The sequence below is a fragment of the Ascidiella aspersa genome, chromosome 9, assembly GCF_963924565.1.
Source record: "Ascidiella aspersa chromosome 9, kaAscAspe10.2, whole genome shotgun sequence".
Lineage (NCBI taxonomy): Eukaryota > Metazoa > Chordata > Ascidiacea > Phlebobranchia > Ascidiidae > Ascidiella > Ascidiella aspersa.
The window spans coordinates 22244054-22315597 of record NC_139455.1 but is presented as its reverse complement, the minus strand read 5'-3'; the positions used below and the strand labels follow the sequence as shown (position 1 = coordinate 22315597).

The window sequence follows — 71544 nt, the reverse complement described above, 5'->3', positions numbered from 1 at the left end:
GAGGGCCGCGTCATGATGTAAATAGTGTTGTGACTCGTGGCAAAACATTATATCTCCAAATAGGTTAAGGCTTTCTTCATTAGTTATTTGGTTATTCCTAATATATGGAAACCTGACTGCTATATTTTAAACCTAGGCCATACTGGTTTTCTACTCTTTATACTTGTTTCTGGTAAGAACTAAAGCCTAAAACGTCCTATTGTAGAGCACCTTTAAAAAGTAGTGCGATGCGCTGTTGTTACATTATTTCTGTAAGCATTGTGGCTCCTTTTAGTGCTTGGCTTGAGCGCAATTTAGGCCTTTTTTGTAATGTACAAAACGCCCAAATATATAAATTTATTGATCGTAATACATTGTCCTGTACTTTTTTTGTGTTGTTTTTACCTTGTTGGGCTCAAAAATTTATAGCACATGTTCTGTACCTTCGTTTAATTAGAAAATAAAAAAAATCCCCAAACGAAAAACGCTTTCGCTAAAGTTGCGCAAGACCGTTTTAAACAATGGCGCAAATCTAATAAAAGATTGACTCGGCACGCACTTTAAAACAATAAACGAATTTGCCTTCATAACAATTAAACTACTCGAAAGCAATTAGGACATTCTCGGAAAACGCAGCGAGTAGAAATAAGGGAAAGGCCAATTTCCTTTCCATTTGTTTCCCATATAGTCGGACAAATGTATCGCCACCAACAATGGCTTTGATTGAATTGTCGTTCGGCGGAAAACACAGAAAATTACTGCTGACAGCTTTAGGAAACAAGCGTCAGGTTATTTGCATTTTCCAATCTGATTTTAAACCCCATTTTGTGGATAACATCGTTTTTAGTCTGGATGAATCGAATCGAATGTTTTTTTGCAACTTGAAAATAAAACTTCAGTTTAGCGATTTCCGCTCCGTTATGGACTGATGTATAACCTGAAAGGTGTACTGTTAAAATGTCAGAAGCAAATGGTTTTTAGGTAAAAATGGTGTCCCTTATACTTATTGTATTTTTCCCCATTGTTTGCCTTCTAATGGTTTTTGGCCGACCGAGAAACTAAAAGCTTTTAAAAGCTTTTAAATACGCCAAGTCTTGAAACTTACTTTTTTATGAAGCAAAGAAACTGCCAAAAATGCCGCTTTTTTGACCACGGCTAGTGACAGATGTTCCTTTGTGATGCGACAAAAACGTAAACATTTCGATTACCACTGGGTGTTCGGAAGCACAGCTTTCTAAGAAATCTTCACCTTATAGGCTACCCATGCGATTCCGCAAATAGATTACACATTAAATTTGCTGTTGCTACATGCTACCAGGCGTAGTAGGTACTGAAAGTAGGTTTTCCGGTACTCGTTTTATTATCTCCGACGTTTCGACTACCTATACAGGGTGAACGTTGAAGAAAAAAAGAAAAACAACAAACACAGCTCACTTTGTAAGGTGCTTTGGCGTGCTAAAAATATTGCAATTTTGGAAAAACACCTAATTGTTGCTACAAATTAACTTGAAGTGGTTACAAAACTATTTTTTCGGAGATAACACAAGTGTCTGTAATACTTCTAAATATATTATAGTAAGCCAAACGATGTTTATACCCGCACCCAGGGTCTTCTCATCCTGAATGTACGCTTCTTTTTATTTATATACGACAAAAACTTTCGCAAAAAAAATCCAACAAACACAACATTAAAAAAAACATGTTCGTTTTCTATGAACTAGTTGTTGTTGCTTTATTTACCGCGCAAATTTTTTCGAACTTTGTAATCTGTCATACGTTTTTAAATTTTAATAGAAGAACAAAATACCCAGTGTAACATGTCGTATGCCGGGATTAGGCCTTTTCTGAACTACGAAGAAACTCGTTTTTTCAATATTAAAAACACTGTATGCAAATGCAAAGTTTTCATCCACCGAAGGTGTTTAATGTGTATACCGAGCGAGTGATGGGCGCTGGTCTACAATCCTACCACATTTTAGCCAGGGGTTAATATTGCTAACATTTTTTGGGTTAGGGTTTGGGTAGGTAAAGTGTTATTAATATGTTTATGTCTAACTTGCACTAGGATTCTAGACCGGCGCCATAAAGTGTGTTTTATACTGGTTACAAAGTTTAAAAAATATAGGTAACACATACAAAGAAAGGTATATAAATGGCTAAGTTTGACAACAATTTGTCAGTTTTACTAAACGAAATAATCTTTTAATAAAACCATTTGATAAAAACGAATCAGTGGTTCTCTTTTGCGCATGCGGAACACTAAGAAAAAAAAAATATGTGCGTCATTCTTTGTTATATAATTCAGAAAACTGTTTTCAAGTTCGAAAAACATTGCCAAAGTTTAGTGTTAAGATAATTTTTGATCTTGAACATATAAATATTGGTAATATTGTTTTTTTTTTAATGTGTGACATATTGCATTGCAGTTTAAACTTGGACGACACAGAGTTTCAGAAAATCCTTACGGTAAATCCTTAGTTTTTTGTATGATTTTTAGCTAAATCTTGCAAATTGAAATACAAGTTTGAAAGATATACAGGTTTAAAGTAGGGATGTTCAAACTAGAAGGGCATTGTAGCACTTTAAGTTTCGAATCTAGAATAACGAATCCAGAATACTAAATCCTAGTATATTTTTATTAAATTATTTAACCTTGATTTTATTTGGAGGAGGGATTAATCTTAATATACCTTACAGGACCCACAGTTGCAGAAATGAATCGCAAAACAATTTGCTAACATGTGTATATTGTAAATTGTAATAAAACAATCTCCCAAGTGTTTACCTTTTTTAACATCTGTCATTTGAAGCAGTTGTGTAAACTTTAATACATGTTAATTTTTTGCCAATATAGTGAGTACAATGCAACACTTGACAATTAATTCTTTTCAGTTTCTCAGCAATTCGGCCCTGTTTTTTAAAACATTGTTGTGTGTCAGTTCTACGTTTTTGGCTAAAGTGATCTGTTTTAGTAGCCATGTAGCGCATTTCGTCAAAGGCATGCACGTTTTATGAGTAAATGTTACCTTGCCAACTTTAGGCAGTTAAGAAAATTGCGAACTCTGCACCAGACATTACACATTAGTTGCACGCCCAATAATGCTTGTGTGTAATCATACAGTATAGGAAGCGTTTTTAATGTATTAGTAATTACCAAAAAGTAACAAATTTTAGCCAAAAGTGTCACAAATGGCATTTATTCCCCCTTTAGTATTTTGTTATTATTTGAGATGGTAGATAATATCAAAAGCCAATACCTGATGCTAAGTGGTAGTATCAGTACTTATTTGTTTCTAGGGTGGTATGCGGTGCCGATCTGATACCAAATTAATTTTGGAACTTGACCCATTACTTTGAAATGTAAATTTATTAAAAATTCCTTGGGGAATATTTGGAGGTAGCTAAACTGTATAACAAATTTTAGCGTATTTATGAATTTTTCTAGGAAAAAGTCCTTGGACTGTTGCTTATAACATATTTTTGCTTGCACAAGCAATAAGCATGCTAATAATGTCATTTAGTATTCTATCAGATTGTGATGCTTTTGTTCAAAATATCTGGTATACGTATCAGTATAAAAGGTCAGGTATCAGCCATACCTACTTGCTACCTAACAGATGTAAAAGTTCTAATCTTAAGCTTTTGTATTCCTAAAAAATTTTTTTTTATTGTCCAGAGAGCAGTGTTCTTGATTGTTTGCATGAACGAAAATACTGGAGTGAATAAAATCTATTTGGGAAACATTTCCATCAGATTTAGTAAGTGTAGTTAATATGTGCTCAATGCCCATACTAGATGTATTGAGTTTTGTTTAATGTTTTTTTGTAAAACATAAATATGCCAATCAAAAATAGTTGATTATTATTTTTTCTGTCTATTTGTTCAAAGTTACTACAAATCCATATATGTTTTAACTTGTTGATCAAAAATTATTATATATTAGAAAACAATTGGTTTCGAATTCCAATGTTGACCTTATGTGATTTTTATTTTTAGCGAAAATATAGTAAGGAAGAACTGACACTTGAAATATTCATTGTCATTAAGTATATAATTGTTATTTTTAGATGTCCTAAAATGGCTAGGTGGAGATTCTGTTTTGAAGCTACATGGTGGAACCCTTGTTCCATCTAAGAATTCATACAAAATATATGTGAAACCTAACGTTGCTGAGGTATTTCAATTCATTTGTAACATCAGTGGAACTGATAAGTAACATTTGAACTTCGTGTTTGTTGCAGTTAAATATGACCAGGGAATTGTTAGATACAACTACAACCTCTCTTGATGATTGCATTGGTAAGAAAGTGTTCCGTTGGCATATATGTTTTTTTGTTCATAAAGTTAGAATTTAAATTTTAGAGATTAAGATTTGTGAAAAAACACATTTGTGTTTGAAGAAAATTTGTCTACAAATTTGGGTCTACATATGTGGCTATGCGCAATGTGTCTTTTAATTGGTTTTCTTACCGCGTGTGTTTCATTTAATCAAGGCCGCCCAACCTGAGGCCAACGAAACAGTCTAACACAGGGTTGCCAAAAAGTATTTTTCCCTATTCAAGTTATGTGTTTTGAAAGTGTCATTAATAAAACAATTAAAAATGTTTTTAATTCTGTTGGCCATGGCATTTATCCTGTTTTTTTTCCGAATTATATGGAAAATTGCTGAGCGACCCAACTTTAGGTCTTTAAAAACAAACAAATTTGTTTCAAAAGTCTTTTAATGATTGTCATTAACTTTTTTTCATAAAATTGTGTGGCAATTTTTTTTTATTGACATGTAAATAGTTAAAATTGAGGGGGTGGGTCAGATTAATGAGTCTTCATTTATATAATTGCCAAGATGAATCGACCACACTCCTACAAGATTTGAGATGGCCTGTCTTCGTGAGGCCATTCAGGTCCAATTCTTTCCTTTAGTTCAGATACATGAACAGTCAATTTTGCTGTCTGAGTAGAAGCTATAAAAGCCTCTCTGCACTAGGCAGTACTGGGTGATACTGGTTGATACTGGGTGATACTGGTTGATACTGGTTGATACTGGTTGATACTGGTTCAGTCACAAAAGCACTCAAGTTTGCTGTCTGAGTAGAAGCTATAAAAGCCTCTATCTCTCTCTCTCGCTCTCTCTCTCTCTGGTTCATATTGATTGAACACGCTATTTATAGACGAGAATCAGTTAAGAAAATTTCTGCGATAAAGAAAGATTTACGTCATTAATTCTTATAATACTTAACAAAATATCACGTGATAACAAGGCGTGGTCTAAACCTTTTTTTTCTCTCGACTCTTATAGACGGAAATAATATTTTTGTCCAAATATGGCTTGAACAAAAGCGCTTCGATCTACATTGCGACGTAACTGGCGTTCGATTCTAAAAATAATGGATTGTTGACAATAAGGCGAATTTCAAAACAAAACGCTCACATTAAACGGATATACGTAACATCACATACAGCTCTGACGCATAAAAATTGGTGTAACAAGGCATTCGTTGCAAACTCTAGCAAGAGATATCGGCAATCGAATTTAAACAAAAACTTTCATGACGCAACATTAAGGCGATAAAACAAAGAATTAATTTGATGTGCTGACGTGTTGCGACAAATACTCCCTTTCAAAGGTTTTGCAGTCATTTCGAATATATAGGAATGACATTATTTTCCAATTGTTTTCGTGTGTTGTGTTTCAGCTGTTGTGAAATGCTTATGGAGCATTGGACGCGAAATTGTCCGATCATTTAACGCATTTGCGCAATTGTTTTTGGTTCGATTCCTGATTCCTCGAGAAAATTTTCGTTTGTGCCTGAACTGGCAAGGAGGATTTTGATGTCAGCGTTCGCTGGTTGCTTGAAATGTGTTTCATCGACACGCCAGAGCAGTTTGCTGTGGCTTTTTTGCTTTTCAGGAAATCTGTGCGGCTTGCAGGTAAAAATCCCTGCGCGGTGCGTTGCAATTCTGACGTCACCAGGAAGCGGTTGTTTTGCGCGTTGCATCTCGATCTATCGCTTTGTCCAACGCTTGTTGTGTTTGTTTTCTGAAATTTCAAAAATTTTTTTTTCGGCAGATGTGTGTTCAAAATGTCGTGGGAGTATTTTTATTGCAACACTTCAAACTTAGGTTATTAACATTTTGGTTATAGTTTCATACATTTATATTTATACATATAGGCGCTTTAGATTATTTTAAAGTTTGAGACAATTAAGTACTGCAATTTGTAATTACTCACGTTACATCTTTTGCGATTCAATACAAAATTAAATTCTATTGATTTTTAACATTGAGCAACATTTCCTTAAAAATTTGCATTTTTTTTTTAGTTTGCACAATTCGTTCAATGTAAGTTTTAAAATAACGACGCATCACAAGAAAATACGCTTTGAAATTGCTGCTTTTTCACTATTAATTTTAACAAAGGCAGGTAATGGGCTTATCCCTAATTCGTGTTTATAGACTTACACGATTTTGAAGCATATATTTCGCGTGTGGAAAAAATCATTATGCTTTTCTTCGAGGTATTTAGACTCGTGTTTGTTTTTTAACTACCTAACTAAACGCGGCTGCGTATAACGAGAGTTCCCTAAACTAAAACCCAAAACCGTACCAAATATTTAAAAGAATTCGGAAATTTAACACAAAATTATTTCGTGCACAACAAAATTAAATCATGATTCACAAGTTTAACGCGTTGATTTCAAACTATTGAGCTCCAAGCACAAAAATTAAGCTCTTTTAACATTTATCAAAATATCGTGCGATCGATGTTTAAGCTTAGACTTCATAGATATAGACTATACATAATTTGCGAAATGCGATACATAATGGTTTAATAAAAAGTCGCACTAAAACAATTTACAGACCTTTCGGTCGGTATTTTAATAATTATACATATATATATTAAAAGTATAAGATTTTCACCTGATAAACTAGGCAGAATCAGTTATTGTGAAATCCATAATTCCGTTTCGTTTTCCATGATTCCAAACGGTGGTGATGTCTTTATCGACAACGCTTGTTTGTATTTCGTGTTTCGAATTCCAAGCAAATGCTTTGCTGACGCTATGGAGCGTCTCTTCACGTATCTTTCGATGAGATTATTTTCTTCTAAAGCTGGCTTCTTGCAAGTTCCAAACATGACAGTTTTTAGGCGGCCGTTTGTAGGTGGTCCATACAGATTAAGGCACATATTTTTTTTTTTTGAGCTTCGTTTCTTCAGTCTTCTTGGGAAAGTAGTTTGCAGGTGGTTCGTTCCTCACTCGCGGGCATCAATTTGTAGGGGTATGGGTCGGATTAATGAGTCTTCATTTATATAATTGCCAAGATGAATCGACCACACTCCTACAAGATTTGAGATGGCCTGTCTTCATGAGGCCATTCAGGTCCAATTCTTTCCTTTAGTTCAGATACATGAACAGTCAATTTTGCTGTCTGAGTAGAAGCTATAAAAGCCTCTCTGCACTAGGCAGTACTGGGTGATACTGGTTGATACTGGGTGATACTGGTTGATACTGGTTGATACTGGTTGATACTGGTTCAGTCACAAAAGCACTCAAGTTTGCTGTCTGAGTAGAAGCTATAAAAGCCTCTATCTCTCTCTCTCTCTCTCTCTCTCTCTGGTTCATATTGATTGAACACGCTATTTATAGACGAGAATCAGTTAAGAAAATTTCTGCGATAAAGAAAGATTTACGTCATTAATTCTTATAATACTTAACAAAATATCACGTGATAACAAGGCGTGGTCTAAACCTTTTTTTTCTCTCGACTCTTATAGACGGAAATAATATTTTTGTCCAAATATGGCTTGAACAAAAGCGCTTCGATCTACATTGCGACGTAACTGGCGTTCGATTCTAAAAATAATGGATTGTTGACAATAAGGCGAATTTCAAAACAAAACGCTCACATTAAACGGATATACGTAACATCACATACAGCTCTGACGCATAAAAATTGGTGTAACAAGGCATTCGTTGCAAACTCTAGCAAGAGATATCGGCAATCGAATTTAAACAAAAACTTTCATGACGCAACATTAAGGCGATAAAACAAAGAATTAATTTGATGTGCTGACGTGTTGCGACAAAATTAATAAAAACAACTTGCGTTTACTACCTAGTAAGAAATCAATTTATGTGGTTGATTGTTTTTTAGATGTTGATGTTGAAACTTTATCACCAAACTACTGTTTCCAACAGCTTAAAAAGCTCATTTCACTTCAAACAAAGTAAGTTCACATAAAATGAACATGCACAATTCTGTGTTTATCACGAATGCATTAGTTAGAAGACACCTTTGGTTTTTCACTAGCTGTAGCTGTTCATTCAACAATAATTTTTAAAGTTCATTTTTATTTTATTCTGATAGTTGGTTTTCCACGTTGTTTTAAAACCTTTCAAGTGATCTCTAGCCAAAAAGTCACAGCTTACGTTACGTTTGTAAAGTCATGTATTTAAAGGCCATTCAAAAAATTAACATCAAATATTTGAATATAAAGGGTTGGCAAAAATGTAATTTTGGTTAAATCAATTGAAATTTGCACTCCAGTCGGCTGAGTGTCTACCAATCACCACTTGCCTAAATAATTATAAAAAAAAACAAGCCAAAAATTTCATCACATTGTCTGTGAATTTTCATCCTACCTAATATTTTTTAACCAATCATTTAACTTGTCTTTCCACTTCAGTGTGTTGATAGTTGTGAAGTATCATAAGCATTTATGCACTTATAATTGGCTGTCAGTGTTAAGGTGGCACGGGAAGAAGTTATGAGATAAAAATTGGCACGTCAGCATGTTTGTTTGAGTTGGACACCCCTGGGTTAACATAATCTGTTAATGGTCGACAAATTGGGTCCAATAGATCTCATAAAGACAAGCAATGTTTGTGTAAGGGCACTTGCATACCTAATTGTACTCACCTTGGTGAGCATGCAAGTAACAAATCTCAAATTACCTATAGTTCTATTTTGACGCCAGGGACGTGGCTTGAAGTTGACTTGTTCCAAATTATGACTTGACTGGGACTTGACTTGGACTTACTTTATTTTACAAATGACTTAACTGGGACTCACTGGACAACAGTTTGACACAAGTAGTACAATCTACATCAGGGGTGGGCAACCTTTTTCTAGTCGTGGGCACAACCAACCTCAGAAAGTAAGATATATTCTGTAAGATATATGAAAAAACTTTTAAAAATGAAATGAGTTGCAGACAATGCTTGTCCTTCACCTGTAAGATAACTTCTTTTAACCCTATAACTTGCATTATTTATTTTATATTTTCAGAGGCAAAGAGGTAATAAGCATGGTTAAGTATTTAATGTTTATACATATTTTTCTTATGCCTATTTACCAATGTTCTATTGACTTAAGTTAATTACTTATTTTGCCTTGAGTGCACTTAAGTTATTTTTTATAAATGACTAGACTATCCTTAATTTTTTGGGGTAAGTAGACTTGACTTGTAAATATTTTGTACAAGTGATTTGACTTTGACTTAGTGACTAGGATTAAAATTAGCTCATAATTTAAACAAAATTTTGTACAATTGAGGATTGTATTTCATTTTTTTCATAAATTAGTTTGCTTGATATCTGTTTCATTTTGGTGGTTGTTAAGAAAAATTATGCTAGAGATGGAATGAGTTTTTCAGTTTTTTAGTTTTCAACGGTTAATTTTCATGCTAATGACTTGACTTGGAATTGCTGTAGCAATAATTTGGACTAGGAATTGATTTTGGTCAGAAGTGTTGAACTTTGGCTTTAATTGTTATTTGTTGAAAATGACTTGACAGGGACTCGGGTCATTTAAAGGTGACTTGTTGTAAATACTGCTATTGTGGTATTTGTGCCAAACGATACGTAATAATTAATAGTAGCCAGTTACATTGCATAAAACAAAAAATGTTAAAAATCAATAAAGATATATTCAAAACGTTTGACACCAGTCAACATGTTGTGGCGTGTCGTTTAATTATTGTATTTGCATGTTCTGTTTACAAGCAAATTCAGCGTTTTACATTTTTAAACGTACGTACACTTCTCAAGAAATAAGAAGTTATAGATAGCTATAAATCTAACTAAGATAACCAAGTTACTAAGTTTCCCTTTTCTTTGAAAGCCTGGACAGGACCATTCTATATTTTTAAATTTCATGATAATTTCTATTGATTGACTACATAGAAAACAGTTGTTGATTTTAAATTTTAATTTCACCAAAGGTCGCTTTGCAAACAGATGGCCTGGCAACTTCATTACTCAAGTAAGTTCATTTAATTTATAGCATGCCTAATTAGTTATTGGTATATTTAACAAACTAGTTTAAAAAGTTTAGCACAGCCAAATCATGTGCACAATGTAAAATAACACTTTTAAACCTAACAATAGTTAAAACATTTTTAGGTTTTTGTATAACCGCATTTCTTGCTTTGTTTTTTTAGATCTAAAGAGGTAAGTTATAAGAAATCATTTATGATTTTTAATATTGTTTCATGGAATAAAATTGTTTGTGCTTTTAGTAAAACTCTATCTTTATTGTTTGTAACATCAATTCCAGTATCACTACATGTAAAAACATACCAATATTCTCTTTTTCCTAACAATTCTTTGTCGTTAAGATATCTACACAAACATACACAAGCGACAAAGACTTTACATTGAGGTTATATTGAAATTTTAAATAAAACTTTATTGCTATATATTTTATAATAATCTTTTCAACCACTTTACCTGAAAATGCTACTTAAGTCAGTGGTACGGACCAGTAAAATTTCAAAACAAAATTAGAGGACCAGTGGACGTTCGAAAAATCCAAATCAACCCAATATTTAATTACGACAGGGGCATGCAACTTACAAGAAAATAATGGAAACCTCAATTTAATGAGCAATTTACTGCTTTTTTTTTAAATTGTATGTGTTATACGTGGCAATTGAGATATAAAATTGTAATATATTTGGCGGACCGGCATGAAAGTTAACTGGCGGTTGAGAACCGTTGACTTAAGTTATTTGTGTCAATGTTGTCATTGAATAGTTGTGTAAAAGCAAGTTTTTTCTACATTTAATTTTTTTAGGTCTCAAGATCTTGATTTTTCATTTTCTCCTCCCACATATAAGCAGTCAATTTCAAGGTAAGTTATCACTAAATCAGACAAGTTTATAATACAGTATAAATTAGTTAAATCCTGCTTAGAATTTATTTTTTACTGATATATATGTGATAAAAAAAAGTTGCAATAAGGAAAAATTATTTTATGTCTTCTTTTCATTTTGTATTTAATTTTACTGCAGGAACCAACCTTTTCCAAAACAAGGTAAAAATTTTGCTTATAAAGATTAAAATGTATTGGGCTTGAAACAGATTTTATCTACTATTGTTTAAACCTTAGCCATAAAAAGAAAAATATATTAAATTTAAAATTGGGGAAATTTATCCAATTTTTTTTTGCATATTGGCTAAATCAGGGGTGGGCAAACTTTTTGGCTCGAGAGCCGCATTCAGAATCTGAATTTGTTCGAGGGCCGCATTGTATTATAATTGAGATTATAAGCCAAAGCATAAAATCTAAAATAGTAAAACCACTAAAAATCAGTACTTGCCGTTGGTAGCTGTTTTAATTCTCTTTTCGATTCAACTTTAGGACACACAATGCTGACGGCATCAACCATACAATCTTTAATAAATTCCGCTTCTGCAAATGACTTGCTGTGTTTTGAAATTTTATTGGCTAATATAAAACTTGCCTTGTTCCTTTGTAAAGACGAACTTTTGGCAAACATCATTTGCTGTTGTCTCAAACATTTTTTTAATTTAGCTGCTTCATTTTGAAATTCATGATTTGATAAATTATGCCAAAATTAGGATACTTGGTTTCAAAGTGACGTTTCAAATTTTAATCTTTAAATACAGCAACGCTTTCATGGCAAATCAAACATATTGTTAACTTTTCTCTTTTTATATTGTTTAGGCATCTCATTATCAGTGAGTTTTACCTAACCTCACATATAGAGAACGAATCCACACAGCACACGCACAAAACAGTTTTAAACTAAGTACATCACTCATAAATTAACAATTTGCTTAACAATAGCTGCTAATCTAAGAATAAGATAACACTTGTTATGCGACAGGCCGAACTCATAAATTTCCATTGTGACGCAATAATCTGTTTACCAACCTAAAGCCTGGTTCACACATGTGTTGTACGGCAGCTACCACACTGCGGGCGAGAAATTGAAAATTGGTTTACTTGACCACGAAGCCGGCAGGGCTGCAACGAATGTCATTAAGCTATTTAAGCAATTTTATTATTATTTATTATATTATTGCATCAGGCTTTCGCGGGCCGCACAAAAAATTGTCACGGGCCGCATGCGGCCCCCGGGCCGTAGTTTGCCCACCTCTGGGTTTAATAGTTCATTGTACAATTTTCTTATCTGTCCACTTCCAGTAACTCGAAAGTTATACTAGAAGATTTATTTTTAGAGGATTGTTCAGACACAACGTTTCTTAGTTTTTCTGGTGAGTTTAAAAATTAAAAATTTAAAACAGCCTGTTTCGTTTTTTATTGCTAACCAACCTAACAATCACTTTGTTAAGTATATTGTATAAACATAATTTGAATGGCGTAAGTCTGACATAATCTGTAAAAGTACTACAATTTTATTTAAATGAAAGAAAAAAAAATATATATATTAAAATAAAGAAAATATTATGTGCTGTTAAAGACTTATTTTTTTACTAGTATGCGATGGCGCTTCTGGACAAATCTTATTGAGGCAAGGCAGTGAAAATATCAACACACGTAAGATTTTAATTTTCTATGTTTTTTAAACTTAACATTATTATCAAAATGTCCAGGTAACACATCGTGGTTGAAAGCGGTGCTTTTATGCTTTTTCGTTTTGCTACCCCTGACAGAAACTTGTTGGATTTGATTTACCCATTTTGTTTTAAATTACAATTTTATGTAGAGATCAACCGATATCACTTGTAGTGCAAGCAAAAAGAAAAGCAAGTCTAAAAAAAAATCTAGCCTGCGGTGAGGTTCGAACTCATGACCTCCGAACATACCGTGTTCAGAGGTGGGCAGGTAAGGAACAAATATAGCACCGTTGTCTGGTGCACCCTGTTCGTAAATACAACCTTATTTAAAGGGGATCAAAAAACCGTATTCGTCAACTCCTGTCTGATTTCGGTAAGCCTTTCCAAAGGCGGGCGATTCAATATTATGATTGCCGTTATCGTTGATCAGTGCGACTTCAAAAGGGCTTGGTCACAGAATATGTAAAATCGGTATAATTGTTTCAAAAAAATGTGTATGAATGTTTTAAAACAATGAAATGAATGTTTCAGTAGCAGCATTTATAATGAATTGCAAAGCCAAAGAGGTCGAGTAGACCGACATAATCTTGATTAACAGTTAAACATTAACTGAAGATGATTTTCGTTCACACCAGAAGAGCGATTTCTATCTATTGATATGTTGCCTGGTGAAGCTAACTCTATGAATATGATACAAGTTCGTATCGAAACGCTTTAATCATGATGATGTCGATCTACTCGACCTTTTTGGCTTTGCAATTTATTATCAGGCGAAGCTACAGATCCGTGCATAGTGTATCCAACAGCAGACTCCAGCTATACGACCGAAAATAAAACAACATCAAGGTCGGAGTAAAACACTGTTCGGAATAAAAGCAATTATAAGACTAATACCTCATAGTCGTAATAGTGTCTAAATCGTAATAAAATCTAAACCAGTCAAGATAAGGCCTAAATGACCAGAATCAGGTTTTCAAACTAGGGCGCCCAAACGTCGACAGCAGAACGGCCGATGCCAAACCCATGGCCCCGATCTTCCCATACCCCCTCCCAATTGTTTCAAGCGTTAGTTTGGCCACTTGGGCTTTATTACGACCAATTTAGGACTTATTTCTACTGGTTTATGTCTTATTCAGACGATTTAGATCTTATTCTGTCGTGGATATTACTGCGTATTTAACTTTATTATGTCGTTAGTCTTAATGCTATGGTACTATAGATTTTTCTGCTTAAGTTGTTTTGCTTTTTAGGTCTTGTGTTCCTCTAACAGCATTTATATTACCGCAAAATCTGTAAAAAAAATTCCAGCTGTCGATTTGAGCTCCACGGTTATAGCTGGTCACCAACCGCCGAATTCAAACCTTGAAATTGCGTCACCCGTTCTTGCAAGACGCGCATTAAAACGACGTCGGGTAACCCCGCCTTCTCCCAGACCCGGCTTCTACAAACTCCGGGGTTATTCGCCGCCCAGTGGCCAAAGTGATTCCGTACCTGGCTTCTACAGACTACAGGTAGGATCGACGGCTACTTGAGGATTTATCCTGTTACATATATACGGTTGCCACGAACCTTTTGAATCTTTTAAAGTCTTTGAATTGGTTTGTGTATTAAAAAGTCTTTAAAAAAAACATGTTTTCTAAATATCGTTTAAAAGTTTTTTTTTCATATGCAGCTGATTAAGTTACAGGTTAAAAAAGTTATGAAATCTTTTTTCACTTTTTTGTTTTTGTATTGACCATTTTATTTAGATTATTTTTTTTTCAAGTAAATTAAAAAAAAGCTATCCCATTTTAGGTTTTTGAAGAACTATAAATTGTCTTTGAATTTTTTTTCCTGAAACGTTGTGTCAACCCTGTTTATACCAAATGTTTTCAACAAAAAAGTAGCGCAATTCGATACCAAATGAATCAAATACCATGGTCCAACAGGCAAAACATAAGAAATTATAACGTATAAACGATTTTTCCCTTTTTTTAATAAAAAAAAATGTTCTTGCGTTAAAAAGTTTGTTTACCTCCTTAACCTACTATTTTTTTTATAAATTTAGCTGTTAAACTAAAATCGATGCGTTTTATCGCAAATAGTGGCCAAAATTCCTATATTTAATTTAGAATCGGATCGGCACCGATACCACCCCTCGTATCGGACAAGTACCGATACTAGCACTCGTCATCGGGTATCGGCTCCGATCCGATATTATCGGACATAACCAAATTTCAAATTACAGGGATATTCGGTTCCGCCAAGTGAAGCGGGAAGCGTCGCATCAGGGGAATCCCCGCCAAACAAATGTAGCGGTCACGAGTCGTCGGGGGAATCACCACAACAAGAACCGTCAAGTGAAAAAGATGAGAGCGGCCATAAAGGTTGTGGTTTAGTGATGAAACTTGCGTTGTTTATGTAACTAATAAAAAACGATAATATTACATCGTATAATTTTATCTTTAGGCGCAGCTATACTAATGTACTACGCGTATTAGGATTTAATTTTTAATCGGTGTACAAAACTCTTGGTACCTTAAGAAAACGTTTTTGTTTATATTTGCTTTAATTATAGAATAACAGTATTTCTTACCCAGTAGTTCATTACAGGGTTGCACAAAGCAGACTTGGACAACTAGATAATGCTAGTTTTCTAATTCAATAAATTATAGCGAAATGCGACTAATTCTAATCTAACTTTTGAATTACTTGTGTGCTCTAGTTCTAATCTAATTTTTTATGATTTTACCAAAAACGCTACTTTGTCCAAAGGCATTTTCAACTTCTCATTCAATATAAATAATTTAAATTAACATTCTTTGGTCGGAACGACTTGTAGATAATTTTTGCAACCTAAAGAGAGCATAGGCCAGGGTTTCTCAACAGTGGCCATTGGCCCCCTGGGGGGCCACGGAACTGTCTTTGGGGGGGCCACGAACATAAGTCTGTAGCAATGTTGTGGTATTGCAAAACCGTGTGACTATTTTCATTTTTTTCAGTTAAACTCAATCTTGTAGTGTTAAACCTACATTGACCTATTGTAACGCATTTTTTTTACGTGTTACTACCTGCTGTTCGTGAGAAGTTTTGCAACAGTCGACCTTAAGCTTGCTATTCTTTGTCTGTCGCCTAATTGCCAAACATTGTTACGTCACTTACAACCAACATTTGTGTTTTTCTAGTTTACTCCGTATTTCTTTGGAATGTTTAACCAGCATTTTAATTATTTGTAAACGGCAAGTTAGAATGATAGCAAAACTTATGCAAGCAACCTTTTTTTCACAAAACGTCAAATAACGATATTACCATTTTGGCGTAGAGATAGATTTGTTGTTGTTCCATTGATAAATTATGTTGTAAATTAATTGTGTTAAAGCCAGCTTAAGAGGACAAAGAATAGTTTAATTGCACATAGTCATACTTTCAGATGTTTACTAATGAAAATATGTTTTTACAGAAAGCTTAAACAAGGTTTTGTGTTATCAAATGTCGAAAATTCGCAAATCTGCACTGCTCCGTGGTGATGTTAAATGTGTCATTATGACCCTCAAAACTTAAAAAAAAAGAAATGATGCCGCCACCAATTCTAGCTAATTTTTTATAATCGAGGGGGGCCACGAGGATTAAAAGCCTTTCTAAGGGGGCCACGAGACATAAAAGGTTGAGAACCGCTGGCATAGGCTATGCTAAAACATATAAAAATTAAGTAATATTTACCGTTTACATTCTTATAAGAATAAATTGCGAATTAAATTGATTGTGTAATTCTAGTTCAAATTCTACTTTATATTTTGGTTTTCAAGAACCAGGCCGGCACAAAGTCCTTGAAAACAAATATATCTTTCAATAGTCTGTCAACTTATTTTATGTGCAGCTTCAAGCTATGTGTTATGTAAGTGCAGTTAAAAGCAATTGTATTCATTGTCATTTATACTATTTTGTTTTTAAAATATATTAAAATCGTATAGTGATCCAAACATTGGGTCTTTAAAAGACTAAATTGTCTTTAAAAAAATCTTTAAATGCCTTTAAATTGTTTTTATAAAACTCCGTGCAAGTGACAGCCTGCATGACTAACAATACATAAATGTGTTTACAATATAGTTTGCAAAAATGTTATCTCCAAGTAAGTCCGAAAAATAATTAATCGACGAAAATCCTTATTAAAAATATATTGGCCTGTTTTCTCACTTTAAACTTACGTTTTTGCAGCAATTCATCCGAAGCAAACACAAACGAATAACACAACATGCGTTATGGCATAAAGTGCCAGCATCACATCTATTGGTTTTCGATGGTGATCAAGTACTTAAATCAAGGACTTAAATGGTTTGAATTTCGTTTTTGTTTCACGTTTCTATTCTTCCTTTTTGTAATAAAAATGATTTTCCTTTCACCCGTCTACATTAGGGGTCACCAAACTTTTTTCATGAAAAAGCCCGGATAACTGACGATCGCGGGCAGGACATAAAATTTGCGTCGAACTTTTTTTTTTTTAAGATTTATCGTTAAACGGAGGAAATGCGACAAAAACTGTAGCGAGCATTATTAAATTGCCGGCTCAGTTTAAAAGTAAGTAAGTAGCAAGTAATGTTTACTTTCCGTTCAGTAATTAAAATACACAAATAATAACAGGAAACAGAACCAGTTTGAAAATTAACCCGACAACATTTCAACTGTATATTTGTGTACCGGTACTTTATCTATATTAAGAAAATAGGTCTCGTGTCAGTAGAAACAATTCTGCGAGCCGCTGATTGGTGAACCCTGGTCTTAATGCCTCACCTGTATTGTTTATAGTTTCTTCCTCCAATGATTTTTATAAGTGGATCCCTTTTGTTATAAAGCATTATTTTTCTGTTGAATCTTTTTTGAACAAGTGCTTGCCTAAGAAACCAATACAAGAAGTCACACATCCTGCAGCCACATAAATACAGCATTGCCGTTTGACATACAAATACAGAAAGTTGTGTTTCTGACCTGCGCACTCTTTAGTTTGCTTCTAAATGTCGTTCATCTTTTATTGAACTTCTTATGCCCGAAACTATTTTAGTCCAAGACGTTTCTTTGATCGTTCGTTTGCTCTCTCTTTTAGCAATAAATTGCTTCAAATTAATTTATTTGTGATCGAAAGAATTTGCTGCCAAAACAGTCACAAGAGACCAGGAAGATGGACCAGGGTCGACATTTTTTAAAGATGACTTCATAAATAGATGTTAGGTAGACCTTGGAAAGGTTAAACATTTTGTTTAACCTTGTATGTTCTAAAGGTTTATCGTTCAGGCAGGAATGTTTGGGTTTCCTTCAGAAAGTTTTCCCTAAATAGGTTTTTAGTCACTGCCGTGAGTTCTGGAAGTCTTCAACAGGACTTAGGCCTAATAATCGGAATAGATTAAGATCTAAACCTGTCAAAAAATTGGAACTCAAATTCGAACTCCGCCCGTAAACCAGGGATGAGAGTGGAACAATTTTCTTATCGGAAAGATGAAAAAATATTTGAATGAAAATCAAGATTTCTTTAGAGATGACGTCGCAAAGTTACGTCATAACGTCTAAAAAACAAATCTTGGAAAACCTGAGGTTTTTGTTTTATGTAGTGCACAAAAAATAACAAAAATCTTAAGTTTAAATAAGCTACATTCAAAGAAATTACAATTATCATTTTTTTCCGATACGGCGTACCTGCAAATATTATTGAAATTGATATTTTTCATCCATCTTTTGTAAACAAAACAGTGTATACATTTGCTTCGTTTAAACGCTGATGCCTTATATGTTGATCTGGCCGACCTTTTATTTAAATTGTTATTTAAAATTGATTGGGTTTGTTGGTGCTGATGAACGATCCCTGATTGCAACAATAAAACACACTTATTACCGCTACCTAGTGGTTACGATTAACGTGCGGCCGAAAAAAATTTTCAGCTTTCCTTTTGGTAAACTTCACGAAAAACGTAAGTTTATTGTTTAATTTTGTTTTATTTGTGATCCGTAAAGCTTTTTCTGGATGATAGAGACGTAATTAATGCACCTAATATATTTTTTCAATATTTTTGGATAAGTTTTACGTAATCAGCGCATATATACTAGACGTGTAATGGTATCTCGCAAAACAATTTTAGTTTCACGGTTTTGGCAAGAAACTTTGGATAAAATGCACCATATAGGTATATTTTTTGTGTTGGTGGATAGAGCAACAGGAGTTGGACAAATTACTGAGTTGTTGTATTCCTAAACTTTTGTTTTTTGAAAATTGAAGGTATTATTAGAATCAGTTACTGTATCTAATTACACAGAATGTTTCTAACCTTTGGATCAGGGCTGCAGAGTCGGTTAAAAATAACCCGAGCTAGACGGCCAAAAAAATAAACCCAAATCTCATGACTCTGATCAAATGTGCGATTTTGATGAGTTCTGAGTCTCTCTACAGCCTGTATTCCACTAATTTACGTAACTAAAATACTGTGGATATTTAGCAATCCACTTAAATGAGTGTCATTTAATTCATTCACTCACAATACATGGTTGGAAAATGTTCCACCATATGCTATTCCACCTCTACAAGTTCCGGTTGGCGGCCATATCAGTTTTAAAATTTGGTACTGCGCATATTGTACTCTGCTAGTTTTTTATGTGGTCTTACTAGAGTCCTGAGTCTGACTATGGCTATGCAGCCCTGCTTTGGATTAGATAAATTTTGTCTTGAGAGTGCAAAATTGTGGTAGGCTTCAGGAAAAGGAAAGTTCAATGTTTTTATATTAAGGATTTAATAGTCCTGCATATAACCCACAAAATAAAATGTGTATTTAAATACAGATGACTGAAGAATTTGGCGAAGTTGCGGTGGCCGAGACCCCGGAAGTGAAACTGTTCGGTAAATGGACGACCAGCGATGTTCAGATCAATGACATCTCATTGACAGTAAGATGTTTAAGATCTCTTAATACTTGCATCTTGCTCTAGATTTTTGTTTTTTAGTAAAATGTTGTTGCTATATTGTAGTTTCTGTTTTCTATTTTTTATGATTTTTTTAACCATAATGTTGCTATTCATTTCATTATGGATCCTCACCATAATCCGTTGCGTACTTAACATAAATGAGTACTTAGTGAGTATCATATACCATAGAAATATGTTGATTAAAGTTACAATCTATGATATCTGCTTAATGACTAATGAGCGAAGTCTAGCAATTTTAAATGTGTTTATCAGCTTTTTTATATTGAGTTATGCATTGTTATAATTTTAAGGAAGATTTATCGAATCCCTAATTTGTTTATGGTTTTCAAACTTGGAAACTTATCTTTTTTCTGGGTCATTAATCAAACAGTTTGGCTTAAAATATTTTTTTAGGATTTAAATGGTTAACATTTTTAGAAATCAATTTTTAATTATAGTGGCACATAATATTAAAATCTCAAATTTTACCTGGAACCTTGTTTTTTCCAGGACTACCTGCCAGTGAAGGACAAGTACTCCAAGTACCTTCCCCACAGCTCTGGACGCTACCAGATCAAGCGATTCCGCAAGGCTCAGTGCCCCATCGTGGAGCGTCTAGTCAGCTCAATGATGATGCACGGACGCAACAACGGAAAGAAGTTGCTCACCGTACGAATCATCAAGCACGCCTTCGAGATCATCCATCTGCTAACTGGGGAGGTAACTACTTTAGCTTTAAAAACTTTTTTAGGATTTATTTTGTGAAGGACAGTGCTGGTCAACCTTTTTTTATTTGCAGTTCACTTGCAAGTAGCTAGGTATACAACTTTCTAAGGCGCAGTTACAGTTACAAAAATGTAACAAAGGCAATGCAGCCAAGAGTGGAATAATGTTTCCTCATAAATATGCGGAAGACACAAACAATTTGGCACTTTTTATTCATTTTTCTTCTATTTTACTGTTGAAACTCGCAAACATGGGGCTTTTTTGGGTTACTTCTGAAGGGTTTGTCACAAGGTCTCTGAATCTTTAATTGTTTTTGAATTGATTTTCATATTTCTTTAAAAAAAACCTATGTTTTTGAATGCTGTAGTAAATCATTTTAATAATATTTATTATTGTGTCAACCATTGAATTTATACTGTTTTGTTTTGAATTGCTTTCAAAAACGTCAAATACTTCAATTCAGGTCTTAGAAAACCTAAATATTTTCTTTGAAATATCATTTTAATTTATGAAAATGACTAGTAGCCCTGCTTTTAGAATTCAAGATAACTGAAAAAAGTTTACATCTAACATTTTACAGTGTTTTGTTGATTAGTGCTTAGTTTAAGTTGTTATGTAACTATGTACATTTAAAGCCTGTTTTGATTGCAATACCCTATTTTCTTAATATGTTATCTTGTTTTTAATTTGTTTACTAATACTGCTCAGAACCCATTGCAAATCCTTGTGAACGCAATCATCAACTCTGGACCAAGGGAGGACTCGACACGTATTGGACGCGCTGGAACCGTCAGAAGACAGGTAAATTACCCAAATTTAAAAATTACCATTTTTATTTTAACTGCATGGGGATACATAATTTCAAGTAATACAAACTAAACAGTTTTGTTCATTGTTGTGTAAACTAGTTATTTTGAAATGACTTCAGCCCTAGTCAAGTCATTTGTGATAAAACACAAGTCAAGTCTTAAGTCCGAATTCCTCAAATGTCCAAGTCAAGTCCCAGAAGTTAATATTAGAACATCAAATCACTGAGATAAAAATAGAATTAACCATTAAAATTAGTAAACTTTTTCGATTATGAACAGTAATTCAGTTAAAAAATAATCTGCTGCAATCTTATTGTTTATTGTTTGTCACATGTACAAAGTGAGAGTTTAATTTGATAATAAAATGTAAAAGTTATTTAAGGACTTAAATCCAAATCCAAGTCAAGTCATTTGTCTAAAAGTTTTTGGGTCAAGTAAAGGAAAACAGTGACTTCAGTGCATTCAAGCCATTGACTTAAAGTCATTAAAACACTGGTTTTGTTCTTTTAAATTATAGAGTTTAATTGAGGAATATAAGTTACTCCTGTAATCTTGTTTGCTTTACCAAGTTAAGCGAACAGATTGAAGCCGTTTTTGATTTAGAAGGACTTGAATTAGTTAATGTCAAAATGTTGATCATGCATATTTTTCAATCTCATATGGCCAAGCCCCCATTGAAATCATACCTCTACACAAGGAATATTTTACCCAAGTAATCTGTTCCCTACAGTCTGTTGATGTTTCCCCACTCCGACGTGTCAACCAAGCTATCTGGCTTCTTTGCACCGGGGCTCGTGAAGCTTCTTTCAGGAACATCAAGACTATCGCCGAGTGTTTGGCTGACGAGCTCATCAATGCTCACAAGGTGTGTATTTCTTGCCTAATTTTTTCAAGATCATTAACAGAGACCATTTTTTACCCACTTCGTTTTATTGGAATTCAGTGCTTCGCTACCTTATTGAAACATTCAGTAATTATTGCTGGCATACCACAAACCTAGATTTCCAAGTCAGAGCTGGACTCTGCGCACACAATGGAGTCAGCTAGTTAGCTGGAGTCGGACTTCACTTCTGTTTTTCGACAGGAGTGGTCCTCTGATTCCGACTATTTAGCCCTAACGCAAACTGTTTGTTTTAAAGGACGAGATTGTTAAGAAAATATAACCACATAACAGCATAATTTCGATAGCTTGCTGTAAGATAGTAAAAACACCACCGTTCGTGTTTTTCGCGTCATTCTATTTATGATGTTTTATTAGCATCACGACCTACAGTACATCTGTATAGTTTAACACTGTCATTGCTTTCAATAAACGAAAGATTTTATAAGAATTTGAAAGATATACCATTTGCCAAATAATAAAACGTTGAAATGCTGGTGTTTTCACTAAGCAGGATGTGCGTTTTAAGGCACATATTTTACGTGCCCCTGCTTGGGCCAGTAACTGTACGTTTCGAAGTTTTTTTGTTGTTGTTACCGTTGTCGACAAAACTTGGTTCTGTGAATTCATTGGTGCTATAAGCCGGTCCGGTAACAATTTGTCATAATTACCAAGTCCAGACTACTTCAAAAGTAACAGCTCGCTGCAATAAAAACTCTGTTTCTCTTGTGTCCAGGGTTCGTCGAACTCCTACGCGATCAAGAAGAAAGATGAATTGGAGAGAGTGGCCAAGTCCAACCGTTAAAATGTTGCTGTGATAACAAGCAAATACATCTCCACAATTCAAACTAGCTTGTTGAGTTTTCAGCAAATGTTTAGGTTTGGCAGTTATGACACAAAGCCCCTTAAGTGTTACTGTTAAGGTGGTAAAACAAGTCATTTTAGAAATGCAAACATTGAATTTACTACAATGAAAAATATGAATTTACTACAATGAAAAATATAAGTTCTCATATTAGCTGAGAAACTTGGCTGATGAGTCCTTCAACGCAAGTTAATATCAATGTAGTATACCTATATGACTGGGGTCGGCTACTTGTAGTGGACGTCTAAACCAAATTTAGCAGTCTCGGCGGGACGTAATAAGTTTAAATTACAAATCTAGTGTTAAAACTTGTGGTGGTTTTTAAGCAACTTTAAAATACCTCTTGATCAGGGACGGACCCAGGATGTTTATACAATTGAAAACAAATCTTATTATATTCAGTTAGTAGGCTGTGTGACGTTTTAATACGATGTTTGCTGAACAACAATTTTTGAGGTCAATGTAGATTGATATCTGTGCATATATCACGTAAAAGTTAACGTAATAGCACAGAGTGTTTTAGTTGGAGAGAGCTGTTATTTTCGTTATTATAATGGCTACATTGTAAATAAGTTCAAATTGCACGTAGACCTGCTATTTCGTTTAAATTCTATTTTTGAAAACGTCACAAAGAAAAATCTGTCATAAAAATTGCTACGGGAAGCGCCATCAGTTTAATTGTGTATATAGTGTTTTCAGCGAGAGCCTTAAAAGGGGTAATCGAATCAATTTATTTATCAATGACCTCGTATATCGGGGTTGTCGCTCTACCAACTTAGCGTAGGTCTACTATGATGAGCGTGTCGGTATTGTTCAGTACGACTTCTAAAGGGCCTCATGGCAATTGTTCCCCCTCTGTATGAATGTTTCAGTTATAGTTTTTGTATAACTTAAATGAGATCGGTACACTATCGATGCGTGTCAAATTTAAAGGGCGCAATATATTCGCACAAAGCGCGATAAAATTTATTTATGATAGACTAAAAATGTTATTGCTTTGCTGGCATGCATGGCGCCTTCAAGCTGAGCATAATAACTCGTAAAGCTATCTTTCGATAAAGGTAAGCAAGAAGTGCGAAAATATTTGTTTGTTAATATAGCCAAAATATACGGGGCATTATCTGGTGTCCAGTTGTAAAAAGGACTGTCCGCGTGTCGTAGGTTTGCCGGCCCCTCAGTCGGGCAATGTTAGATAACCTACTACCAAACCTGCCTTTTTGGTTGATTTCATGGTGCCCTAAGGGCCCGAGACGAAGCCATAAATACTAGGGCTGTCCGGCTTAAACAGGACGTATGGTAAGCCGACCTAAACTGTCCAAGTCAATCTCGATTGCATAATCAGTCCGACTCCGGCCAAATGTGCGATTTCGTCGAGTACCGTACCGCGACCGTCTCCGACTCTTACAGCCAGTATTTCACCCAATTGCTAAACTAAAATAAGGCTGATATTCAGCAATCCACTCATAGGCGTGTCATATAATTCATTCACCCACAATACGTGTTTGGATGCTATTCCACCTTTATACCTTACAATTTTCGGCTTTCAGTTTCGAAAATTTGGTAACGTGCATGTCAGACTCGGGACTTTACGTAGTTTTACCGAGTCCGATTCCGCAGCCATGTTGGTCATACACTCAGACAGCGGAGAGGTATTCCGCGGTTTTGCAGAATATTGTCCAAATGCTAAATGCCACCCTAAACAATTCGATAAAAAATATATTTATATTTAAACTCACAGAAGGCGGAAAATGTTTCAAGATTCATATTCGTCTCTTTCAATTTTGCAGTTTTACGAGCCTCTTAAAATACGTCCAGGTAATTCAAGATCCGCGTAGCTAAAGCAAATATTAGCTGAACCTTGAAAAAATAGATTTACAAGCTTCAATTTCATTTGTTTGAGCATGGCAGTGAAGCCATTTGGAATCGGATCGGACTTGGGTTCAAAAATGTCAGGTATTGCAATAAAATTCAAGTACCGGACATTTCAATTCCCGTGCAGCAACTACATGGCCACTAAACATAGCAGATAAACAAGTCACAGCGTCGTAAAGTACACAACAACGCATTTATTGACGCAACTTTAAAAGGGTACAGAGACAGCAGAGCGACTGTGAAACAACATTGCAAAATCCACCAAGATCAGTTACACACAATTCCAACCCTACTCTTTTTCGGTGGCGAACTAGGTTTTCACTTTAAAAACATTTTTTTGTAAACAAACGCACGAAAACACGCAGCGCTACGACAGTTTTGTGACATCGAATTAACAGTATTCACATAGTAATTCAGTATTGAAACAGAATTTTCTTTCTTTTCTGATGTCACCGGCACATCTCTTACATCAGGGAAAAAACGAGAAGGGAAAAGTGTTTAGAAGATCGCTTCGAGGAACAACGCAAACCTTACAGCGCCAAATTGCAGCGGTGTGCAACAATATAAGTTCCGTAAAACTCTTCAAAGACACGCTCGTGGAACGTTTATATAGCGATCTAGTATGGCAAAAAAATGAGAAGGGGATTTTCTACATCCACCAATAACGGATGTACAAAAACGCTATTATGAGCACGATTAAAACAGCGGCAATCTTGGCATAGGAGGATCTTAAATTAAGGTAGTGGGCGTCCTGCTTGTACTTCTTGGACAAACTGGCGAGGTTGCTTGCTTTATCGCCAAGCTCTGAAATGCAGGATCGGTTTAAAAAATACTAAAAATTTTCTGGCAAGGCATTTTACAACAAATTGTAATAGAAAAACAAATTGCTCCTGTGAACCAGAGTACGATCAATTACATTAATTCAGTTCAACTACAATTTTACTCCGTTAAATATTTCAATTACATTAAAAACCGCAATTAATTTCATCAATTACAATTTCCACATTGAAACTTCAATTTTGCAATTTGAATTACACAGAATTAAAATGCCCCAATTACATGACAAATACATTAAAACCTGTAATTAATTACATCAATTAGACAATTACAATTGATCCAACCCTGCTGCGAAACAGGGTAAGCTTGAAACTTTAAGAGCATAATTTTTGTGGAATATTGAAGTTAGCTATTCTAAAGTTTCAATAAGAGCAACAATAAGTCCACTTGTTTTACCTGATAAAGCCACCCCCCTTTGAAGAACATCGTCGATGTTTGAAACCATGATTCTCTGCACGTCCTGTAGTTCAGATGACACTAGACTAAGATTTCGTCTTGTTCTGCTGTCTGTGTATGTCTTCTTTGTTTTTTGCATGTAAGTGTCTAAAACAAAGACATACAATGTTATTTATCTATGCAATGTATTTTATCTATAACCAAGGGGTTTTCCAGCCTAAATTTTCAATAGTAACAAGGTGTTCACCAACCAAATTCAATGAAGGCATAAGGTCGCATCACGTTTTCCACACGGTTGCCATATTGCACAAAAAACTCAGACGATAATTCGTCCAGGTATGAAAAGGCAAGCTTTTTGCTGAAGGTGGGTTCGCAGAGCACAAGGTAACAGATATCTTGGTCAATCATGTAACTGAAAATAACAGAAAAGCAACATTCAAATCAATTGTAAGATAATAAATAGTTACGTGAGTTATGCTTTAAAACTTTAAATTGTAGCAATTAAACAGCTATTGACGAATACACTGAACATCTTGGTATATACTTGTTTTAGGAAAATTGGTATAATCTGATTATCTCGATAATAATCTGAATTTTGCGATTGGTATTTAAACTGTTTAGCAGCAAAAGAGCAAAAGTAGGTATTCAGCAGTCAATAAAAACACATTTTTGAGATGAAATATATATATTTGTATATATATATAGAACTATATATATGAGAATATATATTTCTGTATGATGTATTAAAGCAAACATACTCAGTTTCTGTGCAAAACCAACTTAGTAGGAAAATGCCAAAAATAAATACATATTTTATGGTAATTTGTTAAACATTTCTAAAAAATCTTTAAACATTTTATTGTCTGGGAAATTCCTTGTAAAGCGACGTGTTTCAGCTGACATAAAGTAGTCACTAAGTCAATCCCAGGAAAATGTGCAGTGAATTTTGTTACTTACTGGAATAACATCTTTCCTGATTCAATCGTGCAGCGGTCCGGACTTTGATTTGTCAACTTTCTGAAGAGAAGTTTGGCCTGGTTCTGATATTCTGTAAGACTTTTGCCCGTCTACAAACAATTGACTAATCTGTTAAAACTTTTCAAACAATGAGCACAACACAAGAATTTCAAGGCTGTATTTGACAAACCTGTTGCTTTTTGAAGAAAGCATGGCAATATTTTTAGGAACTGATACCATTATTTGTGTACAGTTTGTTGTTTATTTGTATAAACCATCGGACAGGGCTAATGTGGTTCAATACACAATATGAAAATTTGAAAAATAAAATTTTTAGGATCTAATCACTAGTTCGTTACAAGGCTGCCAAACAAAATACTGATTATTGTTTATAGATTGTTTTCAAATATGTTGTCAAGTATTGACCTCAATTTATTTTGGTGGTTTTAATGTTGTACTTGGATCTATAAAGTCACACATTATGGGAGTGAAACTAAATAGTCATTAGACTGTAAAAACACACATGGTGATTTAACTAACCCGTAACCAAAACCTAAACCTGTGTGATGTTATAACTACAACAAAACCACAAGACATTTAAAACATCAAGCCAGTCACTCCATTATTATATGGTTCCAAAAGATACCAAATTAACACGGGAATTTCAGCCGTAGTTACGAACGATTGCAGCTATTTCTAATTTAAAATGTAACTTATTAAAAATTAGAATGTGGCGCTGGTCTAGAATCCTGCCGCAATTATTAAATCAATGCACAATATTTGGGCCAGGGTCTGAGCAAGCGCTTGGGTGTGAGTGGGTCAATTATTATTATATTCATTATTTAATAACAATACTTACTCGCACCCTAACCCCAATATTGTGCGTTGTGGTAGTATTCTAGACAAGCGCCTAGAAAGTTAACAACTGCAACATTTCTTGCCTAAAATATTAGGTATCGGAATAAAATGTCAAGTATAGGACATCCCCAAAAAAGCATAAATTAACCTGTTCATCTTCCTGCATTGAAGCTGCCAGAGGTAGTCCGTCCCGCACACGCGCAATCATGGTAAGCAAAACCATCTTGAAGATATGTGGGCGTTCAAACTGCGCAAAACTCAAATTGTTCGGCACCTATAAGCAAAAGCTTGTTTTCTAAAACATCACCAAAACCCCACAAACGTTAATTTCGTCCAAAGCTTTTCCAAAACAAACGCGAAACTGACGAAGCGTGACGCGGCAAAAGATACGTGTTCCAAGGGGCGTCCTTTAATCCGACACAACACAGTTAGGAATTTGGGTGGTGGCCCTCACCTAAAAAGGGATCCACAGATCAGTATTTCAGGTGGTGATCACAAGTAGCCTATATATGTATTCTTAATTATTTGCTATTTGAACTCAAATATGTCATTATATGACTTTGGAGATCTCCCATGTGGGTCAATATAAGGGGCACGACAAATAAAAGGTTGAAAATCTAATCTTGTAGTGATTTGTGCCGTTGAAGCATTCTTAGGGTGTTATCGAATGAAAAGTTCATGTTCCTCTGACCAACCCAATTACGTAAAAAAAAGCAAAGAAAGTAGGCTATACCCATCCAAAATATTTTTGTATTAATTGCCTATTATTTATATTTAGTATGTTTCGATCGGTTTACCTCGGTCAAGTGGTTACGAGTCATTTTTATTGTAACGAAATGCGAATCATTACAAAACTGACTTAGCGTTCATAAGTAAAAAAGTTAAGGAACTATAGTGTTTCAGTCAATAACCTAATTAAGACCTTAAAAAACATTTAAAGCGATATAAACATTTATTTGAGAGCGGTAAATTTAGCAGAAAATATTTAACTCTGGTCAGTTAACCGCGGGGGATCCAATAATAAACAACTGCTTTGCGAACAAAAATCTACACAATTTAAATCTGCCTTATGGCCAGCGATTTTCGTACAAAAAGCGGCATACAGGATCCTATCGATTAAAGACCATTCAAAAAAAGTGCGGCTTAAGTTGGTTAGAAGGCCGTAATTAAATCCCTTGCCTACTGTTGCGTGTGCATTAACACCCAGATACAATGTCATTCGTCGAATTACAAAATTGTGGATTCAACTACAAACAAATTAAATTTCTGCAGATATTGGTTCAGTTATTAGAGGGCTTTATCACATTCAGATTCATATTCTATTTATTTCTGTCGATCTTTGCAAACATTGAAAAACACTTTATCGGTGACTAATGACAATGCATAAAGCACACAGAAACAAAAAATAGTTTTGTTGTGGTCTTGCAAATAAGCTTTATTGCCTAATTTTGAAAAATAAGTTTATTGTTGGCAGTGCGAGATCTTAAAACCAAGCGCACACAATTCTTAATGGTATGCAAACAGTCGGCATAACACCACATATTGGCCGAGAGGCTTTATTCTAAGAACATAGAGAAAATGAACAACCGAAACAGTCAACGGTTGAATGAAAAAATACGAGTCAGTGGAAACTCGCATAAACCACCCAAGAAATGACAAGCACGAAAACAAAAGAAAAAAGAAATGAAAGGAAACCTTACCGCCAATCACACGAAAGAAATAATGCATTCTCGGATACGAGCATAGTTTTACCAAATAGCCCTTTGCCATGATAACTAGGGTTGTCATACAATATCGAGAAACCGATACCGGATGCCAAGATGTAGTATCGGTACTTGTCCGAAATTAGGGTATCGGTGCCGGTCTGATATCCAAATTAATATAAAAAATGTAGCTGTCAAACGCAGCTATTTGACCCTGAAAGGTAAATTTATCAAAATAAAGTTGGTTTACAACGGGAGGTAACCAAACTTATTAACAATGAAGAGCATTTGGGCTTTAACAACCTGAAAAAAGACATTCTTACGTTTAAATATTATATATGTTTGAACAGAGCAGTGACGTAATTTGGTATCTGGCCGGATCGAGGTACTTTTTGTCTAAAATACCAGGTATAGATATCGGAATAGAACGTCAAGTGCTGGACATCATTAAATTGATAAAACAGTTTTCAGCGGCGCTTCGCTTTGCCTTTAGGGCCACCCATTCTAGTCCAATTTTGCGGGATACAGCTGCCGTATTTCCTGTGCAGCCTCAGTATCTTGTACTCGATGTACGAATTTCCAGCGGGCAAACGAGTGAAGGCAATTGTTTCTTGGTCGACCAGGATTGAAAGGGCGTCCCTGTCACACGGCGAAACGTCGCTTTGCAGGTGGAAGGTCTGCAGCCACGCGCCCGAGCGGGAATCGAACACGGAAATCACCAACTCGGAGCCGCCTTCTTCCAGATCTGTGTGTGGAAAGAAATGCAAACGTTTCAGATGCAATTATTCGGAGAGTTAATATTAGAAAATGAAAAATTTAACGTTCATGCTGAAAAAAACGTGATGACCAACTCGGACACATTCTTCTAGGTGAAAATACAGTCAAACGTCATGGTGAAAAAATAACCCATTAGAACCAAATAGGTATTTTTTCGTATGCGCCCTCGAAACTTACATTTCTGTTTGTATAACAAATAGGCATTAGGACAAATGTGTTGGACTTCAAGAAACATTATCCATTTGATCAGATCTAAGCAGTTTTTTGTAAGTTAGAAAACAATCGTTTTTGAGCGGTTTTATCGCCACCTTAGTCATAAAACCAAGTGACAATTTCAAAAATCAAACTTTGTTTGTTAACAGGGTTTCGCAATTTTTTTAAGTAAAAAGTGTTTTCGCAAATTTTTTTAATTTAAAAAAACAACCGTTCCGGACCATTTTTTACCATCTGCGCCATACAACCAACCCGAACCGAAAATCTCACCCCAATCTACTCGGTATTGCCCCGTGGGTCGGTAGTAAAGCAGCGCGACAAAGTTCATCTCGGGTTCGTGCTCCACACTGATCAGAGAGTGGCGCGGTTCGTCACCGGGGGAGAGGACGCAGTAGGAAAGCGGCCGAGGGCGCCGGATGGGCCGGCCAGATGACGTCACAGTGTGGGCCGGAAGAGCTGGAATTTAGAAAAGAAAATTTATTTTTTTTCAATGAAGGCCTGATTGAAGCCTTAGTGAACATTTAAAAATCTAAAGACTTTTTTTTAAAGAAAATAGATTAATCATAAAGTACGCTTTGGCCTCTCCTCAAATGACGTCATTCCTGAAAAATTCCATGCCAATCCGGGTCCAAGCGATCCAAAAATAGCTTTAGGTGCCGCGCTGATAAAAGTTTGAGAACCCCTGACTTGGTGTTTTTCAGATACACTTCTATTAATTAGAAAAGATCTTTAGTACTCCGAATAATTAATGAAATATGAAGGGTAACGAAAATAAATTTAACAATATATTATATTCGTCAACGGCACACAGTTCTAAATGTGTGCCAAATAGGTCCTTTTCTATAAATACCTCGCTTAGGAAATAGGGTTTAGGTTTTTAAACTTTACATATAAGCAAAATCACCTCAGAGGGTGAAATTTTTATACTGATTTAACATAGATTGGGGTTATTTCTTACTTTTCTTTCCTATCAGGTTAAATTTTACATGGGTATTATAACGGCATGGTTAAGTATGGGGATGTCTGATAAAATTGGATAGAAGTAGAAACACCAAGTGATAGTATCGGTCATCGTCCGATGCTAGGGTAATTTCAGTATTGGTCTGATACTAAATTAGGACTTTCAGTCATCATATAATTTAATGTCGCTACTTCTAGCTTTAATGTAAATTTATTAAAAAAAGTAGTTTAACAACTGCAGGTGTAACTAAACTTAATAAAGTAAACGCCAAAGGAAACTTTAAGAGTCATAACCAAATATAAACCACCTTTAAAAGTTTTAATTTCAGCTGTTTATGTTGTTTGAAAGTAATAATGTCATTTGCTATCCGATCGCAATACTCTTTGTACAGAATATTGAGTAGCATTATCAGAATAAAATTCGGAAATCCCTAAATTTAAGGTACACCGTGGATTGCTTACTGTTAACTATTCAATTTACTTTAATTGACTTATTTATTTCCATGCACACATTTTAATTGAATTGCAAAATAAATTTTGTTTAATTTACCTTGTGTGTCTGACCTGTGTGATGGCCCTACCCATCTGGGTTGCGAGCTACAAGCAGTTGGAATTGGTGAAATGTCGATTTCTAATAACTTGACGATCTTGCTTTGGATGGTGCTTTCATCGATGTGTTTGCCTGAGAAAGAAACAATTACAAGATGTCAAGATTGAAATTGATTTTTTCGTTTATAAAACACTACCCTCTGTTAAATTTTACTAGTAAAATAGCATTTAATCGATTGCGAATTGTTTAAGCAACTGGCTATTAGATCATTTTTTTTCATTTTTAACTCAAAACAAACTTTAGGTAACGCTTGTTTAACCAGAAAATACAACATTGCCAGGTCATATAAAATCATTGCACTAAGTTTAACAAAAAAAACATGTATTTAGGCAATCGGTGTCCATGAAAATTTGGATCCTGTGATTTATAGCAATTTCTTAACCAGCGTAACCATGCATGGTAATTGGAGAATACCAGTGTTGTAATGCCTAAGTCACCGTTTTGAAATAACTTGAATCGAGTGTTTTAGAGAACTGACATGAACTAGACTCAAGTCTTTAAGTCAAATAACTTTAATTGGGGCCACGACTTGACATATCGACAGCACCACTTTGACTCGGCACATTTATACATTTTTAGCACACCAACCTTTTTTGTTGTCATTGCAGGAATGATTGATGGCTTCAATTTGAAGTAATTCCATAGAGTTGAGGTTGTGCTTAACTAGCCCATAGTCAGGGACAAACCTAAAACCTTGCCAATGCGAAGAGTCCCATTTCTCCACCATCTGGCAAAAAAAGCAAACTTAATTAGACAAGAGAGAACCGCTCCGATTCAAACAACAATCAGTCTGCAAGGTGTAAAACTTCTACTATAAATATGTATTTCGCCATATAAATGAATGGCATCATCAGTTTATCTGTACAAACAAATAGCAAAGAATATTGAAATATTAAAAACTAAAAAAAAATAAGTAAAATGCTTCCCCGTTTTTATCGTCGGCATAATGTGTGGAGGGCAAGATGTTGTTTTTGTAAAGCCAATTTTTTACAATCAAAAATCCAAACATACATTTTAAAAACTAAAAACACATACTCTGACACGCCAGGGTAAGTTTTATTGTTTTAAAGTCTGAAAAAAAAACTCTAAACTCAATTTAAAGCACTTACCTGCAATGCCCCTGATGTAACTTCAGCATCGGTTGCAACATCACGAACCGACCAACTCGTTCCATTCCGACAGGTTGGCACCAAATAGTGATAGGGAGTTCCCCCTAGCTGGAGAGAATGCTTTATTGCTGATGCTGAAAAGAGACAAGGAGCATTGCTGAAGCCCTTCTGCATGCTGTGTGCGGAGAAGGGCACATGTCGCATTGTGTACGGAATACCGATGAGTTTGCTGCCCACTTGCGTATCCACCTTTTCTGGAATGATGTCGCCTGTTCTTAAAATCACCTAAAAACATGTAGTTAGCAATTTATTGGATTGAATAATAGTTGGGAATCAATACCAGTTGATATCAAAACATCATAAAGTCTTGTAAATTCTGACACTGTCATTTAGGTTTTAAGTTAATAATTTAAAAAAAAATCTTTAATTTATTGCTACTACATATTTTTTAACCGCATAAACTAATAACAGCAATAAAAAGATAATATTCTACAAAAAAGTTTAGAGAAACTTAAAGCACAGTAGAGGTTACAAGTGTTTTATTTATTGTCATTGGTTTCCTTAAAATTTTATATATTGTTTTTATTTTATAGTGTTTTAAAAAGGGTTGAAAATAAATAAATAGATATTCAAACTGTTCAAAATGTTACCTACCTCTGTGCTGGCTGTGGTATCCCTAGTACGTCTAACTAAAACCACCAACCATCATATGCTTCATAAAACACTCACATTTTGCTTAAGTTGTAGCTTATTTTCAAATGAATATTCTTTGATGATGTCGGAAAGACTGAAGAAGTAAAACATGGATGACTTTGTGATGGAGAAGAACAAGAGGTCATTTATAAGATCGACATTTCGAGTGCTTGCAAGCATTGTAACCACAAAGTGACACTTCACCCGTAATGGATAGAGACCGAAAACGCACATCGCAACTGCTTTTGTGTTGCTGGAGGCGGACGTTTGTGCAGATTTGACATAAAAGCTTTCGCTATCCCTAAAAAAAAACATGTTTATTTTTAACTTTTGAGGTATTTTATTTAAAGAAACATTTAACATTAAAAGTTACAAAAAAACAAAACCGTTTTGCAAGGTAAGGTGTAAAAATTAAACAGACAATACTTACTCAGATGCGTGTTTATCATTTTTATCAGGCTGTTTTATCCCAAAAGAATCAAGAAAACAAAATTTGCAAACCTCACCTATTAGAAGCAATACACAGATAATTAAAATTGATTTTTGAGGGAGAATCTGTAAATGAGGAAGAAGCAGGGTCATTGCAAAACTCTGGATTGAAATGTCTACTGGGAATAAATATTCTATCAACAATGTCGCAGGTTTCCAAGTCCATTTGAATCAGCCAGCCGCTTTTGCTCAAAAGCAACAACTGCGAACTTCTGCATTTTTGATCTCTAGGGGGAGCGCAGTTGTTCGGAACATCGACTGCTGTGGCATCGACGATTCGCTCATTGCATAGAAATTCTTTAAAATCACATTTTGAAAGATAAATTAACTGCATCATAGCTAAAATTGACAAAGAAAAATCAACATCAATGATATACAAAACAATCTGTAAAAAAATTGCAATTTACAAAATGGTGAAACAACAATTAATAGTGTAAAACATTATTGAATACTCTTACAAAATATTAGCTAATCACCTTCAGTTTTCAAAAGATGAGATTTCATTATCCGGGGCCCAGAAGTAGGTCCAGTGAAAGTATTAAAACAAGCTCTGTAGTTATCAATAAACAGCCGCCCATGGCAATACGATGCTGCTTTGGATTGGGGGATCTTTCTGCATGCGATGGTCTGCATTGTAAAATGATTAAATGTAAGTAGATCAGCGTTACTTTTTTAATTTTGAACTTTCAAATATAAAAAAATGTGCTTTTTAATGTAAAACATCTTGTTGCAATAAACACTATTCCTCTTGATACCAGAAGAACTCTTCTGTGCCCAAACAAACTATTTGACAAATGCTGCAACGCAGCCGCACCAAAATTTACTGTGTGCAACTTTGAAAAGTCATTAAAGTGGGACAAATAAGCGACATACCCTATGAAATGTACAACAAGACAACTGTTACTTAAAAACAACACTACAAAAATCTAGGGTTGGCAAGCCTGTCAATTGACCGCACTTTATTTAACCGGTCAAATACTCATATTGGATTCAAATAGTGTACATTTTTTTAGGGTTGTTTTGTGATTTGAGATTTTAATAATCGTGATTGTAAATTTTTTAGAGAACTCAAATATAAAATTGTAGGGTTTACCTAGTGCAAACACATGTTCTGTGGAAGTAACAAAGTGTTTGTAATAGCAAAGTAGATTTATTTTGTTTAGAATAAATGCATGTATATGATGAATCACGCTTGTCATAAAAAGAAACACTAGTTGGTTCTATACCACAATCTTAGGCTACTTAGAAATTTAGAAGAACCAAATCCTTTGTCCCTAGTGGAACCTGGTGATAATATGGAAAATTCAGAGAGTGACAAAGTTGTGACGAGGAGTAAAAATATTTTTTTACTGATGCTTTTACTTGTTCTTAAATCTGGGTAATAAACTTGTTGGCTTAACTAGGTAGTTGTAGTAATGGTATAAATTACTATACTGCTATAGTATTACTTGCAAGATGGTCATGGTTTTGCAAAAATTCTTATTGATAGTCAAAAAATAATTGTTTTTGTTTTACAAACTATTGCACTTGAGCCAAACCGTTCATATATTTATTTAAAGTTAAAATCAAGGTTTATTTTTAACTTCAATTGCATTTAGATATTGTGTGTAGTATTTGACCAATATTTGACCTATTTGACAAGTATTTGACCGGTCAATTGACCGAGTTTTATTTGACTGGTCAAATGCCCAACCCTACAAGAAACCTGAAAAAATATTTAATTTATGGCGTAAAATTGCAAACGCTTACCTCCAAATATGCCCCGGGGTTGCAGTACAAGGATTTTAAAAGTTCAAAGTCGGTGCTCTGATGCTGCCGTTTTCTGTGGCAAATCCGCTGAAGGCTTCGGCCGTTTTCGCGACTCCTTAAAAGCGATGTGATCGCGCAAAACTGATACGTTTCCCATCTTTTTTGGGTTTTAGAGTTTTTTGGGGGTTTAGAAGCCATTGCGATAATTAATTGAAATCTAATAAGCTTGTGTACATTTTACGCATGACTTGCAATCGTTAATGCTTCAATGGCGACATTAATTACCCAGAAAATATTTAATTTCTCAATAGATGCGTGTCTGGCAAATTAGTCAATAAAGCTTCCTGCAGTGAATAACTTAAGAATTTTTAAAGCGCAAAATTTTGTTCTGTACCATCTCTTTGATGAAAGTAAGCCTCGTGTTTTTGAGTTTTTTGGGGAACTTAAAAAATGGGTTATTACTTTGGTCGTGCTCCATTAAATTTAGTTGTTATGCGATTCGCATGATTGCCACACATTGTGTGGTGTAGAAAGTTTTCCTGCCGGGTGTTTTCTGCAATTCCATTGCAAATTATCCCCCAAAACAAAATGGACATGGAAATGACAACGCTGCACGACGAGAAAAAGGTCGTTGACGAGTTTTGTAATTTGCTGGAAACCTCCAAACAGCTTTTTAACGGACTTCGGTGAGAAAAAATATCTATTTCTGAGTTTCGTAAGGTCGCTTTAAGACAATTTATATTTTAATAGATTAAAAAATGATTGATAGTTATAAATAATAAATATAAATATCGAAAAGTTGTTTAATAGTGTACAAAATGTACTTTCTGCAAGTTTTTATCAACAAACCAAGCTTGGAATTAAAAATTCGAAAATGCACTGTGATTTTTCATATGTTACACTAGTAGGGCGATTTTTTTAATTCAAATATTAACTAGAGATGGACTGAAGTTTGCTGTCATCATCTTTATCAGCAGATATTTTTGCTCTTACCAATATATGTAAATTTTGGCGAACATTTTGGCTGATATTTTTCTACCAACATATGATTTAGTTTTTTCCTAAAAATCTATTAAGTTTTAAATTTTTTGCAAAAAGGTGATTAGAATTACATCAAGTTGAATGCTAAATAAGAGTTTAATCAGTATATAGGTGAATTTTAAAATCAGGTATCGATCCGAAAAAGTAATATCCGTCGGACCTTAAACCATATTGTGCAGTGTTTTAGGAAATTCACTTACCTATTATGTAACAATATATATATAAAATATATTCTATCTGAAAATAATATAACTGTATGTTACTTTGTTTCTTCTACAGATTAACCCATGTTGAATTGAATTTTGTTTGAAATTGTAACATGTGCTTATATATTGCTACGTCACTTTAAAACACAATGAGTTTCAAAATACTTAATTTAAAATGTTGACTATTTCAACAATTATCAACTAATTTTTATAAGAGTGCGGATGTTAAGCCAACCCTGGTGTTATAACATTTTGTTATGTTTCAGAGACCTTCCCCAATATGGTCAGAAACAGTGGCAACCATACTTTGCTAGAACTTTTGAAACTTACACAAAGTTATGGAAGTTTCAACAGGATAACAGGTAAACTAAAAACGTTACAATTTATTTTACTTAAATTATTTTAGTCTTCATGCATATGGGAAAGTTCTACAACTGAGTGAAAAAAAATATCCACCTTACTAATACAATTTTATTAGGTTGCAATTCTGAGTAGTTTTAATCAAAATGATTTAATTTCTAGTTAAAAAGCAAAAATAATAAAATCTAAGTGCTAAATACTAATCTTTGTAGTGGTAATTTTTAATTGTTGTTTTAATTTAGGGCTGTGCTTGACTGCAGTTATGACCTAAAGCGGTGGCAAATTGGGGAAATTGCTTCAAAAATCGGACAATTGTATTACCATTACTAGTAAGTACTTTCCATATTTCCAATACACGGTTTGTCAATACAAAAATATTCTATTTCAACTTGAAATCTCAGTTAAAAACAAATTTTAATCACAAGGTAAGTGTAACTGTGTATTATTTCATCATCCAAGATTAAATTTGTATTTCAAACTGACCTTGGTAAATTGGTCAAATGAAGCATTGTTTAATGAATATAACCTGACATGATTTTTTCTATGTAAAACAACCTGTTTCTTTCAGTTTGCGAACAAGTGAAACCAACTATTTAAATGAAGCTTATCAGTTCTACAGCGCCATCAGAGCAAGAAATTACTACAAAAATGTCAGCAAGGAAAGGTAGGTTTAGAAATTAACATTTTCATGCTTGTTTTAACTGCGTAATTAGAAAAGGATAAAAATAATTTTAGAACACAATACACTAGTTTTGTTTAGTGGTTCTCGGACTTTTTTAGCCTGTGAAACAATAAAAAACATATTTGCAATATTTCTACAAAATAATAGAATTATAACTAAACAAAAATTACACTTACTAGATACATGGAACCTACAGTCATATTTCGGTATTGGTTGGGCAGATATTTTACTATTAAACTGTTATGTAGTGTTTCCTTACAAATCAACAAATTTTCAAAATTTTGTACTTCAGAATTTGACATTTGCTTTCATTTTCATAGCAGACTCTTTTAACAAAGAGTTTGGCATACTTTGTAAGCATTATGCAAAGTTTTTGCGCAAAATAAGAGTTGTATAAATAAATAGGAAGATAAACGGAATGTAATTTGCATTATATGTTTAATTAATAAAAGTTATTACCATATATCTCACTCATTTAAAATATTGGTTAGCGGTTATCAAAAAAATGAAAAAATCTGTTATCGGCGTCTGTCAGAAAACAGATATCGGTCAATCTCTAGTAAAACCATAATATCTACTACAAAAAGTGTACTAAAAATGAAGTTCTGTGGCTCAGTTTTCTGGAGGCACATAATTTGAGAATCACTGTTTTAGGTCATTAGATATGTACTTTCTCTTATTTCATGTCAGAATAATTCAAGTTTGCCCGTTTTGTTACAGATTTTGTTTCACCTCGTTAGGTAATATTATATAATAACTAACCACTTCACTGGTGATTTGCCATTTAGTCAAATTTCAGAGTTCTATTACATTAAGTTTAACTTTGCAAATATACAAAAGTACTTTAGGAAACACACATAGTAGCTGTTCTATGTCAAAAATAATTATATATAATGTAATGCTTTGTGTCGGAAAGTGATTTAGCTAATAGCTTTTAATAATATTCCAGAGTAAGGTTGTAACACATATAACATGTTTTTGTTGTTCCCCAATGACTTGTTATTTTGCTTTTAAGAGCACAGCCTTTGCCAGTCAATATAATACAAAACTGCTTTCCCCCATTATTGAGTTTGAGAGAGTTTTACACATTCTGCTTTCATCAATATTTGATGAACAAAAGCTTTTGGGGTCAATAAAACGCCAAAGACCATCTCAGAACAAGAATTAATTCCTTGATAGAAACAGTTTTTCTATGAATATATTGAAAATGTTTTTTGCTCTTTTGACTAGAGTAAATTAGCAAGTTTATTTGTTATTTCACTTTATTGTTTATTTGTTATTTCACCTAACTATCTAATTTACAAATATCTCATCAAACTTCAAAAAAAAAAAAAAATGTTTGTTTTTAGCGTCCTGCCTAATTTTATGTCTTTTTATTATGTTTGTTGTTTTTTATATTTAAATCAGGCAAACCTTCAGTTTAATGATAAAATGAGTGTTTTCCTTTTTTTTAGCCCAGATTTAGTTTTGAAGAAGCACAGATACTACGCACGATTTATTGTTGTTTGTCTTCTTCTAAACTACAAACAAGATGTTCACAGCCTTGTAACTGTGAGTTGCCAGTTTGATTTGGTATATGTTAATAAAATGTAAAATGTTCATTAAAACCTTTAATGTTTTTTCCTGTTCATACAAATTTCTGAAATGATTTTATTTTTAAATTTGTGTAACTTTGATTATATTATTATTTTGATGAAATATTTTATTATTATTTAGGCTTTTATTATTATTTTGATCAGTATAAATTGGTCATACATGTGGTTTGTCCAACTTAGATAGTGAGATAATTAATTAATTACTTTATAAAATAAGTAGTTTGATGTTTCTATTGTAATAGGAATTTGCAAAACAAGTTGGCGAGAATAAAAGTATTTTGAAAGAGAATGAAGAACTTGAATGGAGTCAAGTGGTCATGGAAGTCAAAGAATTCCTTGATGTATGTTTTATAAATGTGCTAAGAAATACCTATTAAACAATTTACAAAACCAGTGACACATAATAGGCTTGTTTTAAGTTTTCAACTTTTATAACTTTTGGTAGTTCATAAGAAAACTTTTCAGTAATGTCTGAGGCTTTACAATTTTATTCATCACACAAATAAAATTCCATAACACAAAGTCCAACTATTATTTCCTAATATCCACATCTTAATGTTGTTAAGGTTTCCAATCAGTGTCTTATATATGGTTTTCTAAATTACATTCAAACAAATCTTATTACGTCGATAACAATTTTTGCAGTCTGACCCTGTGCAAGTACTCAAAGCTGAAACGTACCAAAAATGTGACATTCAGATGCGATTGGTGCCTACATCACTTCCTCCTGCTGAAAAAGGTAAATTATTTTACTTGGTTTATATTAAAAAAACATACTTTTCATAATACCAAGTTAATTATTGTATATTAATTCTTTTCTTTGCTTGATTTACTTTTTGATTTGCAACATAATATGCAAATTGGTGTAATTTATTAATCTATTGCCTCACTAATTGGTTTATTTTACTCTTTTGATTTGACAATGAAAGTGGATAAAGTTGTTATTTTACTGAATGTTTAGGTATTCAAACCCACGTGACTCTGGGAGATGCTATCATCATAGGGAATTCCCCTTCACAACTGAAGTTTTCTGAACTCACTGTCGATATGTTCAGAATGGTTCAGGTGACAATTTGCTTTTAAAATTTGAATAAAATAGACCTTTACCTGTATGTTCGACCAAAGTCTTCTCAAGATTTGCAATAGGTATGTCCGATACTTGACATTTTAATCCGATACCGATACCCGATATTTCACACAAAACACTTGTGATCTGATCTGATACCAATGACTTCTTAGTATGCTCAAACAATCAAAATATATCAATTAAAACGTTCAAATTTATTTTTTTAAACTAAATCTGCCAAATTTTGCATTAATGTTCAGAGTTTTAGTTAACTTTGTTTATTTTAGTTACCTCCAGTTATTAATGTACAATTATTTGATAAATTAACCTTTCAAAGTGGAAATCATCGCATTGGATCGCAAATCAGGGCTAAAGTTCTGATATCGGTTTAGTATCGGATCGGCACCGATATTACCATTGTATCGGTCGAGTACGGATACTGCCACTTGGCATCGGGTATCGGCTCCGATCCAAAATGAATGGACATCCCTAATTTGTAACAACAAAAATATTGCAACAAACAAAACTTATGTTTTTGTAGGTTTTAGAACGGGCTCCAGGCAGTTCGATCGGCGCTCAACAAATCAACCCTGCGCAGGTTTGACAGGTTTTTGTTACATTTTTGAAAAAAGTCTGATTAAATATAACTAACTGAAACAAAAAGTAAAGATAAAAAAACATGGTGTTAGACCTCAAGGGTCCTTAGAAGCGATATGTAAATCAGTTGCTTAAAAAAATCATTAGGGCTAAAAAGGAGGTATTAGGTTTAGTTTTTACCCATTTCCTTGATTACTGACTTTGTGCTATTTTTGCCTTGTTTCACTTATTCTTAAAATGCTGCATAAATGTGTACATGTTCACGGTGCATATAGAGTTTGCCAGTTTGTAATGACTTAAGTCACTGTGTTAAAATGGCTTTAACTTGTCTTTTGGACAAATGAATTCGGTTAAAATGAAGCAGTGTTTTCATTGAGTATTTTTTTTTAAAAGTGGGTTACTTATCTCAATTTTTGCACTTAAAACAATTTGCTTGCCCTTTGTATCGTTTTTACTGTTTTTAAGCTAAGGTATTGCTCATAATTAATCAATCAAGATTACCAATTTTAATAGTTTAACATTTAATTTTTATGACAAATTTTTATGAAGGACTTGACTGGGGCTTGCGTTATTTCAGAAAATACTTGACTTGGACCGAAGTTATTTTACAAATGACTTAACTGGGATATAGGTCATTTCAGAATGACTTCCTTACATCACTGGAGCTTACATATCTCGATAATCCACTTATTGTTAATAAAATTTACATTTTACCAGGAAATGACCGATCGTCTTTTGAAGCGTGAAAATCCGCACAAGTATCTTCTGTATCGACCAACCTTCTTCCAGCTTTACACTTTTTTATGCACGGCAGTTAAGGTATCAAGTTACTTTCTATTGGCTTATACATTATTAATGTGATATTTTGTGCGTCTATGGTTATTGAAAAGGAGTAAAACTGGCATCAGTGTTAAGATAGTAAAATAAGATTTTTGTAACTTGGCATGAATGGAATTGTTTATTAAACAAAACAAAAAACTTTTAAAGGTTGATTTAAACACACTTGTCCAGTAATAACGTATGCAACATATTTGTAAACCTTGGCACAGTCACTTTTTAGTTAAAATCCCGTAAAACTAACTAACGTTCAGCATTTACCATCATAGCAATCATTAAAGTTACACTGGAAAAATAATTTTATTTATTTTTATTTTTAGAATGATTTTGGTGTAACTTAATTAATACGCAATATACCTGTTGGTTGTATCGGTGCCTCCTGGCATATTAAATAATCGTATAGCCTTTGTTGTTGCATCAACGTTATGTGCCAAACTAATAAAATTGAACTGAATTATAATGAGAAAAAAAAAAGCTTAATTAATACGCAATATACAAATAATTGATTCGGCCTATATTAAGCTTTTCTTATTCCACCCTTTAACTTAATTAATTCTTGTAAAAGGGGAGATTTAACTCAAGAATGGGCCCAACTCTATTGATTAGCTATTGACCAGTCATTGAATTAAAACAAAATTAGTGAACATTGAACCTTACGTCATGAGTATCCAACTAAAAGTCTCTCCTTTTAAGATAAAGCCTTTAGGTATAATAATAAAATAGTGCTTGCTTTTAATAAAAATAATACAATAAGGACAAACAACATGAAATTAAAATAGGTAAACGACAATAATTGGCAACTTGAAGGTAAAAACAGTTATAAAAATAAGTTTAACAAATTAAAATAATTGGCTTTTAAACTTTTTTTATTATTTGATTAAAAAAAAACTAGTACACCGTTTTTGTATGCACTTATTATGTGTTTAAATTATAGGTGTTTTTTAGGGATATATTATTTTTTATTCTTTTTATTTACAGGAGCTTCCACCGGCTCATGTTTTGCTACTGTACCTTTCAGCTCACGGAAGTAAAAGTCGACCAATCAAGAAACAAGAAATCACTGAAGACGGTAAACTTTGTGAGATACAAAATATATACCAAAACCCCCCTACACAAATAGGGAACCAAGTCTGGAAACCTAACATTTATTTCGGAGTATGTCCAGAACTAGTGCATGTGCGATGCTTTAGCCCTAACACGTTTAGTTCCCTCTAGTGGTAGACCTACTACGATCCGGTATTATCGGACATCCATATTCATAACCTCTTTTCTATATGCTTTGTTATTCCAGGATTGGCGAAGTCTTTGAGTCTTTCAAAGTCTTTGGATTGATTTTTGCATTGGAAAGTCTTTGAATAACCTTTTAACCCTTTTTTAACCATGCTTTTAACCCCACGTTTTTTCCAAAATTCTTTGAATTGTCTTCGAATTGATTTTTAGTGTTTTTAACTATTTTTTATTGTGCTCACCATGGCATTTGTACTGTTTTGTTTTCAAATTATTTTCAAAATCGTCGATCACTCTAATTTTAGGTCTTTAAAAGGCTATCAATTTTCTTTAAAACAAAACCTGTATTTAATCTGCTTTACAAATATCTAAAGAGAATATTGAGTATCTATGTGTTATCAATTATCATTTAAAGACTCATGACATCGTTACAAACTCACGACAATACAAAAAAATTTCCAAGCAAACGCAAATCTTTTAATTCAAACAGTAAATCGGTTAAGCAATGTTTTTCTGTGTTTCCAGGTGGTTACGATTTGGGTTTTTAAAATTATTTTCAATAAGCGTTGATCTCTGCAATTGTAGGTCTTTAAAAGGCTATAAATCTAATTTAATAAGTCTTTTGAATTTCTTTGAAACAAAACCTGTATTTAGTCTGCTTTAATCGCACGTTATCAATCTACAAAGAGACCATTGAGCACGTGTTATAATTTAAAGAGTCGAGGCATCTTTACAAACCCACGACAATACAAAAACATTAGGCCAAGCCAACGCAAATCTTTCAACGCAAGCAGTAAGCAGGTTGAGCAAAGCTTTTTTTTTTGTATTCAGGTGGTTACGATCTCGGCGGAGTGGTGACCAACGACAGAAAGAATGGTGAGACCAACTCACCGAGGAAAAACACCACGCTCAAGAACATGCACTGGTGGGTAAACGCCATTTTGGAACGTATTAAATCACTGAATTTAGTGCATTTTTTTAGTATTTATTAAAATATTGGCGTCATTTATATTTATTGTTTTTTACACCCCCTCCTTTTTTATCTGAATACCAGGTGGTAATTAGGCTTACAGCAAACTTGTTAAAATAACGTCACTACTTGGTGGATCATACAGTACACTGTACACAGTATTTACTGAAATGATAAATTTGGACAATGTTTTTACATTAAATTTTTACAATCGACATCATCAAAAAATCTTCTCAATTTGTGTGGTGACCTAGGAATTGCTAGGCTTTTATTGACTGTATTTTAGGTAAACATCAACAAAGACACAAATATACATCGAGCAATGAATAACATAAATAGTTTAAAATATGGTAAACGGCACAAATTTGCCAAAACTTGTTAAATAAAATGGCCTAAAACGTCGAGCCAAACATCAGATTTTTTCATCATTTTCCTCTCGTTTCGTCTCACAGTCTCCACCCAGCGGACCTTTACCCTTTCCTGCGCAAACCGATGCTGATCATCGTGGATAGCGACAACGCCAAACCCTTCACCAACCTTCCCAACCTATTCGGTCAACCGGTGATCTGCCTCATGTCGGCAGAGGAACTGCCAAACTCAATTAAAGGTGAAACATGATTTTTTTACACTTATACACAAACGTGTTGTCCAGGAAAAAAGTAGATATAATCAGGCTCTTTGTTTCGACTTTAATTCTTTCGTTTATTTCGGTTAATCAGAACCGATATAACTTAATGGTTTATCGCTAATGGTTGTGCTTATTGTTGTTCATACGCAAGGGACACGTTTAGATAAGGACTTTAGCTACGGCGACACAGTTACGGTTTCTGGTTTTGTCCGACGCATTTTTTTAAAATTATGTTGCACCTACGAACAATAGGACGCAAGTAACGGTAAAGTAAGGACAGCGGGTAAAGGTAAACTAAAAAAATAATAGTAGTAAACTAGAAAAAATTTAAACCTAGAAAAAAGAACTAGGAAAAAGTCTCATTTGGTATTCAGTTACGCAAAGAGCGTTATATTCGTTTCAATTCTAAAAAACCGTAAAATGATAAAAACAACTTATAGGATTTGGTTTACAAAAGCCGTTATCGTAGGTTAAAGGACGATTTTCAAAGGGCCAGGTCAATTGTTGTGTACTTATGTGTATTTCTTTCATTAGCTTTTTACGGTTCTTTCGATCATTGGTATTATATGATATTTCTATGTTAATTTGGCATCGGATCGGTAACGATACTACCCTAGTATCGGACCAGTGCCGATACTGCCACTTGGCATATATCGGACTTCCCTATTCCCTAGTTCGATTCCAGGGGCCCTAACTTTCAAGTCTTAAACTTTAAAACCAGTGTACGTGAAACACTTATAGAACCACGTATAACACGTATGATATTAAAAAGACAGCAGAAAATTGCTCGTAAAATTCAAGCTTCCATTCTTTGCTTTTGAGTTGCCTACTTTTTTCGTAATTACATTTAGGGTTGATTTTAATTTTTGAAGGTTCAGCGGTCCGCAAAATTTAGTTTGAAATTTTATTTTGCATGCATTGCATGCTGTGTAAAAATAATTTGGTTTCATTGGCCTAAATTAAAACAATATTTTAGTATACGTGCTAAGAATTCCATTTTCATGCAAAAAAACGCAAGTTGCAAGTTGTTGTAGACATTATTTAAAAATTATTTCACCCAGTGTAAACTTCAAATTTTTTTACCCCTAAAAAAATGTTTTGCTTCACATGGACCATCGTCGGCAAGAATTTTTTAGAAGAACGTCGTAAATTTACGTCACAATACAAATAGACAAATCCGCCATTTCTTGTCCGAAAAATGTGAAAGTGAAATAGAGTCTAAATACATTTAGTGCGAAAACGTTTTATTTTTAATTAAACTATTTTCTTTAAAAATTATAATATTTTATTCATGGACCCCCTAAAAACTAGTTTGTGTACCCTCAAGGGCTCCATGGACCTCAGTTTAAAACCCCTCTTCTACACATATGTGTATCAATACTATTTTTGTTCAACTTTTGTACTTTTACCCGCAGAGCATTTTTCTCACGGTCGCCTGCTCACCTGCTTTCTCTACTGCCCCCTAATGGCCTTCCTGCAGGTGTGCGGAATCGATCAAACAAGCGACCGCTTGTATGACACCTGCTCGCAAGTTATCGCAAAAGCGCTGCACGAATGCCAGAGATCTTATCTTAGATCGAGCACAATTGGTAAGGTTTACATTTTTTTTTAAATAAATCATTTTTTTTTATTTTATTGTTTGTAAAGACAGGCTAAGATAGGTGTGTAGGGCGAGTCGCACTTTTCGTTAGTTTTAAAGCCTTAGACCAGGGGTTCCTAAAACTTTTTTTACCGCAAGCGCCTAAAATATTATTTTGCTTCGTGTGGACCTCGGTAGGTAAGAAATTAAAAAAAATAACGTCATAAATTGACGTCACAATACAAATAAACTTCATAAATCAGCAATTTTCGGCCCACAAAATGTGAAAGTAAAAAGTCTAAATGCATTCAGTGCAAAAACGTTTTATTTTTAATTAAACCCCTTACTTTGAAAAATTGATTACTTCCTAAATATACACTGATATTTCGATTTGACCTTCATGGACCTCCTAACACTAGTTCACTTTTTATGAACGTCAAAGGCATCTAGGCAAGGTAAAAATTGGAAAACCTTCTAGCTTTTTCAACTTGTGTCCAGTTTAGAGTTGGATCAAATACATTAATTTAGATTAATTGCAATTGCAATTGCAAAAAAAAATTTTCGATTACATTACAATTATTCCATGCTAAAAATATCAAATTACAATTACAATGAAGGGATGCCTTTCGGCATGTCATTGACTACACATACACACTGCCGTCAAGCCAACGGCCACGTGTTTAAAAATCATTTAATAATCACAATTATTTGAACAAAACATTTTATTCTTAATAACAAGTATAACACTTAATTTTTTTTAATGTCGATGTATTGAGCCAACATTTTTTTTTGCAAATTACAATTGCAATTCGGATTACACAGAAGGAAAAATGCCTCAATTACTTTACTCCAGATCACAGCTTTCTTCAGTTCCTGGGTGATGATTTCCTTCGACTGATTCTGCTCAGGTTCGCTTTCTGTTTCTGCACGCTCAAGCTTCATCGAGCTTACAAGGTAACTAAGGCCTTTTTGTGACTAAACGAACTTCTACCTTCACTTTTACGTACGTACAGTATTGGACATTTAAATTCCTCGAAAAAATGGTCAGGCTTGTTGATTTTTTTTTCACTCGGATTGCATTTCCGACACCACTTTGACAAAAATATTTTAGCACATTTCTAATTACAAAATCACTTCGAAAGAATAAACACCTTAAAATACTATTTTAACACGTAATTAGCTTTAGAGGTTGTTTCGAATGAACGACTTACTCAAAAGGTTCGAACATCAAATGAGGTTTTATGTACGAACAGGATGCAGCAACGGTGCAATGGTCATTTGGCGCCCACTGAACGTTCTGTAGAACGACGGTCCCGGTTTGGCCGGAGGTCGTGAGTTCGAACCTCACTGCAGGCTAGTTGACGAACAGGATGCAGAAGGCAACGGTTCTATGGTTGGTTTTCCACTTGCGACCTCCAAGCCTGCGTAGCTCGGTCGGTAGAGTGACGGTCCCGGTATAACCTTACCGGAGGCTAGTTTTTTTGCCTTGCCTGGCACAAAAAATCCTGATTAGGCAAACTAGTTCGTCAAGGCTTTTCGAAGGGTCCCGGTAAACTATTACTAGTATTGAGTGCTGTTATATTTGGTCAGTACGATTTTAGATAGGTTGGTTTTTAGAAAATTGTTGACGTAAGTACCAACTGCTAATGGCCCTCTCCCTTACAGGGATCACGAACAGCAATTTAATAAACGTTAAATAGCCTTGGATTGTTAGTTTTTGTCTTAATGCTACGGGTTGCTTCAATATGAGCTGCATCGAAGTGCGTTCTGCCGTGATAAATTGGCAAGCGTTCCAGTTGCGCTTTAGAAAGGTGTCCAAATCGTACAATAGCACATTTTTAGTTCTAAAGCAGGGGTCCTTAAACTTTTTTTTACGCGGATCCCTAAAAAATATTTTTTGTTCGCATGGAACACGATGGGCATAAACTTTTTTAGAGATGACGTCATAAAATAAGTATTCCTAAGAAACCTGCTGTTTTTTAGTAAAACAATTATGAACTGTTTTTTCCAATCAAACTCGATTTGAAAAATTACCATTTGAAAAATTTAGTTCTTTTTCAGGTAATACAATGATATTTTTAATATGCCTTCATGGACCCCCCAAAATTACTCCACAGAGTTTAATAACCCCTGGTCTAGCGTTTCTCATTGACTTCAAAGCAGTGTTTCAGAAATAATAAATATATATTGCGGCACCCCTACAAGATTTTTCAGTAGGTAATTCACTAGAATGTCACAATAAACGGAACTGGAACAACACACGTCAACTCTACACAACGGAAGTTAATTGGGTATTCCACTCTAATCTTTACAAAAAACGTTGTAAGAGTTGATCAAAAATCAGATTCGTAAAGATTTTCAAATATCTCTCGGGAGCATTAGAAATTTCACCCCTGGGTGCCGCGGCCCCCTGTTGAGAGCCACTGCTTAAAAAACTTTCTCTTCTCTCGACAAAATGTTTCCCTCGCATCCAGGAGCCGAAGTTCTTCCCAAGATCACAGCCTCCTCTTCCCGAGGAGGACTTTGTTGGCAACCCGACCATCAACAAAGCGGTCATCGACATGGCCGACGTGCTTGGGGTCAGGTCGCTCTTCCTGGACAACAAGCCAGCGTGAGCCTTTGCCCGTAACCTCCCCTTACTTTGCTCGAGCCTACTACACTCACGCACTGCTGGCTAGGAATGTCCGATACGCCGTGTTTACTTTTTACATCTCGGATCTATTTTTGGCTATAAGTTAAGAAAATGATTGACAGAAAAATCCGAATAGTTTTTGACGTTTTAAGGCATCGTTTATGAATCAGTAAGAAGATCGGAATTCCAATATTAGCAAGGTGGGAAAAAAGATAGTGTGGGATGAGACTGAATATGACTTATTCCTAATCCCGTAGGAATAAGACCTAAGCGGCCACAATAAGGGCTGAAAAACCTTTTACCTAACCCCCAAAAAACAACACTTCCCAAAATTAGATTTCCGTCGATTACACACCGCCGACCCCAAACAGGCAGTTCGGTGCCAAAACAGCGGAAAACGCTGACTTTTGCAAGGCGGGTAAGCCCGCACCTCTTCCTACATTTTAAGGTGCTATTCAGGCTATTTGGGTCTTATTCCGATGCATTTAGGACTTATTCTGGCAGGTTCAGGTCTTATTTCGACATTACTGTATACTTGGCTTTATAATGTCGTTGTTGTTAATACTTTAGTATTATAGATATATTCCCGCCTTAGATATTCTTGCTTGGTAGGTGTTATTGTGTGTTAACCATGTTCACCATGTCGCTAAGCCATAATGTTTCTTCGCCTTTCAAACTATAGTTATATGGACCGTCAATTTACATTCGGGACTTATTTCTTGTTGTCAATTGATAATGCTTGAACCTAGAAATAGATGAAATTGAGGTCACTGTTTAGTTAAACATTTAATTTTATAATAGTTTTTGGGACTAACTTTATAAAGAAAGATATTTCTCAGAAACAATACATTATCAGACATTCCTAACTGCTTGTTCTTTTCTTTTGTTTCTATTCGTTTAACTTTTTATTTTTTATTCGCATCGTTTTTTCCACAGTTTCAAACGCGCTTTTTATTTTTGCTTTGCTCGACGTGGGATTTTTCAGGTGAAATATTCAGCCGGGTGCTATATTCGTTTTTATGGTTATGGGCGAGGGTCGCCAACTTTAACAACATTACATCTCCGTGAACCGTTTTAACACGTATCACATTACTAAGTTTTCGGCTATATTGCTCTGCGGGTAGATCGTGTCCGAAATGCTGAGTCCGATACCAGACTGGTAGAATCTTGCCAGCCTTTCGGTGACGAGCATTTTTGGCCTAAATTCTTAGGTTTTTTGGTCGCGCCCCTAAAGTTAAATGGTGTTTTTGCCTGAAGAATGTATTAACTTTGCCATGTTTAGGTGATAAACAAGGGTGTTAACAAGTATTAGTTAAAAAAAGTTGCGCCGAAGGCCCAAAATTTGCGCAAATGTTTCTACATATTCTGCATTTCAATAATATATGTGATTAAGTATGTGTAGAAACAACAAGTTTTTATGAGAGAAACGGATCTTTAAAAAAATTTTTTTTTTATTTGCACCAATTTCTTCTTTTTTCTGGCTCATTATTTGGCCGACATAGTCGCCAAGGCGCCAGCATTGTGCCAGACTGCCCGATACCCCATAATATTGACAAAAAGTATACCAAAATTACTTGATTGCCATAACCAAATTAGCAAAAATTATCAAATTAATGACAACAATAGCAATTATTTTTATGATATTAGGCCGATATTTGCTTTTGCGATAGCAAGCCAATTTATATTCGATTTCAGTGCAATAATTTCTAAAAAAAATTACCGCATAAGCAGGTTTTTTTTAAGGTTTGGTTTGGGTGACCGCTAAGTAGTTTTAAGAGACCGCAAGTGTTTCATTTAAATACCAAAAAGTTGCAAGTCCAAAATTTGGGAAACCGCTGGAGAAATTTGGGGGACCGTTTCGGATCATAAAACATGACTGGAAGAATATATGTTATCAGATCGGTACTGTTACTACCCGGTTATCGCACGAGTACCGATACTACCACGCGGTATCGGGTATCGGCTCCGATATTATCGGACATCCCTAGTATGATTCAAATCAGAATTATTAAATATAAATGTGACTTGAAATTGAAACCAGTATATTTGCTTCAAAACTTTAAACTGAACTGTTTGATGAGTTTAAAAATAGGTAATGCCATTTTTTTTATGTGAAAGCCACTGTAGCTCGTGTGTAATCCTAAATCGACATGGTTCTATAAATGTTTTATTCTATTATTTTCTCAATGAATGTCGTGTTGCTTTCCATTTAAAACATTTAAAACCTGCATGGTCCAGCATCTCGTCGTTTCAAAGTAAATTTTCGTATTCCGTTTCACTGATTGCCAGTTGACGTTTAAGTAGTTGTACTCAGGAAAAGGGGAAATGTAAAACATCTGTTTAATGTTAAAAAAGTATTCGAAAGTCGTGTTATGCAAAACGAAAGTCGCGTTATGCAAACATCTGAAGCTGCCTTTTACAATTCAGTATGTAGAGATAACGTTCAACAATTGTAAAAATTATCTCGTTTTGCCCAATTACCAGTGTTGAAACGAGTCAGCTTGAAATGACCAAGTCCGGTCATTTGAAAAATAACACAAGTCCAAATCTTTACTTACCAAAATTAAGTCCTTCAAAAAAAAAAATTAGTCCCTTTTACCAAAATTAAGTAACAATTTTAATTGAAAAAAATTGATATACCCCTTCCATCGCAAACAGAATCTCTGGTAGCAACCAAAAACATACATAATAGTAAGCAAAGTGTTTAATGCCGAACAGTGAATTGGATAAGTCCAGGTCAAATCATTTGCACACAAGGCAAAAACGACCCCGATAGCGTTACAAGGTATTTTTTTGCAAATAAGCTAACTTTGCTATTGACAACACTAAACAAGTTGCTTGATTAGATATCTATTGTTTTTGCTTGATTTTCAGGCAATATTTCATTTTTTAATTTTAATGTAGCATAACGTATAAGAAATAAACAAGCTACAAATAACGCACCAAAAACTCGACAAATAGACAAAGTCTTGAAACACCGATTATATCGATGAAAATTGCACCTGAATCGGAAAAGCAGTTTTCGTCAGAGCCAAAAACTACATGCTGGGCTGCGAAGGCGGAACCGGACTAGGGACTCGACCAAATCAGCTTATTTAGCTTGAGTCGGACTCGAGTAAGACTCACCAAGTCCCGAGTTCAACGTGCATGCGCAGTATCAAATTCGAAACTGTTAGGCCGCAAACTGTAAACTATAAAGATGGAATAGCGTATGGTGGAATATTTTACAACCACGTATTGATTGTGGATGACTTATATTATACCCCTATGAGTATATCCACCCTATTTTGGTTACATGAAAGGGTGAAATACAGTCTGTAGGGTCGGAGCCGGACACGGGACTCCACGCAATCGCACATTTGGCCAGAGTCGGACTCGGACTCTAGTTAATTTTTCTACCGGAGTCTTAAGTTAACTTTACTTCAGGAGTCCGGCTGTTTTTAAACGTACTCCGGAGCCCTTGTTGAAATAAATTTTGCCTTACCCCCTTCTAAACTCTACGTAAAACCTGACGATAAATACAGTGGCAAAGTTTCCGCAGTCGATTAAAAAAAAAGCAAATGAGCAAAATTTTTTGTCAATGTTTAAAAGCGAATAGAAGCATCATCTATTCGAATAAATCAACGAAAATAAAAACATAATCACAAAAAGTTTAAAACTGTTTTTCACAAGGAACGTTTATATATGAAGGCAATTTCCTTGAGATTAATGAGAAACTGAAACAAGGAACATTTATATCTCACTGTACAATAATTAATCCCAAGGCCCAATTTAATGACTAAGATATACCCCAACTAAAAAAAGATCAGTCATATAGTTTTAAAAAAGTTAAACGAACTGCTTAAAATTACCATACTTGAAAAACAAAGATATAAGCAATTGGAACAAAATTCTAAATACAGCAACAAAATATGGGTATTAAAAATCAAAACCCAATTTCTATAGCGTTTTGAATTGAATACACGTTTTTGTTGGGTAGGCAAATACTGCTGTAAACGCTCTTTAGGGAATTTAAGCACTCATGCCATAAAACGTAAAACAAACAACGCATTGTGATATCATAAGGTCGGCGATTGGGGAAGTCCCCGCTGAAAGGTGGACAGTTTGTGTTCCCCGTTCTTTGGATGATCTCTGCTGCCTTCGTACAGGTTTTGATGGGCGGCCGTGTACTGGTAAGTGTTCTTCCACTCGATTTCGTCTTCCATATGCTGTCTGTACTTGCTCTTGAAGAAGCCAGCCTAGGAATTTAAACAAGTGTGAATTTCGCTGAAAGTTTCCAGTATTACGTAGTAAGGATATCAAAGCCCATTTTATTTCAAATGAAGTAGGTAGCTTTTTAAACGTTTAATAACTCTTTATATATTTTGAATATCTTAAAATTCTTACCAAATCATCCAACCATTATGCTCCAAAGTTTCCAGCATTGTAAACCAATCATTTCGAAGTAACTAAAGTCCCGAGTAAGTCATTCGCAAAATAATTTTTCACGTTAATTACGTTTTTTTACGTTGAGTTTTACATTATTAAGTCAAATAGAAGTCATGTGGATCTAAAGCAAATGGCAAATCTACAAAATTAGTGAACGCGCTTGATTCTAAGTGATATCTCATAAAGAACATTAACAACGGGAGCATTCAGAGGGGTTTACCGAAATCATACTGCTTCTCTCAGATTGTGTTTTGAATATGCGTATATGTTCACTGCTTGCGACAAACAGGCGCCAGACTTACCCTTTTAAGCAAGAGCATCGTGATAAGCAGGAGCAGAATACCGGCCGATATAGCGGCGAAGTAGATCCACCAGTTGGGCTTCCACTCAGATCCACCTCCCAGTTCAGCAAAGTCCTCGTTAAACGCATGGGTCGTAACCTGCAAGTGACATCGATAAATTAAAAAGTGCCAAAATAAGACTATAAAGCTGAAGTTGGGCACACTGTGCACGGATATGTCATGTACCGTATACAAGCTTGTATCGAAACGTCTCAATTAAGATGACGTCGATCTACTCGACCGTTTCGGCTTTGCAATTCATTATCAAGCTGAAGTTTTTTAAATAAATTAAATAGTACAGGTACCAATGAAACGCAAGGTTTCTTAAACTGGGGTCTACGGACCCTTCGGGGGTACGTGAACTAGTTTTGGGGTTCATAAATAGAAAACTTAGTGAATTATTTGAATAAAATTATGTTGCAAAAGAAACTAGATTAATTAGAACGAAACGCTTTGGGACCCTCTATTTAGACTATTTTATACTGAATTTATTTTTGAATATTAGTGCATGAGTTCGACCAGAAAACGTTTCGTGTATAGCTTTTATGAGCAAATTATATACTTACACTTGATTGCTTCGCTTGCAGAGCCTTTCCCGTCTTAGTGACGAGAAACTTCGAATTGTTGGTGAATGCAATTGCGTGCGAGGATATGGAGGCTTTCCAAATACGAGCCTGAGTGAATTTTCGATTAGTAACGTTATTTTACCACGACCTTTTTCATACGCAAAAAAATGGAAAAGGCCATCCACCCGGACACCAAAGTATATGTTCAAGTCCACGTAGCCTGCAGTAGATAATCACCAACGGGTGCAAGCGTAAAAGACCGATTCGGTCAAATAGCCTATATATAGGCACCTCCTGGGGCAATTTACCCGGCTAACAAGGTAGCGTTATTGAAAATACAATCTTTGAAATTATGCAAAACTGGGAAAATTAAATCTAATACTACCATCACCCATACCCAAACGCCAACCCTAACACAAATCAATAAATAATCACGTATGGATGGAACGTGCAAACTACTCAGTGTTTCACAATCGCTTAAAATGTACCTCTTGGAGCGTATTTTTCCACACCCGGAATTCGAGTTGTACACTGACCCTTTCCGACGGCTGTATTTCCTCAAATGTGCAAGTCAGGGTCTCGCATATTACCGATCCTGTAAAATAAGAACAAACCTAAGGATCTATAATAATCAAAAACAGCTTTCCTGGTAATTGTAATACAATTAACAGTGGAGCTGTTTTTGATTATCCATTGTTTTTGTATCTGGTAGCAACAGTTTATATGTTAAGCATCTATGTTGCCCTTAGTAATTACCAAGTCATATATCAAAACTATAGAGACCCTTTGTCATATGCACAGTGGTAGTATCTGTACTCGTGTGATACTAAAGTGGTATCGGTGCCGATCCGTAACACAATTGTTGTACGAGTTTTAGTCAAGATTTGCAAACAAACACAGTAAGCTTATCTTGAGCGGTTACCAGTTAAAAAAGTTAACACTTCAAAGTAACTAAAATTATCAATGCTTAAGAAACTTGGCCTTGATACCGAGATAACATAACTTTGAACGTTTAATTTCATCTGTTCTGCTTGTTTGAGCATAATAATGACGTCATTTTGGTATCGTTTAACCCAACTAGCTAGTATCGGAATAGAAGGTCAAGGTCAATTCTCAATTACAACATGACAAATATAATTTAAACTGGAAACTGAATGAAAACCTCAGCTTGTGTGGATATACTGTACGTGTAAGGTATATTACAAAAACAAATTCCGTGCACGGAATGATGTTTAAATCGAATTTAAATTAAGGTCCGACAGACAAAACAAGAAAAACTTTTAAACTAAACAATTTCGTAGAACGTGATTTCAAACCTGACAAAACATTTGTGTTCTACGCTACCTGATTTGCAGTCGATGTTGACTTCGTGAAAGACATTTTGGGTTTCCTTGTCTTGTTTTGGGTTTATCTGTGGGCTTCCAAAAACAACGGGGCCTTTACCGCGATTCGACATCAGCTCCATGTGGCCTGTCTTGTTTATTTGCTCCGAGTTCACCAAAACTTCCAGGTCCTTTAAAGTTAAAAAAACATTTATGTGAAATGCAGATTACAACAAAGCCCGTAACAGATAAAAAATGGTTGTTTATGTTGAGCATAATGGTTTTGGGTTGTAGTAAGACGAATAGTAAGAATATCAAAGCCCATACAGAAGTAAGTATCATTTTGAACGTTTCGAATAACTCTTTATTCATTTTCAACGTCGGTTGTTTATTTATTTCGTTAAAAGGTATCAAAACGTTGGAACTATGTAGAAGAAATATATATTTTAAAACCAATTACGAAACTATTTCGTTTAAGACATGGAAATAGATTTATTTGAGACGTTATACGATGTCACCTACTTCCTACTCAATTTGATATCCAAATAAAGTCACAGCAATACTTTAATTCATATATCAAACCCCATATAACAATTTTTAAATGATGTTTATTTATAAATCAAAAAATGTATAGGTTGCCGAAACGTTGGTTAACAATTACACTTACCAGAGGAGCTGTTTTTTTTTATTTATATTACCATGCCTGGTAGCAACAGTTTATAGATGTTTATTTATATTAGATTTGTGAAAAGATTATTTTATAAAATATTTGCGACTCTTGTATGTAATCGATTTTAATCCCGAAATCAACATAAAAAAGCAATAGCCACGAACATGCATTAAATGACACAAAAGTACGGAGTTGTCCGATTTAAAATTCTTCAGAGCAACTTGTTTATTTGACTTGTTGTTTGATAAACATTATTAGTCTTGCTTAGAATATATTTAGCAATTTCAAACAATGAAATAAAACCAACCCACCTTGCATTTGCAGTTGTATTTTGGTTCGCAAATGACCGTCGTAAGATAAAGTATGTCATGGCCGCCTTGTGTTTCAGTTGGCCAACTAATCTAAAAGGTGTAAGCAAGTGTTAGTCCTCAAAATACTACAATGAGGTATCTGCTTATAACATTGTATGCATTTTATCAGGGACAACCAAACAATATTACAAAAAATACATGTTCATTGTTCGATAATAACTAATTGGCCAATTTTCTTAATTACTCAGTTTAATTTAATAGTATGGATATTTTTTTATCTAATCAAGTATTTTTTTATTTTTAACTTGTAGTAAGTTAAATACAACAATTATTTTTATAGGCTAACATTAAATAATAAAAATGAATTATTTTTAAATGTTTAGCAACTTGAAGAACACACAATAGACATGTTTAATATAATTTTGTCATATTTTTATTTCACCTGCAAAGTAGTATTTGGTATTTTTGCTGGGCCTTTGTTAGTCATAGAATACTTATGAGTTACAGCGGGTCCGATTTCGTCAAAATATAAAATTGAAGATTGATTTCCAGAAAACTTAGTCTGTTCTTTTAAAGCAGTCCTACAAAATACATGTTTTAAAGATAAAAAAGAGTTGATTAACCAGACATAATTATTTAAATTTTTAAGAAAATGTCTTCCAGTTTTGTGTTTAAAATACAACCTTACCCAATAAACTTATAATTTGATTGAAACAAAACTTTCATATCAATATCACAGTTATTGTTGCTTGGCGTTCGATCTGAACTTGAACTTGTTGCATTCATATTGAAGCTTAGTTTTCCACCCCGAAAATGACCTTTTATGCCGAACTGATAGAAAATATTAACGCTAGCTTAAATATTTAGGTGAGTTTTAAATCACTACTAAGAGCCCATTTCAAACAAATTTAATTTTACCTGCAATCTGAACAGACATGTTTCATTTGTGTTCATAATTGGCCTTGTGTGTCTCAATTGAAGAATGTTCAACCTTTTTATGGTTTGTTTGCTATTGTTGTCTGATAATAATCCAAATCCCATGTTGCGAATGCATTTTTGCCCCTTCCAGAAAAAATAGTTGTAAAAAGTTATCAAAAAACTGTTTTTGTTTGAAAATAGAAAACGATTTGTTTCAAGTGTTTCAGTTTTTTTGCTAGCTAGTATTAAGCAATTAAAAAAAACTTTAGTCCTAAAAATCATATTAACGTATTATGTTGCCCATCAAATTAGATTTACATGAATTAAACAATGCTAGAAAAAAAAAAAACTCACATTAACTGGTGATACTTGAACAAGGTAGAGCTCTTGACTGTTAAATGTAATATCCATTTGAACATCGTAAGCAACATGGAAAATATTGGTTATAACCACATCGATAACAATCATTTTTTTCAATCCGATTACCGCAATTCTGTTTATTTGATTTGGAGGTAAAGGCTCACCAGAACTAATACACTGTACATCGAGGTCGGACTGACAAGTTTTATTTTCACAGTTGTTTGCAAAAGTGATCTAAAATAATTTAAGGAATGAAGTTAGTTTTCAGGACTCTTTTAAATTAGGGCCACACACTATTAAAGGTGGCCACTGTCATTAAAAAATAATAAACTGTATCAAAACATTGTTTTTTTTTGATAAAAAGCTCATTGTACGTTTATTTAACAAAATATTAAAGTCAGAACAACTTTGCTAATTTTAACATAGTGAACTACACAAATATATATCCTACAGAATGCAGGCTTTAATTTATTTAAACTCATCTTACATTTGTTTTAAATTCTTTGGAATCAAACACATTTAGGACTGCTTTGAAGTTTTTCTTCTCATTCAAACGATATTTAAGCAAAACGTTTAGTGGTGTCAGCTGGTGTCTAACTGGAAGCTTAAAAAAGTGTTAATGCTGTTTAGAAACGGCAATAATAATTATTTTTAACATAAAAATCACAGATAAAAAAATAAAAATTATATGTTATATTATACCAATCGAATTATTACCTACTTTTATGTATAGAGTTGCATGTTTACAAGTTGTTTGGTTTGTCAACACATTAATTGCACCACGCTTCTTTGAAATTTGCGCCCTTGGCTTGGCCAATTCGGTGTCAGGTTGCAGTTCATAAAACAGAGCTGAGACAAAAATAGGCTTCAGATGATTTGCAAGCTTTACTAACATCTTCAAACTTGCAATTTTAACAGTTATAGCTATGGCGATATATGCTTGGTAGCAAAATAAGTGCTCCTACAATGAGATCTTTGGAATATTTTATAATATAAATTTATTTTGCAAGCATCTAGTAATCAACGTTTAATACTAAATTTAAACTTGTTTTGTTTTTTAGTTTTTATGAAGAACATTTTTGTTCCTATTTCTGAATTTATTCTGGAGTTCTTAAGACAGTTTTAAATAAATACCGTTAGCCAAATAAGTAATAATGGAAGAATATTTAAAAGCGATTTTTAGTTATTTTGAACATGGTTGCTGACATATGGTATGAATATAGCGTAAGTCAAAGGACTAACAAAACTTATTGAAGTTGTTTAACAGAAATATTACCCTTGTCAAATGTGGTGCTTAACTTACCAACAGAATCTGGTATAGATACTCCCTTCGCTGAAAAGCAGACTGAAACGTTTGAGCAAAGGGCCGTTCCATTGTTGCCGCATATTTTTGTGTATTCGTCCAGGTTACCAGAAGAAAGGTTAAATACGTTGGGAAATGCAAAGAGCTGTACGGTGATATGAATTACTGGACGAGTATAAAGGACAAACACTCTGTCATTTCCGGGTGAACCGACGGCAATATCTGTAAAGTTTTTAATTAATCTTTGAAGATTGTTTTTGGTATAAGTTTAAATACAAAAAAAGAAAAAAAAAAACAATTAGGCACAGAATTCTAAATCATAGCTTCAAACTAAGGATACCCAATACTTGACTTTTTATACCGATCTTATACCAAATGTCGTTATTACTATGCTTAAACAAGCAAATCTAATGAAATTGAAACGTTCAGAGGTATTTTTCTCCAGGTTATAAGGCCAACATTTCCTTAAAAAAAAAATCTAGTTTTTAAATAAATTTCAAAAATATAGGTTTTGATTAATTCAGCTTTTAATGTATAATCACCCTTAAATATGCTGTTGCTACCAGGCATAGTATATTTAAAACAGGTTCCTCTGGCAATTTATATTATTTTCTACCAACGTTGTCCCTGACGAAAGGCTTGCCGGATAGTAAGCCGAAACGTTGGTAGAAAATAATATAAATTGCCAGAGGAACCTGTTTTAAATAAATGTATAATCACCCTTGTGAATATGTAAATTAAGGCTAAAATAGATGTATTAACCTGGCATTGGATTGGCACCGATACAAGCTTGGTATATAGGAATAATATTACCTCTTGGTATCGGGTATCAGCTCTGATCAATATTATCTAACATCCATATTTATAACACATAAATAATGCGATTTTTTACATAAACCTATTTGGCAGAACAATTATTATATCTAAAAAAAAAATGAATGGTAAAAATTATCCTGAAACAAACCGTTGTAGTCGTTTCCGTCAACATCCACACCGGCAAAAATGGAAAATCCAAAATGAATGGGGGAATTCTTCTTTTTGTCAGAGGCCTTTAAAATTTGTGTCGGTTGTCGTGTGATTCCGATGTCAGGTCTTCCGTTGTAAATGTAAACTGCACCTAATTAACAATTTATTATGTTTTTAAACATGCTAATATGTTTTATTTTACAAATTGATCACTAAACTCTTAAAATGCATTGATCACCTATTATTGAGTTGTAAACAAATACATGTTTATCCAAGGTACACTTAAGTATAATGCAATGATTTAATTTTAAATGGTAAACATCAGCATTTAAACTCAATATTTTTTTAATTATATTATATATATATATTTTTTTTATTGCAAAAGGATATCCGAATAAAATAATACGAAGGATTTACATGACAAACAATAACTATATTTCAGTTGCATATGCTTCTTTAAAAATTTCATAACACCGAATGTGTACAACTGTACATGATACACAACAAGACCAAATCCACTTAAGATATCACTACCATAATTTAGTTTAATATAAAATACAAACCGTCCCCTTCGAAGTAAGATGGCGCCCCAACTGCAATGTCATTAAATCCATCCTTGTTAAGATCCCCAGCCGTTGCAATAGAAAATCCAAACCGGGCCCCCCTTTCCTCGAGACCTGACAGAACTACCTCTTTTGGTAACGAAGTTCCTCCGTTTTCTAAAGAAATATCACATTCATTCAGTCATTGGAACATTCATACACAAGTGCGTGCATTGTACAACGACACAATGGCCTTTCAGAAGTAAAATTGACCAACGATAACGACACACATAGCACAGTAAACTGGGAAACCTTCTAAGAGGCGAACCAAAATCAGTTGATCAATAAGGGTTTCATGCAAGCAAGGCCAGACTAGAAAAACAACCAGTCTCCGGTGAGGTTCGAATTCACAATGCAATACCGCGATGGACTTAATGTGGCATTTGTAGATTTCCTTCTATATGAAGTTGTGCATACAAACAGGATGCAGCGGGAAATTTTTGTAGCCTGGTCTTGCTTGTACTAAATCCTTCGCTCACTAAGCAATGTTGGTTAGCCCTTCTAAAGGCTCTCGGTGTAACTGTAAACGAAACTCAAACTCTTATTAGAGATGGGTTTAATTACGTTTTTGTCTCTTGTCGTAAACAAAAATTACAAACAACTTGTATACATGACTCAAATATTTAGATACACCAATCGTTTTTTTTTTAAATGCAAACAAAATCATTTAATTTAAAAAGTTTAAGCTGTGTTTACTGTTTAGACAAATATTTTTCTTACTAAAATATTCAACAAAAAAATCACTAAAGTTATTCGACAACACTTGACCTGATATATAAGCAAACACTCTTCCTTCGTCTTCATACTTTTCAAGCCACAAGGGGGCAGCAACAAACAGTTCGTCAATGCCATCTCCGTTGGTATCCGTTGCACACATTGCATAACCAAAGTAGCTTCCCATTTGTTCGCCCTGGTGGATTTGAACTATCCTATCTGCAAAAATTTGTACGGGTTTAAAAATCGTAATTTTGACATATCAAAACAAATAGTTTTGGAGCATAATAGTTAAAGGTTGTAGTAAGCAGATTTGGACAACTAGATTTATTTTAGCTTTTTAAAATTAGATTAGACTTAAAATTAGATCATTTCAGTTTTTCCAAATTAGATTAGAATTAGAATTAGATCATTTTGAGTTTTCTCAAATTAGATTAGAACTAGAATTACCGAATTCTTAAAAAAACGAATTTGAACTAGAATTTAAACTAAAATTACATTTTATTATTCACAATCAATTACATTTAAATCGAGAAGTATTTTAATAGGAATGTGCATGTCAATTATGTGTGTGCTAATTTTTAAGCATTTTAGCATAGCATATAATTTTTGGTAAAATCCGAATTAGATTAGAACTAGAATTAGAGCACACAAGCAATTCACAAATTAGATTAGAATTATAATTAGCCGCATTTTGCTCTAATTCATTGAATTAGAAAACTAGAATTATCTAGTTGTCCAAGTCTGGTAGTAAGACGTAATAAAAATATCAACATACAGAAGTAGGTAGCATTTTGAACGTTTGAACGTTAACATTGATGTTAAAAATGAAAAAGAGTTATTCGAAATGTTCAAAATGATACCTACTTCTGTATGGGCTTTAATATTCTTATTAAATAGTGTTTTTTTACAATTTTAACGGATTTAAAAAATTTTAATGTTGCATTATTGTAAGAAACTGAATATTCTAGTTATTTCAGTATAAAAACAAATAGAAATTCCAAAACACTTTTGTTTAATATAGAGTTGAAATCACATGATATGATTTATTCGAGAAAAAAGTCAGTAAATAATCATCTATAGTACAGTTGGTCTAACTACTTCAAATATAATGCGTTATGAAATTAAAGGTACCCTTCGGCCCACTCTTGTTGATTACGTACACCTCCCCCTTTAAAAGGACTTTAGGAGCTCCAACTGCAAACTCTTCTTCATTTTGACCAGTAAAGCTTCCTGGTGTCATGGAAAACCTAAACATTGTAAATGGCAGCATATCAATCCCACGTCATTGTATTGGTTTTACAAAATTAATGTGCGATTTAATTTAGAAAACAATTGGTTAGAAATACTCTCATAAAATTATTGCAAGGAAAAACAATACCTTTGCTTTTAAAAGCTATTTATTCTAAATGTATAGTAATGAAAAATTAAACATTGAAGTTTAATGTGCTTTACAGTAGAACAAAATATTGAAGCTGTTTACCCAAAGTAGGCATTTGAAAGCATTTGCAAGACCACGTCTTCTCGAGGTTTTGTTCCTTCACTTAAACTTTGAATTGTAGTCAAAATATTGACCTTAGGTTTCAGGGTAGGTTCACTCATAGGTAGAGTTGTATCAAGAGTAGCACTAATCATTGACATTGTAGAAGTTGCTACTGCTTGATAATCGGCAATTGTTGGCGAACTTTTAACTTTTGATGTCTGGGTTGCATTACTAACGCCGATATCTGTAAAGGATTGCTGGCCAATAGGGCCACTTGTGGTATTTAAAACAGCGTAAGTCATTAAAGGTTCATTATTTCCACTTAAGCTACGCCGATGCCTTTCTGTGGCCAATTGCTTGTCTGCTTCCGTTTGACCTGACTCTGACAAACCCAAAGTTTTAGCGATGTCTGTGTGGCCCAAAACTTTATCTACCGCTGGTGCATCTGTTGGGGCCTTTGTGGCGGTGATTACATTGCTTTGGCTGTGATGTGTTGCCTTTGAATGATGAAGGAACTTTTTGGCGATCTCAGAAACCCGCCCGGCAGGCAATCGAGTGTAGTAGTCGACCAGCAGATCCTGAAAACTTGTCGTTACTGGAATGTGGAATTGTGACGATGCCCCTTGCTTGTTTGTGTAGGTTGCGTAACCTCCCGACCAGTCGTTGAGTCCTGGTAGGCCCAGAATTACACTCTTGTTTAGAAACGCTGAGCTAAATCCCGCTTGACTTTGCTGAGTTGTGTAAGTCTTTCCTGGTGAATAACAAATTTACAAAAAGTTACAAAACACGCGGAACACTACAATCAAATATTAGAGTTATTTTGTCTATATGATAGTATTTACAAAAGGAATATTTCATATAAAAATGAAAAAACTACGTATTTGTATATTTTACCTTGGCTTTCCAGGGCAGTAATACTTTGTTTAATTTTGCTTCTGATTTTTTCCAAAGCATCAAAACTGTCAAGCTGATAGACATTTGAAGGCTCCGAAGCTATATCTTTAAGTTGAGATAGTGACACCTTTCCAACTCCAATGGAAATCATAGAAATTCCTATAGAGAAAAAGAGGGATGTAACCTGAAATATTGACAATTATAGTTCACCTTATAGTAGTGATTCCCAAACTGTGTGCCGCAGCACACTAGTGTGCCTCGAGAGTTTGTCAAGTGTGCCGCAAAACTTTTTGTATTTTTGGAAATTAATTTATTTGTATTACCAATTGGCATACACGTAAGCATTTCAGACATAAATACGCACTATCCATTACTAAATATTAATATTGAGACGATTAAATATAGTTTGTCATGTGTGAAGGGCGATTCTAAAATTACTGTAAGTGGTTCTGTTGTTCTGTTAAAAGTGTGTCGCGAAATATTTAAGGTTTATTTTGTGTGCCGCGAGCCAAAACAGTTTGGGAACCATTGCCTTATAGGTTGTTCCTATTTGGCTGCAAAAACACATAACACTATGCAAAAATTGGAAGGTTTTAAAACCAATAAAGAGTTTACTTTTTAGTTACCTTTGGCTTTAGCTCTAGTGGCAGGTCCAGTGACATCATCATATGACACAGCATCTGTTATTACCACAGCAACTTTTCTTGCATTTCTTCTCATTCCATGAGACGGAGTAAACATCACATCCGTGAGGAAGTTTATAGCTACAAACAGCAAACAGTTAAAGATTGTTCAAACAGCAAAAGTTAAAGCTTGAAAACCAATTTTCTGAAATTATAGAGTAAAAATGCTAATGCTACCTAAGAAAATATTCCCACAGATTTATAAAAGAAAGATTAAAGTTATATTTATTAGTATTGCTCTAATTTGTGAAAAAAATATATTTCAAAATAGCAATTGATTTGCACCGTCATATTTTAAAAAATTTAATTGACTTTTACTCCAAATTATGCTTAAACACTGTTCTGTTCCTTGATTTTAAAACTATATTTTAGGATAGCATTGTTTTTAATTCTAGAAATAGTTTTGCAAAAATAATCAAAAATGTTTAGCAAAAGTTACTTTTTATATCATAACGGAACAATAATGTATTTATACCTTTTCCTATTAAAGTGTACCCGCCAAATGGTTGAGCTTTGCCCAAAACGTCTCGTATATCTTCAATTTGGTGAAACTCGTTCAGGTGAAATAAAACTCTGGTTTCCTTGTTGTAAACAGCAATACCAACCTTATTAAACACAACTTGTAATTAAAAGGGTGATCAAACAACATTAAAAAGTTGTAATACTTTTGTAATAACATCAAGATGTAATACACATTGTTTTGTTTTTCGTTTTTTATCACACATTTATTGTTTGGGGTTTGGTTCAAAATTAAAATTTTTTTGACAATTTTCTAGTTTTTCCAGGTTTTGATACTTTTTTATTTTGTGTTGTGCAAAAAAATTATAAAATTCTAGAAGTAAATAAATTATTTTCACTAAAAAAGGCTAAAACACCTGGGTTTGATTGCCACTGATTGGCAGTGAGCTGATAACATTTCTCAGCCAGTATCGGACGTTAATAAAATCCGATTCCAAAAGACTGGCACTCTCATCGACCAAAAACACTAGATCCACTTGCCCGGCACCACATGCCTGTGTACAAATAGCGTTTATTGTAGTGTGGTAATGGTCCACTAATGTGTTGTGTAACAATCATTGTGCAGTTTTGTCCTAATTGAATATGTTTTTGTTTTTTTTAGCACAACTATTTTTTTATTTTTTTTTTTTTTTTTTTATTTTGTAAATTTTCTTCACACTAGTGAACACTAGTGAAAAAGTTCCATAAAAACACGATGTTGATTTTAGCCCAACAGCCAAAACATAAAAAATTTCAAACAAAATTGTATTTACTTTCAATATTTTGATGTCCACAATTTAAAACATCTCTTTTTATTTATTTTATTATATTCTAAAATATTTTAAAAACGTATATAATCAGTTTAAAACAAAACTTTTCAGTTTACCAAACTTAGAATAGGCAATCTAAAAATGGTCGTTTGAGATGTCATGGCATTTTTTTCCAGACTAGTAATGGTCAATGAGAAACAAATAAGTAAAACATATATTTGTAAATAATCTACTAAAAAGTAGTTTTTGGTGCAAAGCATTAGTATTTCTATGGTGGCCTACTTGTTTCCAAGTTGGAGATAAAATGGTTGTGTCTTTCATGTTGAAATTACGGTCAAGTAAGTAACACAAACCCTTGGCTTGGATACTTCCACTACAATTGTGTTTCCAAGTTGGGGAGCAAGCCAACAATTCACCTTAAAATCAGCAAATAGCAATTTGCTGTTTATAAGTAACTGATCGTTATATATTCAAATTCCGGATGCCCAATAATGGAATTTGTGCCAAATACTTAAAGCAAAGTCAGTACTAGTATGATACTATGGTGGAGTCAATACTGATCTGTCACCAAATTACAGTCAGCATTGTGGTCATGTTTTTTATAGTAAAAGGTTAATTTCTCAGAAAATATTAAGTGAAAATTGAAAAGTAACTAATCTTTTTCGGTTAAGCACTGTAAAAAAAGAATTTGGAAATTTAATTACCAATATGCCTATTTGATCGCTGTGTAGGACAGCCATGCTAATTTTTGCAATAAAATATCAGTAGCACACATCTCTAATTTTTATGAATTACATTTTCACACAATTTCCAAACAAAATAATTTGAATGTTCAGAGCATAAATTTTAATTGATCAGAACCTAGTGTTGGAGTTGTTTAAATAATTTTTTTTTCACAGTCCGGTTTACCTGTATTTGGGTTAACATTGATTGCTGAACCAACTGATTGTCCTTGGGTTTTAATATCCTCACTGCACTGGCCTTGAAGTATTGAAACATCATCAATAGCCACATCTGCCTCATAACCATCACCTTTGATGCCCTCAAAAACTATCTAAAAGTAGATAAATCCCATTTTAAATTTTTCAGATAAAATTTACTTTTGTAATTTTACGAAATTATGAATAAGACATTCATATTTTTTTTTAAATAACTATTTTTGGGCTTTGAAAGAATGATGTTAACAACGAATTTACATATAGAAAGTGACTTTCTGACAGTGGCAGATTACTAGAGTAAAATGTCAATGCTATAGATACTTTATAAGCATAATAATTTAGAAATATTTTATTCCCAATAGATATCAGCAAAATCTGCTTACTTTGTAATTGTACTTTGCAATAACAGTGACATAACCTTCCAACCAAATGTCACCTTGCTGGCCGTTTTCGTTCCAGATCATAATCAGACCGGTTTTGTTCATACGAAGATAAACATTTAAGCTTCCAATGTTTTCACCATACATGTGGTACCAAAACCTTTAAAAATCATTCAAGTTTTAAAGCTAATTTTGGGTATATGTCATAGCTTTTTAATGTATAAATGTAAATTATAATATTTTATTGAGTCATAATGACCTGACTAAGAATCTTATGCTTAATTTAAAATTTGGGAAAATCTGGGCTAACTAAGGTTTGCCAAATTTGGTTTAAATTTTCATTAAATTACAACTAAAGTCCAATTGAAATTGGCGCATGCCTTCTAAAGTTATTTTTTATTCAAATAAAAAAACTGTCAACCAACCTGACGCAAGCACCAGAAGTGGCCTGAAACTGCGGAGTTGTTACCATTCCAGATTGGCCCACTTGTTGCCTTGTGCTTTTCCCCAAAATTGATGTTTCCATGTAAAGGTAGTGCCCAGTGCCGTTTTCTTTTGAATCTAAGAAATTAAAAAATCCATTTAATATACTTTATGTTTTTATTCATGTTTCATAGAATATAGTAATAAGGACTAAGTGAAGAACTGTTTTGCTTAGCCTGCACATTTTTAAAAAGAGCATTCTGAAAACAACATTTTACTAAAACATAAATAAAATTAGGGTATAAAAAAATAATTAAACAGCTAATAATCGCAGGGTAACATAGTGTTTAAAATGGAGGCTCTGTTTTCAATTTTACGAACAAAAACTAACTTCTCTATTTCATTTTTTGCCAAAATAATTGCCATATAATTGATGAGCAATTTTCAGGTATTTTCGTTGTGTACCTTCATAAGTGTGGTCATTCCAAGGACCAGTATCTTCAGAAGGTGTGCTTCCACTAAACCTTGTCCAATTTATGTCCTGATTTGGCAAGTTTTCCAATGTGCAATTCTCAAAGTTGCAAGTAAATACATATTCTAATAAAGAAATGGCAAATAAGATAACAATGTTTGGGAAAAATTACTTTGTGTCTTGAAAGCAAATCACATTTTTGAACGGTGGTAACCTTTTTCTCGTGCTGAAGGATTTATATTTAACAGAGAACAAGATTTTTTTCTTGCCAAACTTTTGTTGACAGGTGGAGTCAAATTACACATAAAAATAGCTCCGTTGGGTGTTGTTTTGGCACTGTGGACAGCCCTGGTTTGGGTCCTTGTACTGGAATAAGTTGGCGCCCCAACGATCAACCTGAAAATATAAAAATATCATTAGTTTATAAAATTGTGAACAGGAATTCAAGAAACTGCGTAGGTTTGTTAAGTCTGAGCTAAACGGAAAAATGTGGGTGTTAGGTATTTTTGGAACATTAAGGGCGCTAAAGACAAGAGGTTAAACAGCGGATCTTTTGTTATGCAAAATATTTAGTCTAGGCCAGGGGTTCTTAAACAGGGATACATGCACCCCTTGGTGGTACGAAGCACTAAAGCAAGGGGTATGATGACATACAGTATGAAATTATGCGCTTTTTGGGCATATTTGTGAAGAATGCGAAATTTACGAAAAGCAACAATAAAAGCCATTAGTGAATTGACTAGTTGTTTGTGTGTTGTAAATATTGTTGAACTTACAAGACTGTATTTATTGCATGCATTCAACACATAAGGGATAAAAACATTGATTTCAAATTGTTACAACTTTATTTACTTCTGCCGGGCATTGTAGACAGGGAGTACGAGAAAATTTCATGAAAGCTCAAAGGGTACTAGCGCTCAAAACGTTAAGAAACACTGATCTAGGCTATTTTATTTTTACTTGTTGTCGGCTGCTATTGCGTTAGGGGAATTACCAGAACTTTAACACATCTGTAGAATTGGAGGGAATTACCCTAAAACGCTATGTTTGCCACTGGAAAGGACGTGTCGGTATATCTTATTATTTTGCCAGGCAGTTTTCTATGGATTTGGATGTAGGCTACTGAGTTATTGAAACTTAACTGTGACTAAATTATTTTTGTGTACCAAATAACTTGGTTCGGATCATTGTTTTGGGGCGAAATATTTTCGATATTACGTAATAAGTTTCGTAAATAACGTGACGTCATGATTTTCGCCCATAGCCTTGCCCCCCTTTTTGGCTTTGCAATTCATTATCAACCCTTGAATAGATATGATAGTAGTATGAATAAACTTGCCATTTTCCATTCGCGTTTTCGTTCATTGAAACGCGAGTTCCAAAATGTACATTTCTCACAGGCGAACGGAAGACCTTGCTTTTCGGAAGCTCTTGGATGTTAAAAGCTTCCGCGAACACAGTAAGGCACGATAAGAAAGCAAATAAAAAGGAACAAACATCTCCCGATGGCATCATACTTTTAATTCCTCAAGATTTCGCTGCACTAATACATCTGCATGTGTGTACTTCACGGGTTAACAGTTTACCTATGTTTTGCAATAGAAAGTAAAAAAACAGTCGACGTGTTTAAAGGCAATCTTAGAATAGGTGATTTAGAATATCGTATGCTGCATTTTTAGAAACAATAAAGACCAAGCATCAACTTAAATTAGAGACGAAACTTTGCCCCGTCGCAATATATAGATAGCCTAAATCTCACCTAACTTAAACAACGTGCTTCTAAACAAACCAACATTTTCTAACGACTGCGTGCCACAGGGACCAATGTGCGTTTTTTACTTAAAAAAAAAAAAAAAAAAATTAGCATGTGTCAGTATTCATTGACTCATTTTTTTACAACGGGTAAATATCAACCTAGCTATCTTATATTATAACACAAAGTATTTCCAACGTTTTCACGACCCTTGTTATTTTGTTAAGGATAAATTGGCTCCGATATACCTCTTAGATTCACATTGGCCTAACCTTGGCCTGCAGTCTTTCGAATGCTTTTAAGTTGCATAGCAAGACTAGTTCCGCCTTCTCTTGTTACATTAGCTCGCAAAACAATGCCTTAATTGCCCATCCAAAGCAATTCGTCTATCAGCACGAGTAGAAAAATGCTTGTACCATATGCTGTTATAGACCCTATACTGAAACCCACGCATGCTGCTACTACTACTGAGTCATCGATCCATCATTGGGAAAACAACAAGCGCTATAAGCAGCCGCTAGCAGTATTCGCAGCATCAGCACATTGTTAATAAGTCCCGGTATCGCATTACCCACTTCCGTGCCTAAACTAAACTGCCTTTAGACGCACGGGCTCTCGCCTAACGACGGAATAAAAGGTCGAAAATGTCCGTGTCCCATCGAAACCACGTCATATTGCAGTTTCCTTAACGGGGCGAAAGTTTTTCAGATTGCTTTTTACTACATGCAACGGAGCTGGCCTTAGATGGCTTTTTTAAGAGACGTTTAGAAATTTTGGAAGGAATAATAATCCCGCCACAAATGCAGGTTTTCGTATAGTTAAACAAATCTACGCTATATATTTTAGTTCAGCTAAAGTTAATGATACAAGACATTGGGGATTGTTTTCCACATCGACATAAAATTCTGAGAAGAATACCACATTTGCCATCATCCAGACACATCTTCTAATGCAAGTTTAATTTTGGTAAAAAGGAGGTGTAATTTACTTAAACCAAGATCAACTTGACATATAGGCACGGTACGTCTTTTCGGCTTAATTTTAAAAAACATACAAAACATCAAAAGAAGAGAAACAACAACTAAACATCCATTATCTT

General features: G+C 34.1%; 5 protein-coding genes across 6 annotated transcripts; 2 read left to right on the top strand and 3 right to left on the bottom strand.

Moving 5' to 3' along the window:
- The first annotated feature begins 18696 nt into the window (after positions 1–18696).
- LOC146133614 (small ribosomal subunit protein uS7) lies at positions 18697–22990 on the top strand. The gene is made up of 6 exons (XM_083396571.1): positions 18697–18742; positions 19605–19709; positions 20238–20447; positions 21162–21254; positions 21993–22127; positions 22879–22990. Exons 2-6 carry the CDS (start codon positions 19605–19607, stop codon positions 22945–22947), a joined length of 612 nt encoding a protein of 203 aa, XP_083252697.1. The 5' UTR covers positions 18697–18742; the 3' UTR covers positions 22948–22990.
- A 2063-nt stretch (positions 22991–25053) lies between these two features.
- On the bottom strand, positions 25054–28264 carry LOC146133613 (vesicle-trafficking protein SEC22b-like). Its single transcript, XM_083396796.1, has 5 exons — positions 28076–28264; positions 27070–27179; positions 26364–26524; positions 26113–26259; positions 25054–25683 (listed from the first exon to the last, which is right to left on the bottom strand). Exons 1-5 carry the CDS (start codon positions 28148–28150, stop codon positions 25529–25531), a joined length of 648 nt encoding a protein of 215 aa, XP_083252922.1. The 5' UTR covers positions 28151–28264; the 3' UTR covers positions 25054–25528.
- A 1814-nt stretch (positions 28265–30078) lies between these two features.
- Positions 30079–36443, bottom strand: LOC146133612 (DDB1- and CUL4-associated factor 17-like). Its single transcript, XM_083397351.1, has 9 exons — positions 36231–36443; positions 34958–35108; positions 34499–34778; positions 34029–34293; positions 33300–33584; positions 32779–32917; positions 32131–32262; positions 30891–31076; positions 30079–30375 (listed from the first exon to the last, which is right to left on the bottom strand). Exons 1-9 carry the CDS (start codon positions 36426–36428, stop codon positions 30098–30100), a joined length of 1914 nt encoding a protein of 637 aa, XP_083253477.1. The 5' UTR covers positions 36429–36443; the 3' UTR covers positions 30079–30097.
- A 341-nt stretch (positions 36444–36784) lies between these two features.
- On the top strand, positions 36785–49728 carry LOC146133611 (protein SCAI-like). The gene is made up of 16 exons (XM_083396806.1): positions 36785–36916; positions 37744–37839; positions 38080–38166; positions 38406–38501; positions 39974–40070; positions 40357–40455; positions 40760–40853; positions 41076–41179; positions 41722–41778; positions 42495–42596; positions 43593–43683; positions 44673–44766; positions 45264–45418; positions 46855–47028; positions 47872–47972; positions 49493–49728. The coding sequence occupies exons 1-16, from the start codon at positions 36819–36821 to the stop codon at positions 49631–49633; spliced, it is 1686 nt and encodes a 561-aa protein (XP_083252932.1). The 5' UTR covers positions 36785–36818; the 3' UTR covers positions 49634–49728.
- Positions 49729–52548: 2820 nt separating this feature from the next.
- On the bottom strand, positions 52549–70273 carry LOC146133610 (integrin alpha-2-like). Of its 2 annotated transcripts, none has more exons than XM_083396633.1 (29): positions 70032–70273; positions 68907–69088; positions 68686–68817; positions 68223–68358; positions 67801–67957; positions 67389–67533; positions 66762–66895; positions 66087–66224; positions 65687–65816; positions 65155–65292; positions 64529–64687; positions 63635–64385; positions 63286–63401; positions 62206–62370; positions 61399–61554; positions 60834–60986; positions 59870–60091; positions 59288–59415; positions 59054–59170; positions 58561–58800; positions 58207–58350; positions 57977–58119; positions 57731–57869; positions 57289–57378; positions 56330–56498; positions 55474–55580; positions 54986–55093; positions 54381–54518; positions 52549–53888 (listed from the first exon to the last, which is right to left on the bottom strand). In XM_083396633.1, exons 1-29 carry the CDS (start codon positions 70205–70207, stop codon positions 53709–53711), a joined length of 4893 nt encoding a protein of 1630 aa, XP_083252759.1. In that variant the 5' UTR covers positions 70208–70273; the 3' UTR covers positions 52549–53708. The 2 variants fall into 2 exon arrangements, with proteins under 2 accessions (XP_083252759.1, XP_083252760.1); XM_083396634.1 differs by lacking the exon at positions 70032–70273 and adding an exon at positions 69545–69662.
- Positions 70274–71544: the final 1271 nt, after the last annotated feature.

Coding starts and splice junctions, on each gene's coding strand:
- LOC146133614 (XM_083396571.1), top strand. CDS start 19,605: ATGACTGAAGAATTTGGCGAAGTTGCGGTGGCCGAGACCCCGGAAGTG. Junction 19,710..20,237: donor TCAATGACATCTCATTGACA/GTAAGATGTTTA, acceptor TGTTTTTTCCAG/GACTACCTGCCAGTGAAGGA. Junction 20,448..21,161: donor TCCATCTGCTAACTGGGGAG/GTAACTACTTTA, acceptor AATACTGCTCAG/AACCCATTGCAAATCCTTGT.
- LOC146133613 (XM_083396796.1), bottom strand. CDS start 28,150: ATGGTTTTGCTTACCATGATTGCGCGTGTGCGGGACGGACTACCTCTG. Junction 27,180..28,075: donor CAATGCAGGAAGATGAACAG/GTTAATTTATGC, acceptor AATTGTTTGTAG/ACGGGCAAAAGTCTTACAGA. Junction 26,525..27,069: donor TCAGGAAAGATGTTATTCCA/GTAAGTAACAAA, acceptor TGTTATTTTCAG/TTACATGATTGACCAAGATA.
- LOC146133612 (XM_083397351.1), bottom strand. CDS start 36,428: ATGGCTTCTAAACCCCCAAAAAACTCTAAAACCCAAAAAAGATGGGAA. Junction 34,294..34,498: donor CTGTGTATTGCTTCTAATAG/GTGAGGTTTGCA, acceptor GTTTTTTTTTAG/GGATAGCGAAAGCTTTTATG. Junction 30,376..30,890: donor GCAATACCGAGTAGATTGGG/GTGAGATTTTCG, acceptor TTCCACACACAG/ATCTGGAAGAAGGCGGCTCC.
- LOC146133611 (XM_083396806.1), top strand. CDS start 36,819: ATGGACATGGAAATGACAACGCTGCACGACGAGAAAAAGGTCGTTGAC. Junction 37,840..38,079: donor AAGTTTCAACAGGATAACAG/GTAAACTAAAAA, acceptor GTTTTAATTTAG/GGCTGTGCTTGACTGCAGTT. Junction 47,973..49,492: donor AGCTTCATCGAGCTTACAAG/GTAACTAAGGCC, acceptor CCTCGCATCCAG/GAGCCGAAGTTCTTCCCAAG.
- LOC146133610 (XM_083396633.1), bottom strand. CDS start 70,207: ATGATGCCATCGGGAGATGTTTGTTCCTTTTTATTTGCTTTCTTATCG. Junction 61,555..62,205: donor AGTGTTTGCTTATATATCAG/GTCAAGTGTTGT, acceptor ATATTTCTTTAG/AAAACGGAGGAACTTCGTTA. Junction 59,171..59,287: donor ATGCAACTCTATACATAAAA/GTAGGTAATAAT, acceptor CACTTTTTTAAG/CTTCCAGTTAGACACCAGCT.